General features: G+C 34.4%; 4 protein-coding genes and 1 pseudogene across 4 annotated transcripts; 2 read left to right on the forward strand and 3 right to left on the reverse strand.

Annotated features, from left to right (window-relative positions):
- Nucleotides 1-2,424: 2,424 nt before the first annotated feature.
- Nucleotides 2,425-19,224, reverse strand: LOC132748300 (uncharacterized). Its single transcript, XM_060737877.1, has 11 exons — nt 19,094-19,224; nt 16,664-17,384; nt 15,935-16,081; nt 15,115-15,244; nt 13,722-13,856; nt 9,828-9,910; nt 7,922-8,075; nt 5,421-5,633; nt 4,203-4,370; nt 3,541-3,780; nt 2,425-2,450 (listed from the first exon to the last, which is right to left on the reverse strand). Exons 2-11 carry the CDS (start codon nt 17,324-17,326, stop codon nt 2,425-2,427), a joined length of 1,959 nt encoding a protein of 652 aa, XP_060593860.1. The 5' UTR covers nt 17,327-17,384; nt 19,094-19,224.
- A 1,560-nt stretch (nt 19,225-20,784) lies between these two features.
- LOC132748322 (probable palmitoyltransferase ZDHHC24) lies at nt 20,785-26,122 on the forward strand. The gene is made up of 2 exons (XM_060737898.1): nt 20,785-21,164; nt 22,699-26,122. Exons 1-2 carry the CDS (start codon nt 20,891-20,893, stop codon nt 23,280-23,282), a joined length of 858 nt encoding a protein of 285 aa, XP_060593881.1. The 5' UTR covers nt 20,785-20,890; the 3' UTR covers nt 23,283-26,122.
- A 5,831-nt stretch (nt 26,123-31,953) lies between these two features.
- LOC132748325 (membrane primary amine oxidase-like) lies at nt 31,954-34,484 on the reverse strand. Its single transcript, XM_060737910.1, has one exon. It carries the CDS (start codon nt 34,249-34,251, stop codon nt 31,963-31,965), a length of 2,289 nt encoding a protein of 762 aa, XP_060593893.1. The 5' UTR covers nt 34,252-34,484; the 3' UTR covers nt 31,954-31,962.
- A 4,311-nt stretch (nt 34,485-38,795) lies between these two features.
- Nucleotides 38,796-46,937, reverse strand: LOC132748311 (putative amine oxidase [copper-containing]; annotated as a pseudogene).
- On the forward strand, nt 41,527-48,938 carry LOC132748335 (asialoglycoprotein receptor 1-like; the record flags this gene model as incomplete). Its single annotated transcript, XM_060737921.1, is given in 2 exon segments — nt 41,527-41,583; nt 48,850-48,938. Coding segments are annotated over 2 exon segments (114 nt in total), but the record flags the coding sequence as incomplete, so codon positions are not given.
- Nucleotides 48,939-54,573: the final 5,635 nt, after the last annotated feature.

The following is a 54,573-nucleotide window of genomic DNA, read 5'->3' on the forward strand; positions in this document are numbered from 1 at the left end:
GCGACTTGTTTTACATGGGGGTGTAAGACAGGGTTTTTCTAGCACCGGTGTAAACGGTAGATAATCCTGTCTGACATGCAAGAATAAATTTTATTACCCCTCACTTCTTGTAATGTTAATTTCCTATAGGCCACTGGTAGTTATTGATACTGTTTTAGCAAGTGTACCACGTGACTAAGAAATTTGTACTGTCACAGTACTTTTTAACAGTATAAAAATCTGGTCACATGTTTTATATATTTTTTTCAACTTGCAAGGTAAGGATAGTCAAGTTATTCAACTTAATTGTTAAAATTTTTGGGATGATTTGTTTGGGGTTATAAAATAAATAACACATGGGTTAATGAGTTACAGTAAAATCCACCCTTGTGAAAATACTGTTAGCCGAGGGTAAAAGTATTTTCACGAGGGATGATTTTTTTTACTGTTACCCACAAACCCATGTGTTATTTTTATAATATTAACACACATGACATAACAAATATTTAAAAAAAACATAGCAACAGGAATTACACACACACCTTCAACATAAAATACAGAAAAGGTAACTTATTGATTAAGGTGTTGTAAATAGCAAAATTGTGGTTCTGACATTGAGAAATAAGTAAACATATGTATACATATAATAGTGATACAAGCAGTGAAAGCACTAGATAGTCAATGATATCCACAGATCTCTCACTTCCCTATCACATGCAATGGAATGAATTTTGCTTTTACTTTCAAACTATTAGCAAAGGCCCCTTCAAGCAGTTAGTCATCAGCTGGCAAAATCCCCATTCAAAACCATTACCATACTGCACGTATACATGTAACGTCGCTTTTAATTAGATAATCATGACGTTTATATAGTTTTATATACAAGGCTGCTGTCAACTTATAAAGGAATCTCATTTTTTCTCTTAAAAAAGGAAGTTTGCTGTATTATAAAATTCCTTACATGTATTCCTGACAGGTTATATGACCATACATAAACCATTACTTGCGATATAACCCTCGCCTAGCGGCTCAAGTTATATTTCCAAACAACCTTTTATATAGGGCCATATAATCTGTCAAAAAATCTTTATAACTCATGATATATACTACAAGTTGGGACATAACCATAGATATTTTGGTAATTTATTCATTTCCCTGCCCTTCCCTTAGATAGGGGTGGGGGTGGGGGCAGAAATACAGTTGTCGGTTACATATAACAACCAATTTTTATGGCATGACTTAAAACAATGTTAACGTCTTAGGGACTAAAAATCACTAGTAAAGGTAACATAAAGGTGATAGTGTCTGTGGTAACATATTATAATCAGGTCATATAATTCATTAATCACATCATATAAAGTACAACTACGTTTAATCTTTCATTTATATGCAGAAGTGAATATTACACTCCAAATTTACAATCAATACACATCAAAATAATCAGATATCGGGATAAAACATGTTAATTTTTATTCTTATTTTAATTCATTCTCAAGGATAATATAACTACACAAACTTTTGTAATATTTGAGAGTTCTAATTTACTTTAATAGCATGGAACTACATGTTGTTAAATTATCTTTGTTTCCCCCCCCCCCCCCCGGAAACCATGCAAAATTTATTTTACCATATATCGGTTTTTTTGTTACTTATTTACAACCATAGCTTTTTTTGCTTAGCAATAAATGTTTGGGTAGCAGTGATATTTTTGAGAAGGTACATGTAGGAAGGGTAACAAAGGTTATTTTCTTAAGGTCCAAATGCATTTAAAGATTAAAAATATCTTTAACAATATTTTCATGTTGTGTGCCCCTCATCCATTCAAAGATGTCTTTCATTTTTGTTCCTGCTTCAAGACGGTGACAATTTGGAAAGTTTGATTTTATTAGGTCTGGAAGAGAGAAGTAAAACTCGGGCAGGCCATGTGTCAAAAGTCCAACCACCTGGACCGACCTTTCATTATTATTTGTTAATGCTGGACCTCCTGAAGCCCCGTGTTCCATGAAACAGTCAAACAACAATTTGGATGGTAGATTATAGCCAAGGTAACCTTTGTTTACAATATCAGGGTTCCCTCCATTTTCTCGTATAACTGCCCTACACAAATCAAAATTTTGTTGAGAAAAAGCGTGTGCAGCCCGCAATCTGTCTGAATCCGGAGCTATGATCTTACATTTTGGATCTAAATGTTTCTTCATCACACCTGAAGGATGACCATAGCCAACCAGCGACACATTTGTGACGCGTATTTCACTTATATCATTCACACATAGGTTCATTTTCATTGGTAAACCACTTAGAGTATCTCCTGCGATTTTAAGAACTGCTACATCTAACTCTTTATTTTCGATAAATTCTTTTCTCACTTTGTAAACGGTAACACATGGTGAAATTAATGATTCGTTGAAGTTTATATAAGTGTCATTACTTTCAAGCCGACTGAAGTCACGATTTCCTGTTGTTATGAGGGTCTGAAACAAACAAATTATATTGAAATAAAGGACCTCCACTGAGGTCCAAAAGCCGACATCTTGATATTTTGATCAACTGGGATGTGTGAAACAGAGAGACATGCATAAAAATCAACTAAGAAATATCCTTAGAGATAAATTGAAAATCATACTTTTATTCATTTTTAAAACCGGATTTGAGTACACTTTTCAATTTAAACACTTTACAATTTTTGGTCATTTTTCAAATTAGAAAAAATGGAGCGAGAAAATGATCTGAAAATTTTGCACACAAGTTATTTGTCAAGCCTTACATCAAATAGAACATTATTCTCAAAAATATATTTCCAGTTCTCTCAAATAAAAAAAAAACAAACTCAGTACAGACCCTTTAAAATGTTGAAGATTTAAAAAAATATATATCCTTCAAACATTCTGTGCTTATTTTTACACTCATCTTTGCTTTTCCAATTGCTTCATCAACAAACTACTTTGTCTAAAACCTTTCTATGAGACCAAAATAGGTTTTAATTTAAATATTTTTCACAAGACCAAAGGGTCATTATCATTGTAAGTCATTTATCTAAGTACAATTGCTTAAGTTTTAAAATTGTAGTTGTGTAAATTGATTTTGAAATAAGCCAATGTTTTGTCAAATTATCAAATTTTTGTATATAAATACTCTCACTATCCACTTTACATTCACATGCATATTTAACAATTAAGTAATTTAATGCATACAAAATGTAAATGTAATTAATCAACTGAAACCTTAAGAAGAAAAAAAACTGACTCTCATGAATAATAGAATATCATGTAGGCATGATAGTTTCTAAGAAGAAGATTTATTTAATTTCATTGTGAAAATGTATTTTTAGCTCTTGTTACTGACTTGTGCAAAATACAATTTTTCTTGACATCCTCATAAGCATTATTCCTGAGAAATTTTATCTAAATTAGGGAGATATGGTCATTCAAATCAAGTATAACTATGGACTGAAAACATTTATTTATATCTACTTAGGATGTATAAATTTAAAATGAATGACCATCTTCAATTTTTTTTTTTTGAAAGTTGTTGACAGAAAAAATTGTATTCCCAATACTTTACCTATCACCATGGACACGACATGTGATGCCGTCATCACATACTTGGTGCCGACCCTAAAGACAGTTCCTACGATGTTACCGGCAGATATGAGAGCTCCTACTGATTTCATTTGTTCACCTAATGCAGCTACCATGCTTTGGCTTAGCGTATCGTCATTTTCTTTCTTAAACGGCTGACCGGAGGATAGAAAACTTCCATGTTGTGGTTTACCGACGTCTGGCACAATGCTCGTCATTTCTCCTAGAAAAAGTTAAACATAGGTTATTTCAAACAATGTCACAGCACATTATACAAATAATAACTTACTGACTTGCTTATTCAAGCTCAATATGAATGTTTTTAGAAGTGTTTTCAGTCACATCTCCACCATCAACGCCACATTTAAGTTTTTTCGAGAAAGTAGACAAAAGGTACACCTTTGCAATTTTGCTTGATGCCTTTAGCAGGTGGTTGCCTGATCAACTTGGACTCGAAAGTTCTTTGAATCATGAGCGAAGAAAGTAACTACTTAATCTAGATCATGTAAGTACAGGAAGAAAGGAAGACAGAGCTTTTTACAGATTGGCTTAGGTGAAGAACAGTTTAAATATTCTGAAAGTTAACAGCAAACAATCTTTAATGATTTATGTGAACTAGCAAAATATTTGTTATTACATACATACCTCTTACAGTAGGCAATTGATTATAGCTTGGAAAGCCACTGACTTGTGTAGCGGGTCCCATTGCCATATTTGATATTGCAACTTTTCCTCCATGTATGTTGACAGAACCAAAGCTTGTATCTCTACTGCCGGACCCATCAAAACTATCTGATGCAACATTACTTGAACCTATTTGAAGAACAATTATCAAAATACAGAAATAAGTACAAAAAAGCTATAAATTTTGAGTATGTTGGTTTATACAGAATTGATTTCAGTTGGACAGTGTAGGAAGCGATGAGTAATAGACACATCTTTGAATCTATTTCTGGAACCAAACAGTACTGAGCAATGAGTGTAAATTTTCTTGACAAAGAAACCTGACTGGGCTTGAACCCACACATATAGCAATTGTTAGAACACTAGATTAAAGCCTTGACCACTCAGCCATGAGTGCATGGTTGTAGAATTCTGAATAAGACATGTTTTGAGTTCAAATGATCAGGAATATAATCAAGAAGGTCAACCCCAGTGATTAAGTACAATGCATTTGAATGATTAAAGGCTTGAATAATAGTCTGAATGATAACAGGTTATTTAACATCGAAGGGTACAACACGTGAATATATTTGAACTCGTACACAGCTGGTGAAACAATATTGGACGCCACCAGGTGAGTGTGTCGGAGTCCAAACATATTCAAGAATTGTACCTGTTCATTGTTTAATAATCTGTTTATTCTTTATATGAATCATAACGAGGACACGCAAACAAGAACCGATCATTATTATTCAGATAAGTCAGATTGGTTTATGTAAAACGCCTTCAACGATCTTATGTAAAATTTATTCAGATAATTTTGTTGTTAACAGCTTTTATCTTTAACATCAAATGCACTCAATTGTCCATGTGGAAATATATTGGATGGTCAGTTTTGGTCACATGGTACAATTCAAAAGCAACGATTGGATGCTAATAATCGATACAGAACATTTCTTTTTATTTACTACTTAATGAACAGAAGAAAGAATCTGGGTATGATTTGGAAATTATGCTCACAACTTGAGTACCAAGTATTTAAAAATTATCTCCCCTTGACTTAGAACTTTTCTTGAATTATACAATAAGAGTGGAAATTTTCTTTCTGAACAAAAGCCAATTTTTCCTACCCACAAATTTCTGTTATTGGCTTTTTATTTTCTAATTTTTAATTTAGTAACAGTCCCCTGTATCACTTACTTGATGACTGAGGCTGGTGCATACCCAATCCTCCAATTGTCACATCTCCGCCATACACATTAAAGGATGACGGTCCAGCTGGTGGTCCAGCTGGCCTATAGGAAGCTCCACTTCCAGGACGATCATGAAACACGTCACCTTGGTCAAAGCCAGTCTTGCTGAATGATATTTTCTGTATGCGCGCAACAGTGGCAGGTTTAGCTTCTGCATTAGCTGGAATGATTAAAATGGAAGGCGAATTGAAATGCTTATAATAGAGTTATTTTGAGAAGGCACACAAACAAGATATTAAGGACATATACATGTTCTAATGTTAGCAAGAACTCAAGTTAAGGGTTCCTATGGTCTATCATTTTAAAAATACCAATTTATATTTGTCTATCATTTTAAAAATACCAATTTATATTTTTTTAAATCGAATCAATACAATATTGCTTATATTTGCACCAAGTTAGAAAATAAAATTAACTGATATCAAGTGTCTGTTTAAAATGTAAAAAATGTAATGTGGCCTCCAAAAGGAATAAACATCGTGTACACAACAAACCATTTTTCTATTTTTAGCTCCTGTGACCTAGTTTTTCATCAGAGATGACCCATGTTCGATTTAATCCCAGCAATGACCTAGACAAGTTTCCTGACCAAGTTTGATGACAATTGAGTCAAAATTGTGACCACTAGAGTGTTAACCCTTTACCCCATATATACGCGAAACAACGCGCTTTAGACCCCCCCCCTTTTTTTAGGCCTCAAAGAGTGAAAAAATGTCCTATTTGGGCCCCAAACACATGTTTTCGTTTGAGAAATGTTGCTAAAAAAATTGAGCACTTCTTCGGCGCCGCCCCCCATCCAAAAGATACATCAGGGGGTTGCCAGAAGGGGGATGTGCCCCCTTCTGTTAGGGGGGGTTTGAAGGGGGGCGGAGTCCCCCTCATCGCCAAGAAAATTTTGGACTTGTGAGAAGCTAAAAATGACTCCAGGTCAATCATAATGTAACGTGTAACCAGCGCTGAAAAGTCTTTGACTCTATCTCAATCCCTTGAAAAGTTGCAGCACTTTGAAATAAATTTTGATGGAAAAAATCGAGGCAAAATAGTGATTTTTGGCAATTTTGAGATGCCCCCTCGTTGCCATGGTAACAGGAAATTTAAGACGGAGAATGTCGTTACAAAGGCAATGGTCCAGTCAACATTTGTGCCAAGTTTGATTAGTATTGAAGCATTTTTCATAGTTTCATAGCAGTTTGAACTTGTAACAGGAGGCTTTTCAGTGAAAACGGCCATTTTTCACAATATGCTCATGGGGGAAAGGGTTAACAAGGTTTTTCTATTTTTAGCTCCTGTGACCTGGTTTCTCATCCAAGATGACCCATGTTTGAACTCATCCGAGCAAGTACCTAGACAAGCATCCTGATCAAGTTTGATGACACTTGTGTCAAAAATGTGACCGCTAAAACGTTAACAAGATTTTTCTATTTTAGCTCCGGTGACCTACTTTTTCATCCGAAATGACCCATGTTCGATTTAATCCCAGCAATGACCTAGACAAGTTTCCTGACCAAGTTTGATGACAATTGAGTCAAAATTGTGACCACTAGAGTGTTAAGAAGGTTTTCTATTTTTAGCTCCTGTGACCTAGTTTCTCATCCGAGATGACCCATGTTCGAACTCATCCAAGCTATCACCTAGACTAGTGATGGAAATCGGATGAAATTTGTCCTAATCGATCATCGGTTCAGTCGGATTGGACATAATCGATGACTTTTCGAAAAAAGTCGCGTTAAAAAGAAATATTGAAGTAACATTTCGAAATCATCCGAGCTATCACCTACACAAGCATCCTGACCAAGCTTGATGATGATTGAGACAAAAATGTGACCGCTAGAGAGTTAACATGGTTTTTCTATTTTTAGCTCTTGTGACCTAGTTTTTCATCCAAGATGACCCATGTTGGAACTCATCCAAGCTTTCAACTAGATAAGCATCCTGACCAAGTTTGATGATGATTGAGGCAAAAATGCGACCGCTGGAGTGTTAACAAGGTTTTTCTATTTTTAGCTTCGGTGCCCTAGTTTTTCATCCATGAGATGACCAATTTTGACCCCAGGGCTTTAATTTGAACAAACTTGATAGACACTCACTAGAAGATGTTTCATGCCAAATATCTAAGCTCTAGCTCTTTGGGTTTTTTAGAAGAAGATATTTAAAGTTTTTTTCTTTTGGTTGCCATGGCAACCAGAGTTCTCCATGGAATTGAATTCTTTGAACAATTTTCAAAGGTGACCACCAAAGGAACATTCCTGTGAAGTTTGGATGAAATTGGCTTAGTGGTTTATGAGGAGATGACATTTAAAGTAAAAGTTTCCGGACACCGGATGGACGGACGCCGGACTAAAAGCCATCACAAAAGCTCACCCTGGCACAGTTTGAAAAACCTTAAAGAAAATGTAACATAATTGTTAATGCGGTAAAAGATGTAAAAAATCCATAATGATGTCATACGATCAAACTGCTGTTTAGGCACAATGCTGTAAGCCATTTGGTAGTTTGTACTGGCATTCACAAATGCTGCAGCAAGTAGCTTCTTAGGATTCTCTCCACAATCGACCACCACATCATGCCATCCCTTTAACATCTGGTATATCCTAACCTGCACCTGTTACATATATGAAATTGGTTATAAAATTTTGGACAGGTTATATGGCCATATATATTAACAGTTGATTTTATATAAAACCAGAGACACTAGGGGAATTATATTGCAAACAACTGTTCATATACGGCCATATAACCTGTAAAGAATCTTTAAAAGAAATTTATAATACAGCAAACTTCCTTTAAGAGGAAAGTATAAGGTTTTTTAATAAATTGACAGCATTTATGTATATAAAACTATATAAATGTCATGATTATCCAATGAAAAACGATGTTACAAACGTGTAGTATTATATAACAAGAGGGCCATGATGGCCCTAGATCCCTCCCCTGGCCCATCAACCACATCCAAGCAATGTCTTAGACAAGCATCCTGGCCAAGTTTGATGACAACTGAGTCAAACATGTGACCTCTAGTGTGTTAAAAATGTTTTCCATATTTGGGCAATGTGACCAAATTTTTTGACTGGAGACGACCCATATTCAAACTTGACCTAGAAATCATCAAAACAACCTTCCTGACCAATTTCCAGGTAATTTGGATCAAAACTGCAGCCACTAATGTGCTAAAAAGATTTTTCTATTTTTAGCTCCTGTGACCTAGTTTTTGACCGGACATGACCAATCTTCGAACTTGACCTAGAAATCATCAAAACAACCTTCCTGACAAATTTCCAGAATATTTGGATGAACTGCAGCCACTAGAGTGTTAACAAGCTTTTTCTATTTTTAGCTCCTTTGGCCTAGTTTTTGACCGGAGATGAACTATCTTCAAACTTGACCTAGAAATCATCAAAACAACCTTCCTGACAAATTTCCAGAATATTTTACTCAAAACTGCAGCCGCTAGAGTGTTAACAATCTTTTTCTATTTTTAGCTCCTGTGACCTAGTTTTTGACCGGACATGACCCATCTTCAAACTTGACCTAGAAATCATCAAAACAACCTTCCTGACAAATTTCCAGAATATTTGAATCAAAACTGCAGCCACTAGAGTGTTAACAAGGTTTTTCTATTTTTAGCTCCTGTGACCTAATTTTTGACCGGACATGACCCATCTTCGATTTTGGCTTAGATATCATCAAAGAAACCTTCCTGACAAATTACCAGAATATTTGGATGAAAACTGCAGCCACTAGAGTGTTAACAAGCTTTTTCTATTTTTAGCTCCTGTGACCTAGTTTTTGACCGGAGATGACCCATCTTTGTACTTGACCTAAAAATCATCAAAACAACCTTCCTGACAAATTTCCAGAATATTTGGATGAGAACTGCAGCTGCTAGAGTGTTAACAAGCTTTTTCTATTTTTAGAATCTGTGACCTAGTTTTTGACCGGACATCTTGACCTAGAAATCATCAAAACAACCTTCCTGACAAATTTCCAGAATATTTGGATGAAAACTGCAGCCACTAGAGTGTTCACAAGCCTTTTCTTTTTTTAGCTCCTGTGACCTAGTTTTTGACCAGAGATCCTAAAAGCTCACCCTGAGCATGCTTAGGTGAGCTAAAAATATATATACAGTGACCACCACTTTCTGTACCTTTTGTTCCATACAGAAAAGAACATATATAGTAAAACTTGTCCATGACAACCACTGTCTGTATGCTAAAGACAACCAATATACGTGTATATATCATATAGATTGTCTTAATTTAATAAAATACAATGTAAATGAAAAGGTAAATAATTGCATTTATTGGAAATAATGGAATGTGTGTAGATTAACTTTTTTTAAGGAAATTTTACTTACATCATCATTAAAGGCCCATTTCAAGGCATGGCCCTGAGCCTCAGTAAAGTCCAAGTGTATTCTTAAAGATTCCCACTCGTAGCCTATTGGATAATAAAACAAAATTTTAAGGAGAGCAGTAGCTTAGTGGTTACGAGGTTTGGGTCACAATAGAGGGATTCAGGGTTTGAGTTCTACTGCAGCCACAACCATGTTTTTTTTAAATATGTGTTGCACTTCTTTAAATTAAAATTATATTATATATAGGCAATAAACTTTAGTGTGACATCGCCATGGCAATGTAATGAATTTATTAGCTAAAATTTGACTCACATATAACCAATTAGCATTTTTTTATTCAATATTTTTTGCGATTCAGAGTAGAAATATATATGTATAAAATAAAATATTTAAATAATCTTAGTACCTTTCAATCATAATAAAATTGTACATTTAATACAAACAAGAGGGCCAAGATGGCCCTGAAATCGCTCACCTGTATATTGGGCCCCCAGACCGGGGCCAGTTTAAACCCCAGGGCTTTTATTTGAACAAACTTGGTAGACACTTATTAGAAGATGTTTCATGCTAAACATCTAAGGTCTAGCTCGTTGGGTTTTTTAAAAGAAGATTTTTATAGTTTTTTCTTTACACATATATTTAAAAACAATGACACCCCTGGGGCAGGGCCAGTTTTGACCCCAGGGCTTTTATTTGAACAACATTTGTAGACACCTACTAGAAAATGTTTCATGCTTAATATCTAAACTCTAGCTATTCGGGTTTTTCCATGAAGATTTTTAAGTTTTTGCTATACACATTTAAGGAAAATCTATGTCCCCCCGGAGCAGGGCCAATTTTGACCCCAGGGCTCTTATTTGAACAAACTTGGTAGACATCCATTAGAACATGTTTCATGCTAAATATCTTAGCTCTAGCTCTTTGGGTTCTTTAAAAGAAGATTTTTAAGGTTTTACTATATTCATATAGGGAAAATCAATGACCCCCTGGGGCGGGGCCAATTTTGACCCCAGGGCTTTTATTTGAACAAACTTGGTAGACACCCATTAGAAGATGTTTCATGCTAAATATCTTAGCTCTAGCTCTTTGGGTTCTTTAAAAGAAGATTTTTTAAGTTTTTACTATATACATATAGGGAAAATCAATGACCCCCTGGGGCGGGGCCGATTTTGACCCCAGGGCTTTTATTTGAACAAACTTGGTAGACACTCACTAGAAGATGTTTCATTCCAAATATCTAAAATCTAGCTCTTTGGGTTTTTTAGAAGAAGACATTTAAAGTTTTTTCTTTTGGTTGCCATGGCAACCAGAGTTCTGCATGGAATTAAATTCTTTGAACAATTTTCAAAGGTGACCACCAAAGGAACATTCCTGTGAAGTTTGGATGAAATTGGCTTGGTGGTTTATGAGGAGATGTCATTTAAAGTAAAAGTTTACGGACGCCGGCCAGACGGCCGGACGCCGGACGAAAAGTGATCACAAAAGCTCACCCTGTCACAAAGTGAAAGGTGAGCTAAAAAGAAAACAGAAAAATCATAATAAATCAAACTGAAACAAACAAAATCTCAATCACATCATATCAAAATATTAACAACTTGTCCAGTTTTATATAGAGGATATTTGTTTAGTTCAGTGTAAGATCGGAATATATTTCACCGAGAGAGCACCAAAAGGTATATTTCACGAGTGGCGCAGCCACGAGTGAAATATGAACTTTTGGTGTTCACAAGGTGAAATATATTTCGATCTTACACTAAACTAAACAAATTTTCTTTTTATTATATGCAAAGAAACGTTTTAAAAAGACATCAAACCTAATACTGAATGAAAAGCGCGCCAAATACTAATTCAACGCGACGTCATTTACGATGTCACGTCATTAAGTTGGTACCCAGTTATGTGCACGCTGGTATTTCACTGAAACAACGTAAGGGGCTTAAATTCAAAACAGTGAAATTATCAAAGTGGTAATTTCACTGTTTCAAACAGTGAAATTACCAGTTTTATATCACTGATATATTTCTATAAACCACCGAAAAGCATGTAATAAATAGTATTATTACAAGCCCATTTACTTAAACAGTAAGTAAAACCATACTAAGTAATATCATTTTGTTCAACAATAACAAACACAAATTTATTACATTTTGACACTGTTGATGAAAACTTTTTAAGTCGAAACATTGTGTTTTTTTATAAAACAATAAATTATGCCGGCGCGCCACGGCGAGCCGGTATTACGCTAGGATTTTACTGAGAAACAACCTAAAACTCCGAATCCATCCAAAAATTTAATCGAAGCTTGGCTTCCAGCTTTCTACAAAATTTATCTATCAGGGCTAGGATCCAAAATTATTTAGCCAATCAAATTTGATCTTACATAGCGTCAAAAAACCTTCAATTTTCACGCCATTTTTAAAAAGCAGCAAGTATTGTTTTGAGCGCAAAGATATAATGATGATTAAAATGTTTGTTTTTCATGGATTCTTTTCAATAAATAATATTTACACTGACTTTTGATTTAGCGATTTCACCAGTCCTGTTTTCTCTGTAGTAAGTTTTCGTTTGGTTAATTAACATTAACGACATCTGGTTCTGTGCATTTTTTTCTTTTTCCTTTTTTCCGGTCATTTCTTTCCGGTATTTAGTGTATGTATTTACTGGCCGGGATCCGGGACGCCCGGGATCCGCGATCGTATAAGATATAGAGGAAATATTTGTGTTGATAATTGTCGTAATGAAAGGCCATTAAACGTTAAGTTTTTTTATTGTATGTAATGAACGTTAAATGAATTTAACTTAGGATATAGATATATTAAGAGCTATTTATTAACAAAATCACAATAATTATAATTATATGCCTAATTAATTGGAAAAATCAAAGACTATATTCTTGAATTGGTCAAATCCCGGGATCCCTATATGTTTTAATAAGATCCCAGCTTTTCTGAAAACAATATTCTTGAACTGGCCAATTCCTGGGATCTCTTTATATTTTAATACGATCCCGGCTTTTCTGAAAACTAATTTTTTACCCCAGACCATTTATTAAAGTAATATATATGTATATGCAATTATGTTAACATTAAAGATCTAAGTGAGACCATTACAGAACAGTTTGAATTTTCAATTTATCTCTACTAATAAAAAAGTTATGATCTTTTAAAGTCATAAAATTTTGTCGACTTTTTAGAATTTTTACTCTTATATGTTTATATAGTTCGATTCGCGGAACGCGGAACTCGATTTCGAGTTTTATTTAGTTTTTCTTTTATAATTTTTTTAAAAATTTAGATATCTGCATGAAAGTTGGTCATCTTTTGTATTTTTTCCTGCTCTTTTCATTAACTATATTCTTGAACTGGTCAATTTCCAGGATCCTATTTTTTAATAGGATCCCGGCTTTTCTGGCTGAATTGATTGACAACATGTGTTTACTTTAGGACTTGTGTCTGTCACTCATTCCAATACTAAATAACATATTACAACTTAACTTCGTATAAAGAGACATCTTTATGAATTCTACTTATCTAATTTTTTTTCTGGTCAAGATCAACAGGCCATATAGTAAATGTGCATAGACATAGGGACTTCATTCTATCTGTTTACATGCATCTTCATATATACTCATATTCCTTTTTGTTAAACTGAGAGAACTGGCTTCCATAACTTTATATGTCACTTTTATTTTGATGTTCGCTGAAGTCTCTTCAGCTAACAGAACTGTCATTTTTACATTTAAACACACCCCTGGAAAGAAATTACGAAGCGAGTCGCTACTAGCTTTTTTAAAAGCTAACCTTGTTTAAATTTACACTGGAGTTGATTTAAATATTCAAACTTACATAATAATGTATTGTACTGTATTGTATTGTATAGGAAATAAATATTTACCAATCTTTTTACTCAATTCGAGAATTTCTTTGTCTGTCATTGCATGTGGATTTTCTATCTTCGGTTTTTTAGGTCTGTCTGGTACAAACTGTCTACCCTGATCTCTTTCAAATATAGCAGACATTGGCTGGCACCCTTGAAAAATTAACACTACTTTGTTTAACTCTTTTGCTATTGGGAGTATAATTGATAGATATTGTGTAACGGCTATATACAAATTCAAGGCGGGGCAATATACACCCCAATGCAATCTCATTTAAATCATATCCTAAATAACACACCACCACTTTCCGCTAGGTAGCGAAGAGTAGCAAAGCCAAAACGATGATCTGATGTTAACAAGATTGACCCCCAATGCAGATTTATTTGAAGAGTCAAATAAAATCTTTCAATCAAAAGTAGACAACCATTGAACATTTCATAGTCATCACAGTTTTAATTCTAACAGGAGCTTTCATGAAGACAATATACTAAAATATACAGTGGCGGCATAGCCCATTGGTTAACAATAATTACATGTCCGACAAGTAATTTAAAACAATCAAAATTATAAATAATTTCTGTATAAACCAAAATATACAGTTCTCACTATTTGATAGTGAAACAAACACCTAGTTAAAGCCTGAAATTTTGTAAGCCCTCAAAGAGCCAATATTCAGTAAAAATCCAAAATGAAGTTACTTTCTGACATTGTGGCTTTAAATTTAAGAAATAATATATCTCAAACAGTGATTTTATCGTTCAATAACATCACTGTTTGGAGTTCGGATGCGAGGAATTATATCACGAGGGCGTAGCCCAAGTGATATAATGATGCGCGTCCGAACGACAAACAGTGATGTTATCAAGCGATAAAATCACCGATTTGAATATATTATTTCGATTCTAACACGACATCAATAAATAAATGCTGCCGTATCTGATATTATGAAAAATTGCGCCTGATTTGTTTCCGTATTTATTTTAAGCGCGTCAGATTCTTTACATGATTGTATAACACACATGTATAATGATTACGTCACATCTCTAAAACTGTGACTCTGTTGCATAATAACACACAGTTTCGGTTCTTCTATATTCAATAGTGAAAAATGCGGGTCGTGTTAGAATTGCATATAAAAACCTAACCAGAAACTTCTATGGGAAGAATTCATTTAAAATTGATTATACATGGTATAAAAAATTGGGTTTGCATACTGACCTACAATTTTGACATTAATGTGATAAGTCAGAGTGAATGAGATATAAATATGAACTTTGATCAAGCATGATCAAGCATAACACTGATGCTTGCACTGATGTCAGGGTAAGTACATGTAGGAAAATCCCACTAAACCTTCAAATAGTCAAATTAAAAATTAAAATGTAATTTAAAAGTAGTAGCCATAGTTACCACTGATATGTGCATTCTTTGATAATTCTTCCAAATTATGGTTACTTTTTTCAACCGTCTCTTTCAATATTTTCACCAAATCAGATATAGCTTTAACATTGTCTTCCATTCTTTTCATGTTAGCTTGAATCTACAAGGAAAAGAAATATAGAAAAGTCACAAACACATTGACTATTCATATCTAAAAGCACCTTTGAATGTTGTTGTGTTTTAAGTGAAAGGCCTGCATCATATATAGAACTTTATAAATTGTAACAAGAGGGCCATGATGGCCCCTGAAATCGCTCACCTGTATATAGGCCCTTGGGGCGGGGCTAATTTCAATCAAGGGGCTTTTTTTTAACCAACTTGGTAGAAACCCATTAGAAGATGTTTCATGATAAATATCTAAGCTCTAGCTTTTTGGGTTTTTTAAAAGAAGATTTTTTAAGTTTTTATTATAGACATAAAAGGAAAATCAGATCCCCAGAGTTATGGGACTTGTGCCAATCATAATCACAGAGAACAAGTGTGTTAAGTTTCAATCCATTCCCTTCCGTAGTTATGGAGATACCAGCTTACACGCAAAAACTTAACCAAGAATTTCTAAGTTGAAAAAGGGGCATAATTATGAAAAAAAAAAGCAAATCAGAGTTATGGGACTTGTACTAATCATGTTATGAGATACCAGCTTACACGCAAAAACTGAACCACAGGGACGCCGACACTGACGCCGACAAATGGGTGACTGCATTAGCTCAATTATTCTGTGAATAGTCGAGCTAAAAACAGAAAACGGTTAAGAAATTTAACTGGTTTAAAGATTGACTTCAAAACAAACCTGACTGACGTCATCTTGTGTAGCAATGCTGCCCAAATTCTCAAGAACACTGCTAACTTGAGACTGAATAGAGGACAGAGTGTCTTCCGATGTGACATTTGAGCGTGCTGCATCTGTTTCATCTGCTGGAGTTTTCAAACCGTCAACCTATATAAGTCATTCTATATGAATATATCATTACATATTATTATATATCAATCTGCCAATCTAATATTTACTTTGCTGACAGCCATCATAACATCTGCAAAATTATATAATACAATATTCAAGTCAAATATTTTTTGATATAATTCAGCTTCTCGAAGTTTTGCAAATTCATATGTCAAATGTCTCTGTCATATTAAGAAGTTACATGTTAGTTAACCCTTTCTCAGATGACCATGATCATCAAAACCTTGTACTAGAAAAGTCACCATTGTATGGGGAAAAAAGTTTATATATATAAGTCAGATACTGTGTAGCTAATGTTCTAGGTTGAATAAATTGTACAATCTCAACTTTCTTTCACCATTTCCATTAATCTTGGGAGAAGGAAGTAATAATCATCAAGTTGTCCCAATTGTTAACTATATTGGTTCTTATCTTTAATTTATTTTGACCTTTAACCTTAAATATGCAAAAAGTCAAATCATCATAGGGAACTACAAAATTACATTGGAAATATCTACTAGCTATAACATTTTTTTACAGAAATTATTGCCCTACTGAAACTCCAAAACTTCACTTTACCTTTAAGTGAAGGTTTTCTAATTTATTTGATATATCGGACAGCTGTACTTCAGTTTTCTTATTGTCTTCTTTCTGCCACTCAATAAACACCTGCAGCAACTTCTTCTCCCTATCATGGAATGGTTCAAGCACTCGAGTCTCTGCACTCCTGATCTTTTCCTTGACTTTGTCTTTTTCTGATGCATCAATATTAGCAGCTAACCGTAAAAGAACAATTTCTACATTACCCCAAATCTTTTTGTAGTCTTCTACTTCTAATTGCGCCTTATTGCGATGTGCAATAATTTCATTTCTTATTTCCCTCAGCCGTAGTAGATCCGCTCCTAAAGAAATGTCTGATGGATCCGGAACTTTCCCCCAACCATCTTTTGGTTTACTTATTCTACAAATTTTCTGATTTGTAAGAAGTGTAGTTAACAAAGAAATATCATATGTGTCAGGATCAGGTTTATTTGTAACTTTGGCATACTGGACTTCTGTCAAGGCTTTTTTTCCCTTCAGTCTTTTAAATTCAGACTGAACTTCAGGAGTTGCAAACAGTGTGGCAACATTTAATTTCGGCACTTTCCAGTAAAAAATATCTCTCAAAGTTTCAGTGCCCACATCAACAACAAGAGAGATTATTCTGTAAAAATATGCTGAGCTTTCTGTACTGTCAGACATCGTGTAAGCTTTGTATTACTGTAAACACGTTTTTTGGTCAAGAAACCTTCCTTTCTTCCTGAAAATTAAGAAATGATAGGCATAAAACTCTTACTTGTGTTTCACTTTAAAAGCCCATCATCATTTTTGTTTTTGTTTACATGCATGTTAGTCCTTGAAACATAGACTTGGAAGTGTCATTGCAAATTGTTATTTACATTCTGAGCTTTTTTATTATATGAATTTTGGCCTACTTTCACTTTTCACCCACTAAGTGAAAACACACATGGCTGACAATGCTGAATCACCTTAAATACATGTACTGAAGGGACAGATTTTGGATTTAGTTAGTATTAAAAGAACAAAAAAACAAAAAAAAAAATTATTTTTTCAATATATATGTTCCTTTTAAATTAAACATCACTCAGATGACTTCTACAGATACAGTACTGGGATCCTAAATATTTACAGGACAATCAGTTTACCGGACAAAAACTATTACTGCTGAATAGTGCTTTATTTTTTGCTTCGATTCAAAAATCATACAGTCTGCAGTGTTTTTTTTCTCACTTTTCCGGGAAGGGGGTCAGTGCCGTTTGGAGGGGGGAAAATGCAATAGGAGGGGGAATTTTATTTCTTCACAAATGAGGAGAAACAAAAACGAATCCAATGCATATTTTAACACACCACTTACCACTGTAAGATTTACTTTTGTTTGACATTGTTTTCTTTCCGGTGAGTAGAAAAGGGGAGCAACTCTTGCAACACAAGTTTAAAATACGTCGCTTTTTCTTAATATACAGATCTAAAATATTGACCACAGAATTTAAAGCATTGCATGTTAAACTTGTTGGGACGCCGTGAGTAGCTCCCCTTACATACCCGGGAGCAATTTGTAAACAACTTTGCTTACAGGCTTAAAATGAAACATTTTTCGGCAGTTATATATGCAAAAAACAAGAGCGATCAGTGATGACATGTGTCGCCTCATGATGGCCAATTTCATGTTGGGACAAGTTTTGTGACAGACGGACATACAGACGGACAGTGCACAACTACACTTGGTACTGATCATTCCTGTAAAGTTTGGATAAAATGGCACCAGTAGTTTATGAGGAGTAGTCCGGACAAGCTTTTGTGTATCTGGCAACACACAGAAAAAAACACCTTTTTATCAAAGGGCCATAACTCGGCCAAAAATCATTCAACCGGAAAACCCGTGCAATATATGCAAGGACTTGCGCTACAGATCAATCCTGTAAAGTTTCATTGAAATTGCATTAGTGGTATAAGAGAAGTAGTCCGGACAAACTTTAAAAATAAAAATTATTATAGGGCAATAACTAGTGATAGTTTCCTTGCTGATAGTTTAAACTAAAGATTTAACTTCAATTATTTTTTAAATTCAAAGTCCGGTAAATTGAATTGTTTACACAATTTTTTTCCTCTTATAATGACCTACTTTTAAGACGCATTTCTATGGTCAAATGTTTTATTTCATGTTTGATAATGGAATGTTTATGTGCATTAAGAACTCAAAATTATTTGGGTAAAATTCCATTCTTTTTTATTATTTTAAATAAAAGTTACAGATAAAAACTTCATATTTTGTCCGGTAATTTGAAGGATCCCAGTAGGTTTAGTGTTAGAAAGTTGCTGATTATGGTTAGGATTTTAAAACATGGATTTTGGTGTTATGCCCTACTTAAAACCGAAAGTAGAAATCAAAAAAAGGTAAGCGTCTACAAATCGGCTGTACACTATGATTTCTGTACATGTAACACTGACCTCAGGAACAAGACAGATGATACATTCCGTGTAGATAAATTAATTATTATATTTATAATCGACACAAACGGTGATAAAAGATAGAAAAAAATATATTTCACCAACTTTTTACATGTTTTTGGGTTTTGCCTGATTCGAGGTATTCCGCATGAAACTCTTTTTAGCTGAACACTACTAAATATATCAATATATAAATATACAATTCGCCTGTCCGGTCGCTTCCTGTTTCTCTTTGTGAACATACTATACAGTAGATTAGAAATTAAAGTATACGCTTTTCCGAGTTTCAAAAATATCTCATTATGAATATCGGTCTCAGCATGCAAGGAAAGATTATAGGATAAAAACTGTACTTTATTGTCTGATGGAAGGATCTGTCTAATGTCTGTCTATGCATGGGGATTGATTGGTTTGTGTATCAAGTTTACAGGAACATGTATACAATCATTGATTATTAAAGGCGTTTATTAAATTATTCACTCAGGGGCATATTATGTCGAGATGTAAACATATGGGAAAAATTGTCTTATTCACAAAAATTATATTCATTTCTAACTTGCAATACATTTCAGTGCATTTTTTTTACATATACAAAAAGGAATATAACATTTATACTTATTACATGCTATTCGGTGGTTTAAAGAAATATATCAGTGAAATATAAAACTGATAATTTCACTGTTTTAAGCAGAGACATAGATACCATGTTATCTATGTCTCTGTGTTAAGCAATGAAATTATCAATTTGATACTTTCACTGTTGGGAATTAAAGCCCCTTAGGTTGTTTAAGTGAACAGCGTGCACAGTGCTGAAAACCAACTTTATGATGTGATGCTATAAATGACGTCACGTTGTATTATTATTTGGCATGCTTTTCATTTAGTATAAGGTTAAAATGTATTTTTAAACGTTCCTTTGTATAATATAAAAATAAAATTTTGTTTAGTTTAGTGTAAGAAAATTTGTTTAGTTTAGTGTAAGATCGAAAAATATTTCACCTCGTGAACACCAAAAGTTAACATTTCATATACATCTTTTGGTGCTCACTTGGTGAAATATATTCCGATAAACAAATACCTTCGATATAACTTGTCATATACATTAATAATAATCTTAAAAACAATAAATGAATGCGAAAGTATCCATCTTTGAATTTCTCGCATTTTTCGATATTTATATTAGATAATTTAATGTCGTTTACTCAAAACGGACTTAATAGCAAGGTCTTATTTGCGCTGCATTTTATGATAAATGTCTCCACCTCAATCAAATTATATTAAAGTAACTATTAAAGTAATTTCTTTGTGAACTTTTGTAAATGTTTATGTATTTCTTCAGCCTTTTGTACAAAATGTACGCATGGCAAAAAATAAAACTATCATTAACTAACTCATTATATACGAAAAATAATAAATCCTTTCACTTAAACATGTTTTAAAATACCTTTTAAAAGCGAAAATACTTTAAGTGTATTATTTCAAATAATAATAATTATATGAATACTTTTTCATATTGAAACATCGAAACATCTATAGAAATAATCGATTGAAGACTAGTTTAGGCCAGGCTGGCATATATTGATGCTATTCTCCGGTTATATAGTATTTCCGGTCAAAAGGGACCGGGGACCGGAAGGGACCGGCCCGGCGAATGATAATTCCCGAAATAACTATAGTGGTGTTTGCCCTTTTCACTTTGTAACAAAGCGTCTACCAACATTGACGATAATTTTCTGCTTTCACTTATGAATGATTTCGAAATAAGTTATTTTTGGGTCCGAAATCCGTTAAGATAACATGGCAAACTGGAAAAGACTGCTTCCGAAAACACCCACGGATACAATCGCTTATATTTTTACACTATTTGGGATCAATGCAATATTTTTTTTTGAGCTTTTATATGTCCTCCCGAAAATTGTTACAGAGGATTATGAGTACAGTTCATGGAAGTGGTATTTTCACATGACATGTGGGTGCGTCATCTATTTGAATGCATTGAGTAGTTTTTGGAAGATCATATCAACAGAAACAAGTGTCCGAGGACTCATGTTACCCAGCATTCTTAAGCCAGGTATAGTATACATGTAGCTATAGTCCTTCCCGGTCACAGTATTTTAAAACTCGTCACTCATGTGTTTTGATTAAGATCATTTAGATTGTGTTTACTTTGTAGTGCACTTGTCAGCTATTTGCAAACCACCAATTCTGCCTCTTGAGCTGGACTTACAGGGTGGTAAAATAAGAAAACCTGTGAAAAGCCAACTTTAATCATTTTCCAATGCAAAAGTTTTGCTGGATTGGGGATGGGGTTGTAGGCTTTCCTCAATGAATTTCAGACAAGGGTCACAAATAACTTTATGCTTAAAGTTTCAATTTTAATATCTGAAATTTCATTGATTACACCCCTATATATATTTCAGAAGTAAAACTTGTATATAATACTCTATAGAAAATGGAATGAATCTTACATGTGTATATATACTCCTGGTTTAGACCCCGGGGTCTATTCCAGGATTTAGCCTTAATATCTAGATACTAAGAGTGAAACGATTACTCACTTATATGCTGAACCCTGATTCAGATCAGACCTGACAATTCATTTTTGTAGAGCCCGCTTGCAGTGAGCTGGACTTAGTCGCCACTTTTGGCGTATAGTTTGGTATTTTTGCATCCATCCATGCATCTGGATTTGTCAGGTTACATCTAGCTCATTCTTTGTAGGCATACAAAATAATTGGGTACAAATGTTCACCATGATGGGTTGGTGTGTCACACACTAAACCCAGGTCGGTTTCTTAAAGGTCAAGGTCAAACTTTGGGGGGGGGGAGCTCAAAACCTGTGCTCAGAGCGTAACTATCACATGCATAGAGGGATTTTTATATAACTCAGGACAAAGTAAGGCAGTGTGTGAAGCAAATTCAGGTGTCTGTGCTAAAGGTTAAGGTCAGACTCAAAGGTCAAAGGTCAAATAACAAAATAAAACATTCATTTGCAAGTATAACTACTATATACAAAGATGGATTTTAATTTAACTATGCACAATGTTCTCCATGTTGAGTTGAGTTGTCCCACTCAAAATGAAGGTCAAGGTCACAAGAGGTCAAAGAAAAATATTAAGATTAATTTGTTGGTGCTGTATCTTGCTAATGCTTTGAAGTATTATTGCTTTGTGGTCAGAGGATTTTTTAATTGTGGAGTGGAGTCTGCTTGCGCTTTTGGCAATTTGGCATATGTGTGTCTGTCAGTCTGTGCGTTTGTCTAGATTTGTCCCATTTATATCTAGCTCATTCTTGGAGGGATAACAAAATAATTGGATACAAATGTTCACCATGATGGATTGGTGTGTCACACACAAATCCCAGGTCTGCCTCACACTGGGGGGAGTGTGCGGGGGGTGGGGGGGGGGGTCCCAAACCGTGTCCGGAGCGTAATGAGTTTCATCTGGAGGTGTGCAGCTCTTAAGGCTTGATCCTTTCTTTTGCTCATTTCAGGTGTAAAAGAGATTCTGCCATATATGTGATGAATTTTTGCTAATTTTAGGATAGAAATTTTGCCATATATATGACATTTCCATATAATTATATGACGATTTTGCTCATTTCAGGATGGAGGTTCTGCCATATATGTGAATGTAATGCGCCACCTAGATCATTTCATTGTTACACCTGTAAAACATGCGTACTTCGCCGAGATCATCATTGTGTTTTCACTGGGAATTGTGTAGGGCACAAAAACCATCGTTACTACATGATGCTGTTGTTTTATAATGCCCTTGCGGGTTGGTATGCAACTTTTATGAATATCAGTATTGCCTGGACTATAGTGGGAACTGAATGGTTTCCTTTGTCACTACTCAAGCTCATTTTTCCATTCTTTGCCTGGGTTATAGGTTATGTTACCTTCAATGAGATGCTACTATCGGCCATTTTGCTGCTGTGCATTGCTGCAATGTGTGCAATGACGGGACTACTTTCATACCATTTGAAGAATCTTTATCGAGGACAGATAACGCATGAGAGTACGCATAATGTACTCAAATATGATTTGGGATGGAAAGAAAACGTGAGAGCTGTGATGGGTGAAAACTGGAGAGTGGGGTGGTTATCACCTTGGTTACCATCTCCTCTACCCGGAGATGGTTTAGAATTTCCTTTAGCTAGTGTTTATGAAGCTCCAAAAGATTTATAAATAGTAATTACCTTTTTCAAGGGAGGTAACTTTAACATATAAGAATTCAACAAAATCATAAGTAAAGTGTTTTGATATAGAAAAAAATCAATTTTGTATTAATATCTATGTGTGGTGTATTCTTAATGGCATTTTTTTGTGTTGCCTGAATTAAAGTGAATTTTAGTATATTTTAGAAATCTGAATAATATTAGAGACTAGCGAGTATATTGAACAATTATTTGTCACCAGTTTGTTAAATTGTTATTGAGCTATGTTAAGAGTTTGAAATGCATGACTTTGTCTGATAATTTTATTTTATTTTCACACTGAAGCAAACCGTTTTGAAGTAAGATTTTTTTCAACTTTGTTTCAACGGAAATGTTTTCATGATAAACAAATTTGATTGCTGGATACTTTATGTCTATTATTGTAAAAGCTCTCATTGATTCATTTCAAAGTATATCAACGATATATCGATATTATAATATATCAAATGACAAACTTCATCAATTTACTGACTTTTATTTATTTATATTACATTTTTCATAGCCACATTATCCTATATTACATTTTACATAGCCACTTTATCCTATATAACATTTTTAATTAATATTGAAATTAATTGATAATGGATTTTTTTTTCATTAAGAAATCAATTGATAATGGATATTGTTAATAAATTATTTGATAATGGATTTTATTCATTAAGAAAACTCTACTGCTGGTTTAGTAATATTATGGAAATAGTGCCTTTTAGATAATAATTTTTGTATAAATCAACTGTAAATTTAACTATCAAAGCAACTGTTTTAAATTTGTATTGTATACATTTTTAGGTCTTTTTTTTGTGATTTGATTTTGTGCCACAGTAGCTTGACATATTTTGTATGTTTTTTGTGTTTTTGTACCTTTGTAAAAATTTATAGAATTTTATATTTTCTCATCAAGGCTCCTTTTATTGACAGATAACTTTTAAGGTTACAATGCATTGAACTCTGGGAAGCGGTCAGGGTTAAGATCACTGTGTCAAGAAATAATTTTTCTACTTTTTCTGAATGTTTTTTGATGTGCCAAAATGGCACCAGGAAACCAATCAGTGTTTCTTACATTTTTAGCTCACCTGTCACAAAGTGACAGGGTGAGCTTTTGTGATTGCTTTATGTCCGGCGTCCGTCCGTCCGTCGTCCGTCCGTAAACTTTTACTTTAAATGACATCTCCTCATAAACCACTAAGCCAATTTCATCCAAACTTCACAGGAATGTTCCTTTGGTGGTCACCTTTGGAAATTGTTCAAAGAATTTAATTCCATGCAGAACTCTGGTTGCCATGGCAACCAAAAGAAAAAACTTTAAATATCTTCTTCTAAAAAACCCAAAGACCTAGAGCTTAGATATTTGGCATGAAACATCTTCTAGTGAGTGTCTACCAAGTTTGTTAAAATAAAAGCCCTGGGGTCAAAATTGGCCCCGCCCCAGGGGGTCATTGATTTTCCCTATATGCATATAGTAAACACTTTAAAAACTTGTTTTAAAGAACCCAAAGACCTAGAGCTAAGATATTTAGCATGAAACATCCTCTAATGGGTGTCTACCAAGTTTGTTCAAATAAAAGCCCTGGGGTCAAAATTGGCCCCGCCCCAGGGGGTCATTGATTTTCCCTATATGCATATAGTAAAAACTTAAAGAACCCAAAGAGCTAGAGCTAAGATATTTAGCATGAAACATGTTCTAATGGATGTCTACCAAGTTTGTTCAAATAAGAGCCCTGGGGTCAAAATTGGCCCCGCCCCGGGGGCATTGATTTTCCTTATATGTGTATAGCAAAAACTTAAAAATCTTCTTTGAAAAAACCCGAATAGCTAGAGTTTAGATATTAAGCATGAAACATTTTCTAGTAAGTGTCTACAAAGATTGTTCAAATAAAAGCCCTGGGGTCAGAACTGGCCCTGCCCCATGTGTGTCATTCTTTTTAACTATATGTGTAAAGAAAAAACTTGACAAGCTAGACCTTAGATGTTTAGCATGAAACTTCTTCTAATGGGTGTCTACCAAGTCTGTTCAAATAAAAGCCCTGGGGTTTAAACTGGCCCCGCTCCGGGGGCCTATATACAGGTGAGCGACTTCAGGGCCATCATGGCCCTCTTGTTCTTTTCTTGTTTAAAAGCATTTTTTTATTTATTCTTTTTACTTTAAAATAATAGTGATACTTAATCATGCTCCAACATTGGGCCGCAGAGACAGTGGTTGCCAACTTGGGTATTGGAATTTTAGAAAAATATAGCTTTGTCTGAATAAATGTTAGGTAATACAAATGTAAATGTTTGTAATTTAGTGCTGTCATAGATGGAAAAGTTTGCATCAATATATCAAAAGCAAAATATCAAGATATATATCAAATTAAATACATGTAGCTTCTAATGTTTACATGTCATAATTTTTTATTGAAGAATAACTATCTATATTTTTATGACATCATCAATTCACCCGTAAAATAACCATAGTAATGTTTCTTGTTGCCTAATACTGTTGACATATGCATGTATACAATTCATGACAAAAAAAGAAAGGGGAAAAAAAACAAAAAAAATCTACCTCTATTTCAAGAACAGTGTAACAATGCATTGCTTCAAGTCTTACATGTACATGGGATTGTGTAAATGATATAATAAAGTTTACAATGTTTCATTTTGTATTCATTCAAATAGTGCGTAATGAAGCAAAAAAAGAATAATTATGCAAAATAATGTACACTTTTGACAGGTTTAATATGCTAATAACAGTGGTTGAAAGTTTTAAGGTATTTATGTTCTAGATTTGCCTTGGAATGTTTTACATTAAAATAAAATCCTGACAATCTTTGTGGTCTTAAATGCTTTTCTCACCTGCACATAGAGTGCTTAAAGGGACTTCACTGAGTTTTTTTGACAAGACAGACTGGAAATTATTTTTTCGAGATTAATATACCATTTGATATAGGTCTAGACCAAAAACTTGTGTGCAAAATTTTAGATCATTGGCTTACTCCGTTTTTCCTAGATTATTATTCTGAATGTGAAAAATGACACAAAATTGAAAAATGTTGCAAGGTATTTCACTGGAATCAGGCCAAGAATAACATTAAAACACAATTTTCAACTTATTTCTAAGTATATTTCTGGTTTATATTTTGCATATCTTTCTCTTTTAAATGCTCTAGCAGATCTTTTTTACATCAAATGCAACTTTTATATGGAAAAATTATTTTCAGTTCCGTCATGTCAAATAACCCCAGTAGAGTCCCTTTAAAGAAAATGTTCTTGTCAAAAATACATTGCCCCGAGCTTTAAGGTATTTCCTTTGTTGCTGTTCTTTTAATGAACTTCTTAAAATATGTTATTGAAATCATTTTTATATGGTCAAAACTGGCTCAGTCCTGCAAGTCTTTCCAGCTTACATATTTTACTAATAGATTTATTTGTAGCATGGCTGTGTGACAAAGTCATAGATTGTGCACCTAGGGTAGAAATACAACCCAAATCGAATGGCTGATCATAAAAGATTGTTCTTGAAACCCAACCCTAGGGCGGAGTCATAATTATTCCTTGCATGGAGGTTATTTTATGACGAAGGAATCTCATATAGTAGTAAACTTTTTTATTGTTTTCTACGGTGTTCCGTTTGGACAATCGTGATCGTACCCGCGATGCACGATAGCACCATGGTGAAAACACGATGGTACGATGGTGAAAACGCGATGGTACGATTATGAAAATGCGATGGTATGATGGTGAAATCACGATGGCACGATGGTGAAAACGCGATGGCACGATGGTGAAAACGCGATGGTACGATGGTAAAAAAACACGATGGTACGATGATGGTGAAAACGCGATGGTACGATGGTGAAAACACGATGTCACATCGCGTTTTCACCATCGTGCTATCGTGCCATCGCGATTTCATCATCGTACCATCGCGTTTTCATCATCGTGCATCACGGGTAGGGAAGAAATAAAAAATCACGATTGTCCAAACGGAATACCGTAGTTTTCTTCTACGGAAAAAATAAAGGCCACATAGCTTTGAACCTTTGCCTAGTCGGCCACTGCAGATAAAACAGAACTTATGATAATGGTGTCAAAAATGGGATTGACATTTCAGTTAAAGCGTTAACATTTATTTAACATCTCCAATTCACATAAGCTGAAGTCTAGAATTCATGAGATTGTAACATTCAGTGTTGTTTAAAGGTATTAATTGTGCGTCAGAAATAAATAGTTTATAGAGGATATTTGTTTAATTCAGTGTAAGATCGGGATATATTTCACCGAGTGAGCACCAAAAGATATATTATAATAATTATGATAATTATAAATATGAAATTTTGGTGTTCACAAGGTGAAATATATTTCGATCTTGCACTAAGCTAAACACATTTTCTTTTTCTTATATGCAAAGAAACGTTTAAAAAGACAATTTTACATTATTCTAAATGAAAAGCGCCCAAAATAATAACGTGACGTCATTTACGACGGCACGTCATTAAGTTGGTTTCCAGTACTGTGCACGCTGGCATTTCACTGAAACAACGTAAGGGGCTTTAATTCAAAACAGTGAAAAATATCAAATTGATAATTTCATGGTTTCAAACAGTGAAATATCAGATGTCATAAACCACCAAAAAGCATATAATAAAGTAGAATATTGACTTCTATACAAAATTCTTAACTCGTACGAAGTTCTGGCATGGCCGTAGGGTTTATACACTCACTGGGCTAGTAATCCAAGGATAGGTAGCCCATCAGGGCCAAGTGGTTGTTTCCTTGAGCAAAAATCTTGACACTAGATGCACAGTGACACGCTTATATATTCTTATACAATCAAACTATAATAAATTCTGTTTAAACTAATTGCTGAATAGCATCAGAAGCAAAAAATGGTTCAGGTAACTGACCAATGAGTAACTTTTGAAACCATTTTGAGAAATACGAATTACAAGCCATTCCTTAGCATAATGGGCCTTAAATTGATTTGATAAAAATGTCTCTGACGGTCTTCCGTACTTTCTTCAGTACTTAACCCAAGACATTTAATTAATTTATCCTCTTTTTTTTTCATTTTATCATATTTCACTGCTATAATTATATGTTTTCTTGTTTCTTGTTGACGAATGAGGATCTGTGGCCGAGTCATTAATCTAGAATATAATATTTTGAAGGAAGTGTGTGATTCAAATAGCAATAAGATGGACAAATTTTATGTTATGAAGTGTTTAATGTTTTATATAATTATAGGCATGTACTAGAAATGTTGGAGGAGACCTTCAACTGCACGAGAGGCACCCGAGTAGAGCCATCGACCTTCTGTAACCCAGTTGGCTGACTTTGAACAACTTACCCCTCATGACAGTGGGTTCGAATCCTAGGCACCCTAGGTCTTCCTCTACCAGTAAAGCTTTAAAGTCGCAGCATGACCGTCTAACAGTGTCTTCGTCGATTTTATGAAAAATTCATCAAAATAAATGTGTGTACATTGCTTAAGATATTATGCCCAAGAAACATTTTTCTTTTATAAAAAGAGCAATTATGTACAGAAGAGCATTAGTGCCAGGTGTACGTTTTTTATTAACTCGAAATTTCGAGTTAGTAACTCGAAATTTCGACTTACTAACTCGAAATTTCGACTTACTAACTCGAAATTTCAATTTACTAACTCGAAATTTCGAGTTACTTATCTCGAAATTTCGAGTTACTAACTCGAAATTTCGACTTACTAACTCGAAATTCCGACTTACTAACTCGAAATTTCGACTTACTAACTCGAAATTTCGAGTTACTTATCTCGAAATTTCGACTTAGTAACTCGAAATTTCGACTTATTAACATTACAAGAATGGCCAAAGTTATTAGTTAGATGGTATAAGATATAGTAGGCAGTGCCTTTGAACGATGGAGTTGGAGAAACGGTTGCCTGGACAAAAACTATTGAAATTTAACATAAACTTAGTAATGGCATGTTCACACCCGACCTAAAAAAACAAGGCTTCCTTTAATTTGTACGTTCAGGCGTTCTTCAGACGTTGTATTGTATCCCATCTGTTCGAACATATCTTTTCACTACTCATATTCTTCTCATCCCTGTAAAAAACCGATCCTATACTTCACGTGTGGGACATCTGAGGAAAGTATCGCGGCGTGGCCAAAGAGGGCGTGCTGAGGCCTTTGTCAAAATTGTTGGACTGACTATATTTCTTGTAAAATCGGATGCTTTTATATTATTCCCAACATATATATAACAACAAGTATCACTTTTATCAACTTTTATCAACACAATATCAAAGTATTAGTAAATAATGAATAATGTTACAAAAACATTATTAGTATAAAGAAACGTGACAGACTAACTGGCCTATACATGCCAATTAAAACTTATTTAACACATGATATTGCACAGTTTACAATAGAGTGGGTTTTGGACTTGTTGTTTCTCCACATGATGGTTGTATGTGTGCTTAAGAAAAAGAAACACCCGGTTAACACAGAAATGTGGAAAGTGTGATTTTACCCCCCCCCCCCCTCCACAAAAAAGCGAAGGATATGTTCAGTATGTGTGGACAATTTGACCCTATAAAATTGTTCTGTTAAATAAATGTTAAAGGTGCTCTGTCAATGTGCAACAGCTACACACGAAAGAAAGTATCTTGAATTAAATCCTTGCTTTCACCGGCAACCAATGAAAGTCGTGCAATGTAAGTCGAAATTTCGAGTAAGTAAGTCGAAATTTCGAGTAAATAAGTCGAAATTTCGAGTAAGTAAGTCGAAATTTCGAGTTAGTAACTCGATATTTCGAGATAAGTAACTTGAAATTTCGAGTTAGTAACTCGAAATTTCGAGTTAATAAGTCGAAATTTCGAGTTAGTAAGTCGAAATTTCGAGTTAGTAACTCGAAATTTCGAGTTAATAAAAAACATACACCTGGCACTAATGCTCTTCCGTAATTATGAGATGTATATATGTTTTAAAGGATATTAAATATTTTTTTAACTTGAAGAAAGTAGCGCTAAATAGGAAATTATTTGTAATAAAAATAGCAATTTGTAAGCAAAAAAGTATTTCAGTCAGTACATACATGTATTTTGAAATATTTCCTGAAATGATGAATGGTTTTGTCTAGAATGGGACAACGATTCCATTTAAGATATTTAACGTTGTAAGAAATTATTTTATTATTTAAGCACTAGTAAACCCTGTGATAAAACTGCAGAATAATCACAAATGTTACGTGATTTGGTTTTAAGTTAATTATAGTACGACATTAATAACAATTAATTAATGCAATATGTCAATTTACTGCAGGCACATTTGATTTCGATAGTAAATGCTGTCAGAATAAAATTCTTAACAATGCACGAATGAAACAATGTCGCCGATTGATACACTGCCTTATATACTCTGTTACAAATTCTTTTCTTCGGAAGGTATTTTAAAGATGTTAATAAAAATATGTGCACAGAAATAACTTGAATGAATTAAATAAATAGAAAGACCGTAAGCGTCCTTATACTAAAACATGTCAGTAGGTATATGCATGTGCACAGAAAAAAAGAAAGAAGAAAAAAAAACACTTAAGAAAGTTGAAAGCCCAATTTTTCATATAATATAAAGATTTTTGATTAAACATTACATTCCCATTATTACATTTTATATTGAAATGAATCAATTACAGTAATAGATATTTTATTGCAATCAAAACGCAATGCGGGAAATGTAATTACAGTGTAACGTACGTAGCTGGTGTACCATTAAACCCGATAACAGATTATTATTTCACAATAATTATACATGTTCGTGTGTCTTATTTCCATTAAGAAAATGTATTTTAAATTGAAAATGCTAAAATATATTAACTGGCCACACAGCAAGAATGTGCGAGGTATACGTTTCTTTTAGGTATACCGGTGACAAATGAACCGCGCCATGACAAAACCAACTTAGTGCATGGGTTTGCGACCAGCATGGATCCAGACCAGACTGCGGTTATGCGCAGTCTGATCAGGATCCATGCTATTCGCTATCAGTTTCTCTACTTGTAATAGGGTTTGTAAGCGAACAGCATGGATCCTGATCAGACTGCGCGGATTCGCAGTCTGGTCTGGATCCATACTGGTCGCAAACCCATTATGTTGGTTTGTCGTGACGCGGCTCAAATATAGGGGCAATTAACTCTAGTTGTATGGGTATATAGTACAGAATTATGAGGAGATCAATCTCTCGATGCCCGTATTTATAGTCAAAACACCTCAACGACATAGTTGCACATGTCAGCTGCCAATCAAAAAAGTGCGGCTATTATTCATAAGAAGTTTAATGGTAAAGGCTGATCCGAAGTTTGACGGAAAGGGACAAGAGCGTACGGATATGAGGGCCGGTATGTTTGTAAATCGTTGTTGAATGGACCACCGAGCTTTAAAAATGTTTGATTTAGTTTGTCACATGTGAGACGTGGATACTGGAATCTGGACAATTTTCCATCTTCAGAACATCATACCAATTTTGAAAGCAATATTGTTTCATCGAAATAAATTGATCACATGTGATACGGTGAGTATGGTTGTATGGAGGGAATATAAAAAGAAAGAGAAAAAAGTAAAAAAAAAAAACAAAAAAAAAAAACAAAAACTGAAAACATGAAGAAAACATGAAATAAAAAGAATAACATTTTATTTAAAATTTTCGTAACATTCTTCAATCACATAGGGTTCTGTATACTTAGAATAATGTCCGTTGACATCAAATACTGGCGTCCTATCAAAATAGTTGTACGGTTTTAGCATGAAGCCACTGGGCACCGACAATGTCATCGGTAAATCTTCCGATGATGGCGCATGAAAAAACTTCTCACTAACCCAAACAACAAGATCTTCGCTCCGTATAGTTTCGTTATTTAGAAATCGACCTACGCCTTTAATGGCTTGATCTGGATGCGTAAGGTCATACCACGAGGTGGTTCCATATTGTTCGCTATCGTTGTGTTTGGTAACTGCCAGCATGTATTTTAAATCGTCCCATGCATTTAACATCATATGTTCTTCTAAAATTTCCACTGACTTTGAATATGGTATAATTCTATAGCTGCGTAAATTGCCCCAATAGTTACGTTCATTTTCGTTGACAACTGTAAAATATTTCGGTTTTAGAGGGTTCGTTATAAATGTTTTTTCGTATTCGTGAAGTTCTTGTTGCAAATATCGTGTATTGTTGAAGTAGAAAAATCCTGGTTTTTCAGATATATTAGCACGTGACTGGAAAGCTTCGAGTGCACTGCCTGCCCGCCAATTGACGGTTTGAAAACTGTTATTTGTCCCTAAAATATCGAGATCTACTTTAAATAAATAATTATGATTATGAATAGGACCAATTTGGAAGTCCGAAATTCTATATCCGAAAGGAGTAGCACTTTTATCAACGCCGAGGTAAGGATCGTTGGGGTCCCAGAATGCACCGTACAGAAAACCGGAAGCTGAGAGTAGAGTTTCTAAGCTTCCATCGAGGAAAAATTTCCATTCAAGAGTGTAGTCATAGTTCCCAAGGTTCATTGATGCACGGATTATCAGATGGTGGTCAGCCAAACCTTTTGACTGAAAGCGCCATAAAGCTTTCTGACCGTCTGCTTCAAACACACACGCGGCTTTCATATCCTGGGGATAGCCATACATATATTTAGTTGCATGGAGTAAAGAACTTCGGTCTGGACAGTCCAAGCCGAACCTTGGTGTGTTGTAACTGCCAAGTAAAAACATTGTGTCGGACAATGTCGGTGGTCCTGCCCCATTCGTCTGTGAAGAATAAATAAGCGTCACATCTTGTAAAGATATTTCATATGCTATTCTTTCATTTTTAAATCTTACGTCGAATATCGCCGGCCCATGCATTGGACTAGAACTAAATTCGAATTGCCAGCCCATCCATTCTACCTGATGCCCTTTTATTGTATACCTTGGTCCCTTAGGTTCGTAGGTTCTTGGTGGTGGAAGATGGGATAAAGGTCTCTGCGGCAATGAGGAATTTAAATTAAGACCAAACTCGTTATAATGATCTGAATAATACGACTTCGGGTACGACACTTTTCGTAATGATCCATTATTGTATAACATTTGCATTTCTTTAAAAGAACTGAAAGGCCCCTGTGACGCATAGTAAAAATCTGACGCGTACCATTGAGAAGTATTAGTGCCCGGATGATGAACAATACATGTAATAGGAAGAATTCTTACTGTTAAATAACCACTCATTTTAAGATATAAAAACACCGTTGACAATCGGTCATTTTCACTAACGGAGGGTAACATGCCGAATTGTATACCCACAGTTCTTGGATATGTAGCACCGCCGAAACTTTCACTCAATAACTTTTTGATATCACCCATGTTTATAGAAACAATTCTCATAATACTTCCAAATTCAGATGCATCAAACGGACGTCGGTTAAAATGAACTTCTCCATCTCTTAATTTTTGTTCTACTTTTATGTTCTGAAAAGTTTCGTTCAATGGTCCAATTTTGTATTCCATGAAATCTGGTGGAGTAATTGCTCCACGAGCAACATTTACTTGAGCAAATCTTCCCGGAAAAGGACCGCCGTTGTCAAGGTGATCAAGAGCATGCGACTTCTTAACCGGATATAAAGACACGTGTGCTGCCCTATTTTCTGCCAAAGAATAACTTTCAGGAGATATATATCCGCGAACCTCGAGTACTTTTAAAGTCAATTTTATCTCTTCAATAGTTAATGGCGCGAACAACGACAGTTTAGTTTCATTTCCAGACGATAAGTTTGGATTTCGTGTCGGGCACGTTCTGCATTCGTCACCTGAATTTTCGGTAGTGACTTCTTCCGGTGCCACAGTCGTACATACACACGTGTCTTCTACGTTTGTCTCCGATGTTTGTATAGGAACTTGTGTTGTTTCTTGAGCAGTGGTTGGTGAAAGCGTAGTTTGTTTCATCATGAACGACCCGGATTGCTTTGCAATATTTTGACTTATTTGATTTGGACGCGGAAGAGCAAAACGCCCGATTATAATACCTAAAGCAATACCGATGACAAAAACGATGGGACATAAAACGGCAAACACACAGTATGGCCCATTGCTCGTTTTATGCTTAGCACCAGAACCTGTTCTGTGAAGTTTCTTCGAGTACGCCTCTGTTGAGTTTGTCCATGGACCGGAAGTCTGGTTATGTGCATAAAATAAAATAAAATAAAATAACCATAGTAATGTTTCTTGTTGCCTAATACTGTTGAAATATGCATGTATACAATGCATGACAAAAAAAGAAAGGGGAAAAAACAAAACAAAAAAATGCTACCTCTTTTTTCAAGAACAGTGTAACAATGTATTGCTTCAAGTCTTACATGGTATTGTGTGAAGATATAATAAAGGTATAATAAAGGTTACAATGTTTTGTTTCTTATTTATTCAAATTGTGAGTAATGAAGCAAAAAAAAGTATAATTATGCAAAATAATGTACACTTTTGACAGGTTTTAATATGCTAATAACAGTGGTTGAAAGTTTTAAGGTATTTTATGTTCTAGATTTGCCTTGGAATGTTTTACATTAAAATAAAATCCTGACAATCTTTGTGGTCTTAAATGCTTTTCTCACCTGTACATAGAGTGCTTAAAGGGACTTCACTGAGTTTTTTTGACAAGACAGACTGGAAATTATTTTTTCGAGATTAATATACCATTTGATATAGGTCTAGACCAAAAACTTGTGTGCAAAATTTTAGATCATTGGCATACTCTGTTTTTCCTAAATTATTATTCTGAATGTGAAAAATGACACAAAATTGAAAAACGTTGCAAGGCTTTTCACTTTAATCAGGCCAAGAATAACATTAAAATATGATTTTCAACTTATTTCTAAGTATATTTTTGGATTATATTTTGCATATCTTTCTCTTTTTAGTGCCCTAGCAGATCTTTTCTACATCAAATGCAACATTTATATGGAAAAATTATTTTCAGTTCTGTCATGTCAAATAACCCCAGTAGAGTCCCTGTAAAGAAAATTTTCTTTTCAAAAACTACATTGCTTCCAGCTTTAAGGTATTTCCTTTGTTGCAGTTCTTTTAATGGACCTGTTTAAATTTTATCAAAAACATTTAATGTGGTCAAAACTGGCTCAGTCCTGCAAGTCTTTCCAGTATATTTTACTAATAGAAGTGCTGTATGTATTTATTAGAAGCATTGTTGACTGTGACAAAATCATATACATGTATAGAGTATGCACCTTGGGTAGAAATCCAACCCAAATCAATGGCTGATCTAAAAGATTTGTTCTTGAAATCCAACCCTAGGGCGGAGTCATAATTATTTTTTGCTTGGAGGTTATTTCATGACTAAGGAATCTAACATAGTATTAAACTTTTAATTGTTTTCATATATAGAAATAAATTAAAGGCCACATAGCTTTGATATTAGGATATGAACCTTTGCCTAGTCGCCTCTGCAGAAAATACAGAACTTATGATTAAGCTATCAAATATGGGATTGACATGTCCGTTTAATCGTTAACATTTAGTTAACATCTCCTATTCACATAAGTTGCATGAAGTCTTGAATTCATGAGATTGTAACATTCTGTGTTGTTTAAACGTATGTATTGTGCGTCAGAAACAAATAGTAAATAGAGGATATTTGTTTAGTTCAGTGTAAGATAAAGATATATTTCACCGAGTGAGCACCAAAAGATATATTTCACGAGTGAAGTATGAAATTTTGGTGTTCACGAGGTGAAATATATTTCGAAATATCAAATATCAGATTTCATAAACCACCAAAAAGCATATAACAAAGTAGAATATTGACTTCTATACAAAATTCTTAACTCGTACGAAGTTCTGGCATGGCCGTAGGGTTTATACACTCACTGGGCTTGTAATCCAAGGATAGGTAGCACGTCACGGCCAAGCGGTCGTGTCCTTGAGCAAAAATCTTTACACTAGATGCACAGTGGCAGCTTATATCTTCTTATTCAATCGAACTTTAATAAATTCTGTTTAAACTAATTGCTGAATAGCATCAGAAGCAAAATATGGCCCAGGTAACTGACCAATAAGTAACTCTTGAAACCATTTTAGAAATATTTTTAGAAATAAGAAGAACATCATTCCTGAGCATAATGGGTCTTAAATTGTTTTGATGAAAATGTCCCCGACGGTCTTCCCTACTTTCTTCAGTACTTAACCCAAGACATTTAATTAATTTATCCTCTATAACCCAAGACATTTAATTAATTTATCCTCTTTTTTTCATTTTATCATAATTATTTCACGGCTATATATGTTTTCTTGTGTTTTTTTTTGTTGACAAGTGAGGATCTGTGGCCGAGATTCATTAATCTAGAATATAATATTTTGAAGGAAGTGTGTGATTCAAATAGCAATAAGATGGACAAATTTTATGTTATGAAGTGTTTAATATTTTATATAATTATAGGCATGTACTAGAAATGTTGAAGGAGACCTTCAACTGCACGAGAGGCACCCGAGTAGAGCCATCGACCTTCTGTAACCCAGTTGGCTGACTTTGAACAACTTATCACAGTGGGTTCGAATCCCCATAGGAAATTATTTGATTCTTTCATGTGGTTAAACTACCCAGCCAGCTCATGGAATGTCGGTGGTCCTACTCTGATGCAACCTCGTGCTTGAAATAATGCACGGAAGTGGCACCCTAGGTCTTCCTCTACCAGTAAAGCTTGAAAGTCGCAGCATGACCGTCTAACAGTGTCTTCGTCGATTTTACGAAAAATTCATCAAAATAAATGTGTGTACATTGCTTAAGATATTATGCCCAAGAAACATTTTTATTTTATTATAAGAGCAATTATGAGTTTTATATGTTTTAAAGGATATTAAATAATTTTTTTAACTTGAAGAAAGTAGCCCTAAATAGGAAATTATTTGTAATAAAAGTAGCAATTTGTAAACAAATAAGTATTTCAGTCAGTACATACATGTATTTTGAAATATTTCCTGAAATGATGAATGGTTTTGTCTAGAATGGGACAAATGGACGATTCCATTTAAAATATTTAACGTGGTAAGAATTAAATTTATTATTTAAGCACTAGTAAACCCTGTGATAAAACTGCAGAATAATCACAAATGTTACGTGATTTGGTTTTAAGTTAATTATAGTACGACATTAATAACAATTAATTAATGCAATATGTCAATTTACTGCAGGCACATTTGATTTCGATAGTAAATGCTGTCAGAATAAAATTCTTAACAATGCACGAATGAAACAATGTCGCCGATTGATACACTGCCTTATATACTCGGTTACAAATTCTTTTCTTTGTCCCTTTATTCGTTGAAGGTATTTTAAAGATGGGAATAGAAATTTGTGCACAGAAATAACTTGAATGAATTAAATAAATAGAAAGATTAATATATCTATTAATAATTGTCTTTATACTAAAAAATGTCAGCAATATTATGTGCACAAAAAACACTTAAGAAAGTTGAAGGCCAAATTGTTCATATAATATAAATATGTTTGATAAAACATTACATTCCCATCACATTTTATATTGAAATGAATCCATAACAATACTAGATATTTTATTGCAATCAAACGCAATGCGGGAAATATAATTACAGTGAAACGTAGCCGGTGAATCATTAAACCCGAGAACAGATCATTATTTCACAATACATGTTCGTGTGTCTTATATATTTCCATGAAGAATATGTATTTTAAATTGAAAATGCTAAAATACATTACCTGGCCACACAGCTAGAATATGCGAGGTATACGTTCCGGAGACAAATGAGCCACGTCACGACAAAACCAACATAGTGGGTTTGCGACCAGCATAGATCCAGACCAGCCTGCGCATCCGCGCAGTCTGATCAGGATCCATGCTGTTCGCTATCAGTTTCTCTACTTGTAATAGGGTTTGTAAGCGAACAGCATGGATCCTGATCAGACTGCGCGGATGCGCAGTCTGGTCTGGATCCATGCTGGTCGCAAATTAATTATGTTGGTTTTGTCGTGACGCGGCTCAAATATAGGGGCAATTTACTCCAGTTGTATGGATATATAGTACAGAATTATGAGGAGATCAATCTCTCGATGCCTGTATTTATAGTCAAAACACCTCAACGACATAGTTGCACATGTCAGCTGCCAATCAAAAAAGTGCGGCTATTATTCATAAGAAGTTTAAGGTAAAGGCTTATCCGAAGTTTGACGGAAAGGGCCGAGAGCGTACGGATAAGAGGGCCGACATGTTAATTTGTAAATCATTGTTAAATGGACCACCGAGCTTTTAAAGTGTTTGATTTAGTTTTTCATATGTGAGACGAGGATACTGGAATCTGGACAATTTTCCATCTTCAGAATTTCATACCAATTTTGAAAGCAATTGTTTCATCGAAATAAGTACATCACATGTGATAGATACGGTATGGTTGTATAAAGAAAGAGAAAAAAGTAGAAAAAAAGAAAAACTAAAAAAGAAGAAAACCTGAAATAAAAATAAAATAATATTTTATTTAAAATTTTCGTAACATTCTTCAATCACATAGGGTTCTGTATACTTAGAATAATGTCCGTTTACATCAAATACTGGCGTCCTATCAAAATAGTTGTACGGTTTCAGCATGAAGCCACTGGGCACCGACAATGTCATCGGTAAATCTTCCGATGATGGGTGCATGTAAAAAAACTTCTCACTAACCCAAACGACAAGATCTTCGTTCCGTATAGTTTCGTTATTTAGAAATCGACCTACGCCTTTAATGGCTTGATTTGGATGCGTAAGGTCATACCACGAGGTGGTTCCGTATTGTTCGCTATCGTTTTGTGTTTTGGTAACTGCCAGCATGTATTTTAAATCGTCCCATGCATTTAACATCATATGTTCTTCTAAAATTTCCCACTGACTTTGAATATGGTATAATTCTATAGCTGCGTAAATTGCCCCAATAGTTACGTTCATTTTCGTTGACAACTGCTAAAATATTTCGGTTTTAGAGGGTTCGTTATAAATGTTTTTTCGTATTCGTGAAGTTCTTGTTGCAAAATATCGTGTATTGTTGAAGTAGAAAAATCCTGGTTTTTCAGATATATTAGCAACGTGACTGGAACAGCTCGAGTGCACTGCCTGCCCCCAATTGACGGTTTAAAACTGTTATTTGTCCCTAAAATATCGAGGATCTACTTTAAATAAATAATTATGATTATGAATAGGACCAATTTGGAAGTCCGAAATTCTATATCCGAAAGAGTAGCACTTTTATCAACGCCGAGGTAAGGATCGTTGGGTCCCAGAATGCACCGTACAGAAAACCGGAAGCTGAGAGTAGAGTTTCTAAGCTTTCCATCGAGGAAAAAATTTCCATTCAAGAGTGTAGTCATAGTTCCCAAGGTTCATTGATGCCACGGGATTATCAGATGGTGGTCAGCCAAACCTTTTGACTGAAAGCGCCATAAAGCTTTCTGACCGTCTGCTTCAAACACACACGCGCTTTCATATCCTGGGGATAGCCATACATATATTTAGTGGCATGGAGTAAAGAACTTCGGTCTGGACAGTCCAAGCCGAACCTTGGTCAATCTGTGTATGTAACTGCCAAGTAAAAAACATTGTGTCGGACAATGTCGGTGGTCCTGCCCCATTCGTCTGTGAAGAATAAATAAGCGTCACATCTTGTAAAGATATTTCATATGCTATTTTTCATTTTTAAATCTTACGTCGAAATATTCGCCGGCCCATGCATTGGACTAGAACTAAATTCGAATTGCCAGCCCATCCATTCTAACCTGATGGCCCTTTTAATTGTATACCTTGGTCCCTTAGGTTCGTAGGTTCTTGGTGGTGGTAGATGGGATAAAGGTCTCGGCGGCAATGAGGAGTTTAAATTAAGACCAAACTCGTTATAATGATCTGAATAATACGACTTCGGGAATGACACTTTTCGTAAGGATCCATTATTGTATAACGTTTGCATTTCTTTAAACGAACTGAAAGGCCCCTGTGACGCATAGTAAAAATCTGATGCGTACCATTGAGAAGTATTAGTGCCCGGATGATGAACAATACATGTAATAGGAAGAATTCTTACTGTTAAATAACCACTCATTTTAAGATATAAAAACACCGTTGACAATCGGTCATTTTCACTGACGGAGGGTAACATGCCGAATTGTATACCCACAGTTCTTGGATATGTAGCACCGCCGAAACTTTCACTCAATAACTTTTTGATATCACCCATGTTTATAGAAACAATTCTCATAATACTTCCAAATTCAGATGCATCAAACGGACGTCGGTTAAAATGAACTTTTCTCCATCACTTAATTTTTGTTTCTACTTTTATGTTCTGAAAAGTTTCGTTCAATGGCCCAACTTTGTATTCCATGAAATCCGGTGGAGTAATTGCTCCACGAGCAACGTTTTACTTGAGCAAATCTTCCCGGGAAAAGGACCGCCGTTGTCAAGGTGATCAAGAGCATGCGACTTCTTAACCGGATATAAAGACACGTGTGCTGCCCTATTTTCTGTCAAAGAATAACCTTCAGGAGATATATATCCGCGAACCTCGAGTACTTTTAAAGTCAATTTTATCTCTTCAATAGTTAATGGCGCGAACAAACGACAGTTTAGTTTCATTTCCAGACGATAAGTTTGGATTTCGTGTCGGGCACGTTCTGCATTCGTCACCTGAATTTTCGGTAGTGACTTCTTCCGGTGCCACAGTCGTACATACACACGTGTCTTCTACGTTTGTCTCCGATGTTTGTATAGGAACTTGTGTTGTTTCTTGAGCAGTGGTTGGTGAAAGCGTAGTTTGTTTCATCATGAACGACCCGGATTGCTTTGCAATATTTTGACTTATTTGATTTGGACGCGGAAGAGCAAAACGCCCGATTATAATACCTAAAGCAATACCGATGAAAAAAACGATGGGACATAAAACGGCAAACACACAGTATGGCCCATTGCTCGTTTTATGCTTAGCACCAGAACCTGTTCTGTGAAGTTTCTTCGAGTACGCCTCTGTTGAGTTTGTCCATGGACCGGAAGTCTGGTTATGTGCATTGCCATTGACATGCCTACTGTGATGATCTTGCAGTTCTATGTTTGAAAATTGCTCCCTCGATTCTGACATGGTAACTTCCGGTTCTTCACTACATCTGAAATGTAAGGCAATAGTTATAACTAGTATGTATACACTGTCGGGTACGTGAAACGGTGCAGATTTTCCGTGATACGGTGCTTACATCCAATATGGAGGAAGGTAAACAACAAGAAAGTACGTGTAATTTTATTTCTATGTATTTAGACAAATCCGTTTATATTGTAAAAGAAGAATATTTGCATGTAACGTAAAAATAAATCCACTATAAGATCAATAAGTTCACAATGTATGTAACATATGATATATATGAATTTTTAACAAAAGACATTTGTAAATAAAGAAATCATGTACATTTATTTACCAACGTTTTTTTGTGAAAAAACAACATTTATATTATATGTTACATACATTGCGAACTTATTGATCTTATAGTGGATTTATTTTTACGTTACATGCAAATATTCTTCTTTTACAATATAAAATGGATTTGTCCAATTACATAGAAAATAAAATGAGACGTACCTCTTAGTTGTTTACCTTCCTCCATATTGGATGGAAGCACCGTATCACGGAAAATCTGCACCGTCTCACGTACCCGACAGGGGTATAGTCAGTCATGTTGTTTAAAGTAGTCATGATTTATTATGTACAAAAAGTGTTTACTTTATGTGATATAGGAAGTCAATTAGGCATATCTTACCAAAGCATTTAATACAAAACATTTACTATGAAGACTTTTTTGATAAAATAGTTCTGTTTTTTTTTAACTAATTAGTTATGAAATGTTTTAATTCAGTCATTTTATCTGGTATTTTAATAAATATTTTTGATAAAGAATTAAATCTCTATTAAATCCTTTTCGATATAGATCTCATGTTTGTCAATATTTAAGCAATTCAGTCCTGAACAAAGTATGTGAACCTTGAATTAATTAAGGTGATTTATATCTCAATTCTTTATTGCTACATACTTATATATATCGTCGATCAAACGGGTAAAAAAATACCATTAGGGAAAAACAATTAACAATCGTCAGGTTGAAATAAATGTATGCTAAGGCCAGACCAAATAGATGTTACAACAATCGTATACAGCTTTAAGAATGAATGAATGCATGAGTGAATGAGTGAGTGAGTGAGTGAGTGAGTGAGTGAGTGAGTGAGTGAGTGAGTGAGTGAGTGAGTGAGTGAGTGAGTGAGTGAGTGAGTGAGTGAGTGAGTGAGTGAGTGAGTGAGTGAGTGAGTGAGTGAGTGAGTGAGTGAGTGAGTGAGTGAGTGAGTGAGTGAGTGAGTGAGTGAGTGAGTGAGTGAGTGAGTGAGTGAGTGAGTGAGTGAGTGAGTGAGTGAGTGAGTCAGTCAGTCAGTCAGTCAGTCAGTCAGTCAGTCAGTGAGTGAGTCAGTGAGTGAGTCAGTGAGTGAGTCAGTGAGTGAGTCAGTGAGTGAGTGGATCGGTGGGTAGGTCGGTGAGTGAGTGAGTCAGTGGATGGACGGACGGAAGTGCCCACAATTGGGGTTTATTTGCTTTTTCTTTGACCTTTATGTGGCATTTTTTCCCCATAAACTAGTATAATTACCACATAAACCAGTCGGTTTATGGGATTTCCTTCTTTTTTTTTAACTAAAATTTATGGACGGAATGAAGCTCATAGACCATTAATTGGATGTTCGCCCCGGACAAACGAATGAATGGCTGTTTAGGTGGATGGAAATTTTTGCAACCCCAGATGCAAGTTTATTTGCAACGCATGGTCTATAGGCTCCAAGTACTGAAATGACGAGTTGAAGATAGAATAAACCTGTACACGGACACTCATCCTTTACTGTCAAATGAATGCGCTCGTACGCACAAACGAATTAATATTTTAGTATTACGCATAGACCTGTATAAATCTATTTCAGAAACTAAGATTTTTGTTTCTTTATGTAAAGTAAATCATTTAATCTTTTTTTAGTTTAATACCATAAGTACTAATGAAGCTACCTTCCGATTTTTACAACATTTACCTTCCTTTACAAAAGTGGCGGCCATTTTGGAGGTCAATATTCTTTATAGTTTCATTGACAATATAATATTATTACATGTTTGCTGTGTAAACATATTCCTTCTACTGATATACCTAAATCGGTCTTTCATTAAATGTTTATTCCGCATCAGTAGCCAAAAAGCTCAAATCTCCGCAGGTATATTTCGTTATATTTCTATAGCCAAGTGTATTTCAATGGCCATATGTAAATTGTTTTCCACATAAAAAGACCCATGACAGATAATCAGTCAAATAAACACCTCAATATAGGCCTGTCTTTAGTATATCTAGCTAGTCTATATGAGCCGTGTCACGACAAAACCAACATAATGGGTTTGCGACCAGCATGGATCCAGACAAGTCTGCGCATCCGCGCAGTCTGATCAGGATCCATGCTGTCCGCTTACAAACCCTATAACAAGTAGAGAAACTGATAGCGAACAGCATGGATCCTGATCAGACTGCGCGGATGCGCAGGCTGGTCTGGATCCATGCTGGTCGCAAACGCATTATGTTGGTTTTGTCATGACACGTCTCATATGTGGTTTTCTCGTGTCATTCATTACTTTATGACTCAATGTGAGTATTAATTCACAACAAAATATTGCGGAACTTCTTTTTGTTCCAGAATAGTATGTAGTAGTATTTTATAACTTACAGTTTCATCAGGGTAACTTATATTTTAATTAGGTTTTAGGTGATATCAAAACTTTTAAGGGCTTATTATACGTGTATGTGTCTATTTTTATATTTTGTTACGGACACCTTAGGCTCACCTTTAATGAGAGGCACGTGTTTAGGCACCGACATTCTATAAGTTACAGAATAAGTTAAGTAACATGGAGAGCTTTTCCAGCATTAAATATTTAGTTATATTTTAAAATTAGATATGCCCAAATATTTCCAAAGAACTACTTTGTATCGCGGTGTAATCGGCCACGCATGCTGCCAGGTCGTTTATTTACCATGAATGATTTCTGAAAAACATTTGGCACTGTATTCATGAGAATTTGTATGAGTAAAATTGAAAATAATTTGCTAATATCCTTTAAACATTTGACATAGAAATTCTTTAGAATAATCGTCTCGTTTGTTAATGAAGTTATATTACAATTGTGACAGGTTTTATTCAAAGTATAATTCCATTTTGAAACTTTGACATTACATTTTGCATTGAATGTAAATTCATTTACCACGCTTTGGTGCTATTGTTCAATATGTGTTAATTAGCTTCCTTTTCGCAATTAAGGTGAACCTTTCCCCTGTTTAGATATAATTTGTCACAAACCGTGCAGTGAACTCAACTTAAAAAAGTCAGTGGTGAATAGCTAATTATGGTAAATATAAAGAAATAACGAAAAATGCACATTTTCTTTCTCTATCTGCGCTTGCGATTCATTTCATGGACAGTTTTCTCATTTCTAATAAACATAGTTTATATTTAACACATCTATACCATAATAAAACGTTAATCCATGTATATATTGTAAAATTAAAATGTATTGCGAGAGATTAGATTTCGTTAAATTCGCGAAGTGAAGATTTTCGCAAAACTAAAAAACTAAATTCTCGCAAGCACCTACCAAATATAATTGTTTGCAAAGTATATTCTGTATATGTTTGAGAGAACTGAAAGAAGTCAATCTGGAATATTTAATCCCGCCAATGAATCCGAAATGTTGTTTTCGCGAAATGTGTGCCTTGCAAACATATCTTGTTTTATAGTAATGAACTGCGTCCGTATATTTGAAATGGCCAAGTCAAAGTTACTACGTGCAAGAAGGTACCTATAGCATAATATATATGAAATATAGTCAGAATAGTTTGTTTGTTTGTTTGTATTGTTGTTTGTTTGTTTGTTTGTTTGTTTGTTTGTTTGTTAAACACATTTTTATCATATCTTTGCGGTCGATCCACCTAATCGGCTTCGAATTCCCTGTTTAACTAACCTGTACTTACAAGTGACCGATTACTAATCCCACATGATTCCTGAATCGACAGAGTAACATATGACCATTAGAATCTATGTCAAAAATTAATTGTCAAGGAGAAATTGCGGCTCGCCCGACCCCTGTATTACTTTCCAGATGCTTTACCATTTTAGCAAATTAGCCAGACTTTTCCGAATATCTTCAGACAAATAAATGAAATTAAAAAATCCATTAAAGTGGATTGGTCTACAACGGGCAAATTTTCCATACGTATCTAAAATGTTTACAATATAATAGAAATGTAATTATAAAGTATTACTAGCAAGTTTCTAAATTATTTAGTATGAGCATTATATATAGTGAATAATTATACTTTGTGCTAGAACAATTCAATACCTGAAATATAAATACTAATAAATGTAGTATTATTTAATGTATCACAAACCTTCCGCCAATCCGGTATAGACCAATTCACTTTAAAGAACACTATTCGCCTCAAGATAATAATTATGTTTCATACTGCATGTAAAGGTTATATAAATCATTACCTTATGAATTATCGGTTTAATTACTTATGACATTTGTATATTTCCTTAGTCACTCTCGCCTAAAAAGTGACTGTACACTATATATACTCAGTGATATGGGAGTAGCAATAGATATGATTTGTTAGTCAGCAGCAGCAGCAACAACAACAACAACAACAACAAAAACAACAATTAACAGGCACCAACAAAAAAGTTAACATTTAAGAAAAAAAAAAGCGAGAGCATTGAGTAATGTATGAATATGGTTGATCAATTATATTCTCATCGATTTTGTATAGTATTTTACTTAGATTGTAATTGTAAATATAGTTAAAGTAAACGAGTAGTACTCATATATTACAAAAAAATAACTGCATGGGGTGTGATTTTGCTTGCCCACTCCACTGTGTCTAAATACAAAATATATGATATATAAATGAGAAATAAAACTGTTCATTTGAAATATAAGAGAAAACCACTTAAATTTGCTTTAAAATACTTTAAGCATACAGGCATGAAATTGGCCGTCTTTCTCCCATTCATTGGTTAGGCACTTGACTAACTCAACTGATCGCGATGACCTGTGAAGTTGCATGTACATGTTTATTTACTATTTACATTTGAATTTGTTTACAAAAAAAGTCCTTACCCAATTTATTTATAGCAACGCATTTGGAAAAAATCAATAATACAAATCAAAATATACATATACATGAATACATGCATATTTGCATATATACAATATGTTATTAAATATTCTGATATTAACCAAGTCTATACATAATTATGTTATATACTTACACTAATGATAAATATCCAAACTATATTAATCATAATTACTCCAAATTATAAATATATAATCTATCCACGATACATAAGGCATTATATAAATTTACTACGCTTGTCCCGTATGTAAAACACGTGAAGTGGTATTCCGCAAAAATTCACGGTCCGTTACCATGCAAGCGTTTCTCCCTAGGGTGTAATATTTACACACTTCCGTATAAGATAGATAAATATCTATATAAAACACTTTATCAATTATTACTATAATTATGGTGAGATATGGACGTGTAATTAGTAAATGATACCACGTTGAAAACATATCTTACTCATTGACAGAGGAGGGGACGTTAATTAGTGGTACAGTGGAGCCTTGCTAATCCGAACCCTTCTAATCCGGAATCCTTTCTAATCCGAACGAAGTGGCCGGTCCCGATTTTATTCGTTCTATTTTCAATAGTAAAAAACCTTTCGGATCCGGAACCTGTCTACTCCGAATTCCGGACGATTTTTTTAATTTTTGTCCTTATTTTACTATAATATTTACCTCTCGGATCCGAACAGATTTTGCCAAATGTCACACCTTCATTCAAAATAACAAATAATCGCAGATCTTGCAGGTGTAAACATACACCAAACTGATATGTGTTATTTCGCTTGATTAATGGGTGAAACGTATGATCTGTGAAGGTGTGAAAATTACACTTATATTGCCTTGACATCTTCTATAATTGCTTAATTGATTGTTTTTCGTCAGCTTCTATAAATATTTTGATATAATTCAAAAGAAATATCTTTTAATCCTTTGTAATGGATTCAATGATACGTGATTAAGTAATGAAAATTAATGGAAACTGTCAGTGAATTCGGATAGTCGCTGATTCGGATATGAGTAAACAACAATTGACAAATGCTGGTACGAATATTCAATCATGTCTCGGCCTCCTGTTTCACATCGTAGGTTAACTTACGCTTGAGGACATAATATTTTTGCTTATTTATTTATTTTTATTTCTTTATTTTTGTATTCACATCATAAAATGAACGATAAGAGACTGCAAAAATAAAATATCTAAATTGCAATTTCAAATGCATTCCCGTTTTCTTTCCTTAAACTATTTTGCAAATAACATGAAAAAACATGTAAAAAAACCTTCTAATTCGGAAACCTTTCTGATCCGGAAACCTTTCTAATCCGAACTTTTCTTCTGGTCCGGACGAGTTCGGATTAGACAGGTTCCACTGTATTTACCAGTAATTATTATACATCAGATATCAGGTGTTAAACATCAACTATATGTCGATTGTAAAAAGATACTAAAGTAACGCCGATTATATCGCATCTAAATGCGATATGAAAGTTATTTAGTGCCTATAGTTAAAAATAAAAATTAAACAGACTGTAAAAGTGAATTAAATATTCCTTATTATTACTGTTATAATCCTCACGATGATGATGATGATGTTGATTATGATGATAATAAGGCTTATATTTACTCGTAACTTATATCAAAGCTCTTTTAACATGCACAATTTAATATATATATATATTTTTTTTGCATTTACAATATTTTTTTTATAACAACTAACTTTTATTTTTCTGCAAACAAGCTTAGGTGTGATTGAGTCTGTTCATGAAAGATCATATGTTAACACCCCCCCCCCCTCAGCGGCTGAAGGGTATTCAATCTCCAACACTATAAGTACTGGAACTTTTTATAGCTGCCACCCTGCTGTTGGGAAGTAAAACGTTAAAGAAAAATCATGAATGCGCTTGTAGAAAGGATATTTTACATTATAACATTCACTTTATCCGGTGAGATATATTTGATATTAATTGTCGCATACATTAGAATACTTATAGAAATGTTATAACTTTCCACAGGAAGTAGGCAGACTAAAAAAAGTGTAAAGAATAAAGTATCGGACTTTAATTGATGCGTAGCGTTTTTGAATTTACATGCACGGTTGAAACCGGTGCTAGGGGGGCGGTAGCGTGAGAGCTGTTATAGTTGCCGTTTGCACTCGTGTACAGATTCATATAAAGCGAGTCTGTAATTTTCACATTTTTGTTTTGTTTTTATTGTCCTCGGCATATCTCCAAAGTTTTCAAAATAAATGTAAAGCTATGTCAAAGTATCAGGCCGATTTGATATTTCATTTATGACCATTTCAGTGCAAGGTGCATGTGAGAGTGGCTGGGTACAGTTTCAAGACTCGTGTTATACTCTCGTGACGGCATTTAGACAGTGGACGGACGCTAAGGTTTCATTTTTTTTTCATTCTTTTTAAAAACATATCTTTATTCAGCGAAAGATTATAACCTTGTCATACACAAAATTGATGTAATTGTAATCATTGCACTGTGAAAAAAAAATTTCACTGACGGCATATTTTTTGTTCTGACGACATAACCATTCTGACGACATAATAATTGTACTGGTGACATAATCATTGTACTGACGGCATAATCATTGTACTGATAACATAATCATTGAATTGTGACATTACCGTTGTAATGTGATTTAATCAGTGTGCTGTGACATAATCTGTGTACTAACGACATTATCATTGAACTGTGACATAATCGTTGTAATGTGACGCAATCATTGTAATACCGACATAATCATGCATTGCACTGACGACAAAATAATTGTACTGGTGACATAATCATTGTACTGACGACATAATCATTGTACTGATGACATAATCATTGTACTGACGACATAATCATTGTACTGATGACATAATCATTAAACTGTGTCATAATCGTTGTAATGAACTGTGACATAATCAGTGTACTGACGACATGATCATTGTACTGACGACATAATCATTGTACTGACGACATAATCATTGTACTGATGACATAATCATTAAACTGTGTCATAATCGTTGTAATGAACTGTGACATAATCAGTGTACTGACGACATGATCATTGTACTGACGACATAATCATTGTACTGACGACATAATCATTGTACTAACGACATAATCATTGTACTGACGACATGATCATTGTACTAACGACATAATCATTGTACTGACGACATAATCATTGTACTGACGACATAATCATTGTACTGATTACATAATCATTGTACTGATGACATAATCATTTTACTGAAGACATCATCACTGTGACGAAGACATAATCATTGAATAATTTTTGAACTTGTTGCACCATTTCATAAACTGTTTTTGGCAGGTTAAAAGTGAGACCATCTGAAAAATATGTGCAAATTGTTGTATGTTGTTCAAAATATCGTTAGTTTGAAATAAATTAAGCGATTTCGAGTTAACCAACTTAACAATAATCGCTAAGGATCACGCATGCAAAATATCAATTCGGGCCTGTTCTTAAGACAGTTACAGGCTTCTAACGTAAAAATACTGCCGTGGTAGGTACGAATAACACTTTGTAGTGTGTAACATAACAGACAAGGCACCTGTCATCACTAGCGCCGGTTATATGGTGTGTAAATCAATTTGTAAAGTTGACAAGTCCTGCGAAAAAGGTCAAACAGCAACAACAACGACCGTTAATTAGCACTGTTGAATTCCCTCACTGCTTATGACACAATCCAATTTCTTTTGACCGTTCATGTTTCATAAATTACGTTACCTTTATTTAGCAAAGTAATTTATTATCCCGTTGACTCACTCATATGACTAACTTATGAATAAACATTGTTTTTGGGGATCTGTATGAGGTAAATACGTAGAATGTTAATCCCTAACGTAAAGTGACGTTATAAACACGTATTAAGTGGTTATACTGTTGTTTTAATTAAAGGCCCATTGTGCCTCAGAAATACAATCATTTTTATTTCTGAAAAGCTTTTTTGGTATCTTGTTACAGTTTCTAAAAAACACACGCATTTGCTATATACTTGAACTATCTTTTGCGTCTATATTTTCGTATAGCTGTATAGCTATAGTTCTGTTGGCAATTAGTATTTCATATAGAAGTCAACATTGTGGCGCCGTTATATGTCGCAACACCGCTAAATGTCGAATTTACCGCTAAATATCGCACCATTGCCGCTAAATGTCGCAAGTGAGTGAGTGAGTCAGTCAGTCAGTCAGTCAGTCAGTCAGTGAGTGAGTGAGTCAGTGAGTGAGTCAGTGAGTGAGTCAGTGAGTGAGTCAGTGAGTGAGTGGATCGGTGGGTAGGTCGGTGAGTGAGTGAGTCAGTGGATGGACGGACGGAAGTGCCCACAATTGGGGTTTATTTGCTTTTTCTTTGACCTTTATGTGGCATTTTTTCCCCATAAACTAGTATAATTACCACATAAACCAGTCGGTTTATGGGATTTCCTTCTTTTTTTTTAACTAAAATTTATGGACGGAATGAAGCTCATAGACCATTAATTGGATGTTCGCCCCGGACAAACGAATGAATGGCTGTCTGGGTGGATGGTAATTTTTGCAACCCCAGATGCAAGTTTATTTGCAACGCATGGTCTATAGGCTCCAAGTACTGAATAGACGAATTGAAGATAGAAACCTGTACACGGACACTCATCCTTTACTATCATTTACCGCATAGACCTATATAAATTTATTTCAGAAACTAAAATTTTTATTTATGTAAAGTTCTAATCTTTTTTAGTTTAATACCATAAGTACTAATGTAGCTACCTTCCGATTTTTACAACATTTACCTTCCTTTACAAAAGTGGCGGCCATTTTGGAGGTCAATATTCTTTATAGTTTCATTGACAATATAATATTATTACATGTTTGCTGTGTAAACATATTCCTTCTACTGATATACCTAAATCGGTCTTTCATTTTATGTTTATTCCGCATCAGTAGCCAATAAGCTCACATCTCCGCAGGTATTTTGTTATATTTCTATAGCCAAGTGTATTTCAATGGCCATATGTAAATTGTTTTCCACATAAAAAAGACCCATGACAGATAATCAGTCAAATAAACACCTCAATATAGGCCTGTCTTTAGTATATCTAGCTAGTCTATATGAGCCGTGTCACGACAAAATCAACATAATGGGTTTGCTACCAGCATGGATCCAGACAAGTCTGGGCATCCGCGCAGTCTGATCAGGATCCATGCTGTCCGCTTACAAACCCTATAACAAGTAGAGAAACTGATAGCGAACAGCATGGACCCTGATCAGACTGCGCGGATGCGCAGGCTGGTCTGGATCCATGCTGGTCGCAAACGCATTATGTTGGTTTTGTCATGACACGTCTCATATGTGGTTTTCTCGTGTCATTCATTACTTTATGACTCAATGTGAGTATAAACAACCAAAGATTGCGGAACTTCTTTTTGTTCCAGCATAGTACATAGTTTATTCATGTGGTAGTATTTTATGACTTACAGTTTCATCAGGGTAACTTATATTTTCATTAGGGTTTAAGTGACATCAAAATTTGAAAGGGCTTACATGTATGTCTATTTTATATTTTGTTACGGACACCTTAGGCTCACCTTTAATGAGAGGCACGTGTTTAGGCACCGACATTGCAAAAGTAACACAATAAGTTAAGTAATACGGAGAGCTTTTCCGGCATTAAATATTTGGTAATATTTTAAAATTAGATATGCTCAAATATTTCCAAAGAACTACTTTGTATCGCGGTGTAATCGGCCAGGCATGCTGCCAGGTCGTTTATTTCTGAAAAACATTTGGCAATGTATTCACGAGCAATTGTATGAGTAAAATTAAAAATAATTTGCTAATATCCTTTAAACATTGGACATAGAAATTCTTTAGAATAATCGTCTCGTTTGTTAATGAAGTTATATTACAATTGTGACAGGTTTTATTCAAAGTATAATTCCATTTTGAAACTTTGGCATTACATTTTGCATTGAATGTAAATTCATTTACCACGCTTTGGTGCTATTGTTCAATATGTGTTAATTAGCTTCCTTTTCGCAATTAAGGTGAACCTTTCCCCTGTTTAGATATAATTTGTCACAAATCGTGCAGTGAACTCAACTTAAAAAAGTCAGTGGTGAATAGCTAATTATGGTAAATACAAAGAAATAACGAAAAATGCACATTTTCTTTCTCTATCTGCGCTTGCGATTCATTTCATGGACATTTTTCTCATTTCTAATAAACATAGTTTATATTTAACACAACTATACCATAATAAAACGTTAATACATGTATATATTGTAAAATTAAAATGTATTGCGAGAGATTAGATTTCGCTAAATTCGCGAAGTGAAGATTTTCGCAAAACTAAATTCTCGCAAGCATCTACCAAATATAACTGTTTGCAAAGTATCTTCTGTATATGTTCGAGAGAACTGAAAGAAGTCAATCTGGAATATTTAATCCCGCCAATGAATCCGAAATGTTGTTTTCGCGAAATGTGTGCCTTGAAAAAATATCTTGTTTTATAGTAATGAACTGCGTCCGTATATTTGAAATGGCCGAGTCAAAGTTACTACGAGCAAGAAGGTACCTATAGCATAAGATATATGAAATATAGTCAGAATAGTTTGTTTGTTTGTTTGTATTGTTGTTTTGTTTGTTTGTTTGTTTGTTTGTTTGTTTGTTAAACACATTTTTATCATATCTTTGCGGTCGATCCACCTAATCGGCTTCGAATTCCCTGTTTAACTAACCTGTACTTACAAGTGACCGATTACTAATCCCACATGATTCCTGAATCGACAGAGTAACATATGACCATTAGAATCTATGTCAAAAATTAATTGTCAAGGAGAAATTGCGGCTTCGCCCGACCCCTGTATTACTTTCCAGATGCTTTACCATTTTAGCAAATTAGCCCAGACTTTTCCGAATATCTTCAGACAAATAAATGAAATTAAAAAAATCCATTAAAGTGGATTGGTCTACAACGGGCAAATTTTCCATACGTATCTAAAATGTTTACAATAATAATAGAAATGTAATATTAAGATATTCTTATAAATTATTACTAGCAAGTTCTAAATTATTTAGTATGAGCATTATATATAGTGAATAATTATACTTTGTGCTAGAACACTTCAATACCTGAAATATAAATACTAATAAATGTAATATTATTTAATGTATCACAAACCTTCCGGTATAGACCAATTCACTTTAAAGAACACTATTCGCCTCAAGATAATATGTTTCATTCTGCATGTAAAGGTTATATAAATCATTGCTTTAATTTATTATCGGTTTAATTACTTATGACATTTGTGTGTTTCCTTAGTCACTCTCGCCTAAAAAGTGACTGTTCACTTTACACAGTAATATGGGAGTAGCAATAGATATGTTTTGTTAGTCAGCAGCAGCAGCAGCAGCAGCAGCAGCAGCAACAACAACAACAACAACAACAACAAAAACAACAATTTTAACAGGCACCAACAAAAAAGTTAACATTTAAGAAAAAAAAGCGAGAGCATTGAGTAATGTATGAATATGGTTGATCAATTATATTCTCATCGATTTTGTATAGTATTTTACTTAGATTGTAATTGTAAATATAGTAAAAGTAAACGAGTACTACTCATATATTACAAATAAATAACTGCATATGGGGTGTGATTTTGCTTGCCCACTCCACTGTGTCTAAATACAAAATATATGATATATAAATGAGAAATCAAACTGTTCATTTGAAATATAAGAGAAAACCACTTAAATTTGCTTTAAAACACTTTAAGCATACAGGCGTGAAATTGGCCGTCTTTCTCCAATTCAATGGTTAGGCGCTGATCGCGATGACCTGTGAAGTTGCATGTACATGTTTATTTGCTATTTACATTTGAATTTGTTTACAAAAAAATCCTTACCCAATTTATTTATAGCAACGCATTTGGAAAAAAATCAATAATTACAAATCAAAATATACATATACATGAATACATGCATATTTGCATATATACAATATGTTATTAAATATTCTGATA

Source organism: Ruditapes philippinarum, unplaced genomic scaffold, assembly GCF_026571515.1.
Source record: "Ruditapes philippinarum isolate M1 unplaced genomic scaffold, ASM2657151v2 ctg6029_1_1_1_1, whole genome shotgun sequence".
NCBI lineage: Eukaryota > Metazoa > Mollusca > Bivalvia > Venerida > Veneridae > Ruditapes > Ruditapes philippinarum.

Excerpts from the sequence above, each read along its gene's own strand:
- LOC132748300 (XM_060737877.1), bottom strand. The coding sequence starts at position 17,326 with ATGTCTGACAGTACAGAAAGCTCAGCATATTTTTACAGAATAATCTCT. Across the intron at positions 8,076-9,827 it reads AATGGGCCTTTAATGATGAT|GTGCAGGTTAGGATATACCA; the intron begins GTAAGTAAAATT and ends TATATGTAACAG. Across the intron at positions 5,634-7,921 it reads GCCTAAACAGCAGTTTGATC|CTAATGCAGAAGCTAAACCT; the intron begins GTATGACATCAT and ends TAATCATTCCAG.
- LOC132748322 (XM_060737898.1), top strand. The coding sequence starts at position 20,891 with ATGGCAAACTGGAAAAGACTGCTTCCGAAAACACCCACGGATACAATC. Across the intron at positions 21,165-22,698 it reads ACCCAGCATTCTTAAGCCAG|GATGGAGGTTCTGCCATATA; the intron begins GTATAGTATACA and ends TGCTCATTTCAG.
- LOC132748325 (XM_060737910.1), bottom strand. The coding sequence starts at position 34,251 with ATGATGAAACAAACTACGCTTTCACCAACCACTGCTCAAGAAACAACA.